This window comes from Hyposmocoma kahamanoa, unplaced genomic scaffold (assembly GCF_003589595.1).
Source record: "Hyposmocoma kahamanoa isolate Upper Pololo Valley unplaced genomic scaffold, ASM358959v1 63, whole genome shotgun sequence".
NCBI lineage: Eukaryota > Metazoa > Arthropoda > Insecta > Lepidoptera > Cosmopterigidae > Hyposmocoma > Hyposmocoma kahamanoa.
In genome coordinates, this window is record NW_020653851.1 from 4,875,939 (window position 1) to 4,948,027 (window position 72,089).

A 72,089-nucleotide genomic window follows, 5' to 3' on the forward strand; every position below is an offset into this window, starting at 1 on the left:
ATGTCATTTAAAACCGTAACCCAGTTTTAGAATATTGATATTGTTTAATGATATTTCAGCTTTGCATCGTTAGGGTAAGGTCCGATAAGTTGAACATGTTAACTAATTTTAACTGTTTTTTAAAGAGAATTTTGTGCTTTATGTTTTTCTTATTAAAACGTATATTTGACCATTTGTCACTTAGCCGCTTTTTAGTTAGTGGACAGCAGAGATATATTTGCCTTGTCTATTACATACTAACTAATTTAGTTTTATACTTAATCATGTTAAACTAACGTATTAAGTTCTAAATTCAATGCCATAATATGAAGGTTATGTAATTAATTTACTCGGCTAATAAAGTCATTGAATAAACATTTCTAGCCTCGTCTAAGTTATTAACTAACACTAGCCTAGCTGCATCTATTAAATTGTTAATCTCAAGTTGCTGTGTTCACTATCAATGTACACCCGTGGCAATATTGCACAATCACGCTCTAACTTTCAAAATTGATTGATCGGATAGCGGTACAGGACCATGGCAAGAATTAATGAGGCTATTATTCTTCCTGTTGTTTTTTATTAAAACAAACCGACCGGAAAATTTTGTGAATACAAAGTATTTTTGCAAAATCTGGCTTGAATTCCTAATTTAAAATACCTACTATCGTGGACTACATATTACTATTGATTTCATGCTCGAAGCAAAGATGTGTAATAAAAGGATATATCAGTTATTTCGATAAGTGATCAAATGCTTGTTGTCATAATAGGTATTATTAGAAAATCTGCGATTCATTGATTATCATTATCACAAATGTGATTTTTGTGTCCGTGCGAGTTGTACAGCCATTGGTAGGTAATATGCTTTGTTACCTACTAACGCATGCTTATGTATGTAGGTGCGTGCGAGTGTGCAGTATGTTCGTGTAAGTGTATATTAAGATGATCAAATTCTAGTCCATGCTACCTTAAAACTGCAGCCTGGCCGATGTTTTGAAGCATTCAATAAAGAAACCACGGTAGATTTAAACTCCTTGTAAAGGTTGTTGAAATTGGAAATGAAACAATTTTTTCGGATCCAAAACGCATACCTCCTTTTTTTCAAATAAACTAACTGTGTGTGCGTTATTATGTGCTTCGGTATCTTTACTGGTCAGTCTGCCGTGACCATGGCATCTGGGGCCCTACTCTCGAAGCATCCGTAGTTACGGCCGTTTTCCCCACTATGGATGACTTCACGAAGTCCGTCAACGATTACACGGGCCCGTTTTAACTGTCAAACAGCCCCGTTCATAACTCAAATAATTCGCGTTGTTGTACATTGTTAGTTCTAGCCCTGATTGAAACTCAAGTCATTCATAGTGCGAAAACGGCCATAATTGCGGATTTCTTGCTTTGAGAATAATCTCCTCTTTACCAGAGCCTTGAAAGTATTCAAAAAACAAATACTATTTACATCCGGAGAAATGGTTTCATGTCCAACGTATATATACGTACGTATGCCAATCGCCTTAACTTAAGAATATTCAACATCGAATATCACGCGTTGCTCATCCTCATTCTTTTTAACTGCCTCCGTGGCCGAACGATTACCATGCCGGACTGCCACGCACAGATCCCAGGTTCGATTCCCGGGCCGGGAGAAATATTTGTATGGCCTACATTTATTTCTCTCTTGAGTTTGGGTGTGATTTGTGGTTGTCTATGTGTGTCTCCATGGCACCCGCGACACATGGTTTCCCTAGTGCGGAGCTATGTTTAGTGTGTGCGTTATTATTATTTTTATTATCATCATCATTCTGCCAAGACATCTGACCTCAAATCTGTTTTTTCCCACAAAGCTAAAATGTAACATAAAAATTAACCATAACCCTCCATTGTTCCAGGTTATGTGTGCGTATCGTTAGATAAGCACTGCTGTGATAGAATCGTGGATCCAACAGTGTGGAATGGTTCCGGTGTGTTGGCGGTTTATTGATGTAAGTCTAAGCCTTTTTTTCACAACTGTTACTAAGTGCTCATAAAATCTATAAAAAAATAGTAGCAATCTCAGTTGTCAATGACAAATCAATAAATAATATTAGTAGCTCGGTTACTATACATTGTACTACAAAATAATCAGACAAGATGTTGAAGTAACTAAGCACTTTTATCTTGGTGTCCTTCACAATTTGACAGAAAGATAAAGTATTTATTTGGTTTAATTTTCTTGTAAGAAATATGAATTAAGACTTAACTACTAACCATTAAGATACAAAATATTCTAGACTGCATATCCTCGCCTTAGAGTGAAAACCTCGCATACATACGCGTGTTCACATTTCTCGTTTTTACTGATTTTTGTTGTAGAAAAAGATAAAAACTTTGCTCTTCTTCTTCTTCTTCTTCTTATTATTAAAGTAATATAGTATCTGGAAGAGGTATAATTTAACAAATTAATATGCTAACTACAAATGTTATTGCGTTTACTACATTTTACACCACATTTTTACTTTCGACCTGAAAAATTACATAGAAATCACATACAAGGTATTCACTTTAAGACGACGATATTGCGGGTTGGGCAGGCATAACAAACCGACACTGGTATTCTGCGACGATCAATGAAGAGAGTGGAAATCAATAATATAAAACATCTAACACAAATATCAATTATCCTGTACTAAATAAGTTTTTCTTGGATATAAATAATTATTTAACTGAAACTACAATTTCCAGCAGTTTATTCCACGCCTCTACCACATTGTTGCTCGATAAGTAAACACTCTGCCACGTCATGATGATGAATTCACTGCAGTAATTAACTAATTGAATAATTTGCCTCTTTTGATCTAGCATAAAAAACTGCTTATTCGTATTTTCGTAATGGAAATATAGATTTCAAAAGGCGAAGTATGCATTCGACATAATATATAAATAGGTTAGAAATTCACATAGAATGTCATAATTTCTCTCAGAGCGATTTCATCACACAATCGTATACAAGACATCGGACCATGCTGCTAATTGTCCCATAGTTTCCGAAGGATCAGTTTCAACAATAGCTCGCAACTTGTTATTATTCACTTTAACCCGTTCACGGGCAGTAATGGCGTATACCGTAAAGTTAAACATCAGAAATTTTTTTTATTATATCAAGTGACGGGACGAACAAGTCGTGCGCCTGACGGTAAGTTACACGCCTGTCCATAACAGTATCAGTGCCATTCAGATATTTAAATCACAACGATCTGAGGTGCACTGGCACTGCGCCCATCACCCTGAGACATAATAAGTTGACAAGTTCCATGTGCCTATAATTTCACCAGTACCATTACCCTTCAAAACCGAAACATGCTTTTGATCCTGTACAAATAGGCAAATGCGATTATTTACTGTAACCAACGCCTTGGGTTAAGACGTGAAAATTATCAACTGAAATGTTAGCACTATAGTCTAATGCTTGTTTTCGGGTATAACTACTACGAACACATAGACAAACAGTATATATCTCACGTGAAATTATAAGCACATGGGACGTCATGTGCTTGTAATTTACCACCCTTACCCTTCGAAGCCGGACACAGTAGTGCGGACATTACTGCTTGGCGGCAGAAATAGGTAAGGTTTCAGTATTTCCCTGGACGAACTCTTTTACAAGGAGCTATACTGCTACAAAAAGATAGCACAGAGTACCCAGATTCCTCTATATGGGTCTCCAAAAACCAACAACATACTTTAGAGTGCTATTTCCAAGTGCTTTTAGTGTAGTTGCCGCCTATTGCTTCTCCATCGAGAAATATCAACAATTTATTGACAAAATTTAATGATTTTTCCTTGGGAATTTTATATTGATAAGCACTGCGGCACAAACAATAATTGTGACATTTTTGTGTGCGGTACTTTTTAAGTACTGTCCATGAACGGGTTAAGTTCTGATCAATCACTAGGCTCATTTATCGGGTAAAAATTTCCACTGCGTGGTCAGGTAAATTAGATACGCAGTGCGTTCGATAGTTGGACTCATTCCGTACACGTCGGTAATGTTGCCAAATTTTTACACTGCACTAGTGTCACACCGGAACTCACACTCAAAAATTTCATCAATTATAGCAGTGTCCATGTTACATTTTATAGCACGCAAAATTAACCATATTAATTTTCCAAAAATTTCAAATTCACAAACATTAAGATTTTATTTCGAAATAATTTTGTAATCTGAATCTAAACACTAAATGACTTAATAAAATACTTTATTTTATTTGAAACCCCCCGAACTTCATTAATACAGTCGTGATTAATAATGGTCTTCCAATAATTAATTCTTGATGAATCGTCGGATTTCGCAATTCTAACTTATTAACCTTAAACGTACTTCGTGCCATACTGTCTCCTATAAATGCTTAATCAATTCAAAAATCTTGATTTCATAGGTAAGCAAATTACGCTTGAAATTGTCATATTGATTAAATTCTACTGCTCATTCGTAAGGCATATTCCTCTGAGAAGAATGAGCAAGAAACTTTGGGGATTGCTCTTTGTAAATAAACGTTTGTACCCATTTATCATTTAGAGTATATATTTGTGGTTAATGTATTTCTCATGAAGATTATTCAAACATAGATCTCCACTATTTGCTAGAATTAAACGGGTCGCTACAACGGATTTGTCTTCCAATTACGCAGAAGCTGTATTTGTAACCTTTAGTATAAAAATCGATTTTTTTTCTACCTTCTAGTATGTACAGTCAAGAGGACATCAAGCATGATATTGTGTACTTTGGGCCGTTTTTATCGTAAACGGCACAGGTTTGAATTTAAATCTTGAGCAACTGACCCTCTAGAACAATTGCTAATTTACTGTTAAAACTTAGGGCAGCGAATTGGCCTCTTCCAGACGACATAACGGTGATTCCTTGAGCTTTCTCCACTCATTTCTGTCTTTTACAATTCGTTAATCAAATTTAATAATCTGTCTTTCGGCACATACAACTGACCCAACTAGTAAATAAAATTACCATCAAACATTCATCAAGCAAGACCCTTTCAAATGCTCACCCTAACTATGGCTAATTTTCTGGTAAAAAATTATGTAATAAAGGATATCCTTCCCCGGATATTGACAGTAATTGACCTTACCATGTTTGTAATCTGTATTCACATGGCGACGCGTGTCTACCCGTGTTTGCGTTTTACACCTACCTGTCTTTGAATCTCAAGTACAAGATTGCTGTCGAGTTAAACTTCCATTGATAAATGTTTAACGATGCTCATGATATGTTTTTATTTGTTGGAGAAAGTAACGCTTTGGTTACAAAGACGAGAAACTTCAGTCTACCATCTGTAAAACGTTAATATTCACCGTAAAGAGATTCCCAGTTATAAACGCGTCAAACGCGACGAAGCAGCGAGTTGAAGATAAGTTTAATGAGTCATTACAATGCATTACACTATCAAAATAAAACCAGATTCAGCATGATTTTACTGAACCAGTTAAATTTAATGAACGTTTGTGCAATTTTATGTTTATGTCTTCTAAAAGTTTGTGCCAGAAAAAGTATACCTATGTTTTCTATTGTTATGTTAACTGAGTTTTTTTTTGTCACTCTTCAAATTTTAACAACTTAAGTTTGTCTGTAAGAAAGCAGGGAAAAATGAAAACGTATGGTTGTTAATCGTACACCAGACGAACTTACGGCTTCTTGCGAGAAAACAAAAAACGAAACTCGGATACAAAACTAACGGGAATGTTTGATAAGTTTCTCAGGAACGGGATCGTAAAGCTTCGCTAACATTGTAGGCGGGTAGACAACTCATGTACGTATTGCCTATTTTTGATACATGCTGACGCAATAATATATTTCGAATTATTTAGAAGTAAGGATTTCCAGTATTACCATACGCTTGAGCCATTCATTTCCGGCCCGTGCATTAGGTTAAAAATTGACACGGAGATGCCTCCGTGATCAATGACGAGAACAACTTTTAAAGTGGTCTACTCAGCAGGTAGTTCCTGTGGTTAGCCCTAGCTCATTATCCCTTAAAGTTGTTGGTCAAATTAGTCCAACATACATTTCGCTGTCATTTGAACCGGTAATTAGACGCCCAACACTTGATAGCAAAAGAATTCCAAACCCGATGCCAGTCCTTTACCAGACTTGACATTCTTGACGTATTAAGATAGTCGTCTTTAAAAGTTCCGAAGCTAATGAAGTGACGAGATATCGAATGACAACGCTGTCATTTTGTATTTCACTGGGACTTTCTACAGTTTATTTTTCATTAGACACGAATGTCGCGGTTGCTTTCGGTAAGTAGGACAAACGTGTTCGCGGTTTGTCTTTGTTTTTCTTTGTTTATGTCACACTTGTCAATAGCAAGGATTGTTTTTGCTCTTATTTCAATCCAAAACTGATGTTATGATCAGACTGACTATCCAATAAATACGAGACGTTATTTTGCACTACCCTAAAGTGTATTTAGTAGAGATGCAACGAATAGTGATTTGGCCGAATACCGAATACCGAATATTCGGCGGCGCTTTCAGCCGAATACCGAATATTCGGCCGCCGAATATTCGGCGGGTGATCCAGTATAATTGACGTCGACGCTAACAAGTTAGGACACGTTTTGATGCGGTACGTGTTAGTGTTTACAGTGAGAGACTATTCTCAGAAGCAGGTATTGTATATGAAGAAAAGCGCAATCGTCTCTTACCAACAAATGCCGAAAAACTTGTCTTTATTCACCACAATTTGCCTTTAATTAATTTTAAATATTAAAAATACTGATGTATTCTTGTTTTCGCAATTAATGATTGTTGGATAATTAAATGTTTCGATTAAATTGTTTTTTTTTATTCCCTTTTATAAGATATTTGCTACTTTTTAAGTATTCGGTATTCGGCCGAATACTACTTACTATTCGGCCGAATACCGAATACTGAAAAAACTGGCCGAATAGGCCGAATACCGAATAGTTGCCGAATATTCGTTGCATCTCTAGTATTTAGTCATAAAAATTTCGAACCGTCCTACATCCTTTAGGGTCAAATTAAAAAAAAATCTTAACCGAGAGACACCTATCAATTATTTGAAGAAGGTTATTTTACTTCTCAAGGCTTTCTCGCTCGAAAGCTACTGAAAACTATACTCTATAAACAATGATAATGTTATATGACAATGGAATACCGATGGCGCCGCAAGACTATCACATGCGTCTGAGGGGATCAAATTTACTAGCGACATGTTTATTTTACCATGACGTCACAGAGGGATGCCAACTCGAAATTGACTATGGCTTTGTAAATTAATTTTGAACTTGTATCAATTAAGTACTCAAAATATAACCTGTATTTCAAATACCTAAGAACCAAAGTGCTCTCCTGTCCTATTTTCCACTCTTCACATCCGGAAACAGTAGTTTTCAATCATCATGTCACATTTCATAACTTGGCCTCCTTTCCGAATTTAACTCAATATTTTACTATTGACTGATTGACAATTCCGACAGCTTCTCCGTGTTCCGTTTAAGCATATCCACTTTAACCTGGAATCCATAAATGGATCAAGTATCGTCTGACATATTGGTTCCTATAAATACACATTTGAAGTCCTGATAGCGTTCGGCTTACATAATCAATTGAGCTATCACTCTAGAGAATGTAGGATAGAGAAAGCCAATGTAGGTAGAGAGGTGCCAATTTGTCATTGGCTATCGATTAATGAGATTTACTGCTTGGTTTCTTGTTACTTGGGTATGTTAGTTACGGGTTAAGAAATAACGTTTTCATGCCTAAACCTCGACTGTTGCCGTAAATGGCAATGCTAAGAGGTAAAAAAAGGGTAAGAAGAGTAAACAGGCACTTTTACGTGAGAGTATACAACTCTGGTAAGACATTTTAACTTCATCAGTAGATTGTGAATAAACGTACTTACGTCAAGAGGTAAAATAAAAATAAAACGTTTGTGAATCGTGTTATAACCGAGGAAGTGTAGATTATGTGTAATCCTGTGTATATATCCACAAACAAACCTTACCAATTTCTACCGCCATGCAGTAATGCTCGCATTACTGCGTTCCGGTTTTGAATGTTAAGGGTACTGGGGAAATTACAGGCACATGGGACTTGTCAACTTATGTCACAGGTTGACGGTCGCAAGTGGCAGTGCCCTTTGAGCGGCACTGCAACTGTTATGGACAGACGTGACGCTTACAACCAGGCACAAGATTTTTTTGTGCCCTCACTAAGTATCATAAAAGAAAAAACAAAGGACGAATGAATGAAGTACAAATCAATTAAATAAAAAAACGACTACATTTCCTGTCGAAGACTGAATCTAAAAATAGTAATTTGTAGTATCAACCCTCGCTTTGTGTTACCGTTAACGCAATAAGCTTCAGGGGACGCGTACAATAAAGTTTATTGACCCTTACCACATGTTAGGGCGGTCATTTTGCGATTTATACTTTTTTCAATTCAATATATCGCACTGTTAATACAATAGTGTATTAAATAAAAAAGTGGACTTTCTCAGAATCGATGAAAAACGAATTACTCACTTCCCGCAAAAAACATTAAAATTTATGTATGTTATAGTTTATTAGACACCAATTTCTCAAATATATTTAAAAATAAAATGGAAAAACATAATTTCATATTTCTGAATAAGAATTATTTTAGCCAGAACTAGCTCACGTAAAGTGTGTCTTACTTTGAGTTAAGTGAATATCTTTTGATTATTCTTACAATATTCCAATGACGGTTTTTTTGACGTGTAAAGAATCAAATTTTACGTTCAGTAATGATAAATTATTAAATTTCACATATTTTGAGTTACAACACTATTGTAATAGCAGTGCGATATATACTGTTTGTCTGTGTTCGTAGTAGTTATACCCGAAAAAAAGCATTACACTATAGTGCTAACATTTCAGTTGATAATTTTCACGTCTTAATCCAAGGCGTCGGTTACAGTAAATAATCGCATTTGCCTATTTGTACAGGATCAAAAGCATGTTTCGGTTTTGAAGGGTAAGGGTACTGGTGAAATTACAGGCTTTTGAGACTTGAGAACTTATGTCTCAGGGTGACGGTCGCAGTGGCAGTGCTCCTCAGATCATTGCGATTTAAAGCTCTGAGTGGCACTGCAACTGTTATGAACAGGCGAGTAGCTTACCATCAGGTCCACGATTTGTTCTTCCCCTCACTTGATGTTATAAAAAAAAAGATTTAAAGTCGAACTCTTGCGATAAGGACGCGGAAGGCTTAAAGTCCAAAGTGTCGAGATCGATGTGCTCTTGATTGTACTTTTTCGGGTAATTGTCGAATGAATAACGGTTTTGAAAAAAATATTTTTCTACCTTTATTCTCGTGTTGTGTGAAAAAAAAACCAATTTTTATTAGGCGGAATACGACGGAACACGGAAGAATAGTGAATAGAATTTCTGTAAGAACCATTCGCGAGGCGTGAAAATTTTCCTTGGTAAAGCCGAAAGTTTCTGAAAAAACAAAAGACCACTTACTTTAACAATAATTTCTTTTCACGTTAAAAAGGCGATTTAAACACAACACTTTTTAGGACACAAGATACTGGTTCAATTCATTTCACAGGATAACTTATTCTACACATAAAATAACCATAGCTTTTAATAGTAATTTTACATTTTAACCCGCGATACGAAAGTCTGTAAACAAACACATGAATGCTAAGTGTTGTTATTTTAATTACCTACGAATTACCATGACCTTCTCCATACATTCGTTACGTAGTCCTATTAGAAAGAAACAAGTAAATATAGCATAATTATCGTTAAGATTTACAAAATAGAAATTAACCATATTTTGTATTAATTTGCTATTATAATAAAAATTTGCAACGAGTCTGACATTAAAACAAATTAAACTATAACGTGTTGGAATAAGGTTTAAATTTAAGTGTACGCTATTCGACAATAACTCGAATTGTTGCGGCTTCTCGGCCGCTGTTTCTTTATATGTTATAAAGTGGATTTTTGTGAATGTGTGCGTATATTTTGATGGGAGCGCGTAGATTTCATGAATGAAATAGAACTCGCCGATCCGCCGGCTTACCTCGTGCTGGTTGGTCGAGATGCATCGGGACAAGATATTACGCTTTACGCGTTTAATAGGTGATATTTTGTGTGATATAAATGTTTTTTTAAGTGTGGGTTATGCGCGGCGCAACTTGTAATAGGTATACGGGGAATTTTAGGCAAGCCGGTGGAAATCGAGTTATATGGACGCCTCGCCACTGATAAGAACTTGAAATATCGGCAAAACAAAAAGAACCCATACCGTGGTAAGAAACATATAATTAGTAATAATTATTTTTGTTGCTTGCAAACAAAATAATAATATAGAATGGAGTTCAAAGAGCGATCTCTTCCAGACAACCTTTGAGGAGTGCTAATCGGAGCCAGAGACATAGTGTGCCAATTTTACAAATAAAAATTAATTGTGTAAATAAAAAAATAAAAATAAAATAAAATAAAAAAGGCAATAATTTATCAAATAGTTAATAAATAGCGATATATTATACCTATGTAAATATATTATTTAATGTAAATATATTTTATATAACAATCACGTACAGAAAATAATTTTGGCCATCAGCGCAAAAGTGGTGAAACCTACATTTAATTTAATTTTTCAGCAATATTACTGTAAACGAGACTAAATTACATAAATTGTTTTATGTTTGGATGCTACTTTTATTTATATTTAATTACTAAAAAAAAAATTAAATTAAGGGTGGGTAATACCACTTTTGCGCTGATAACCTCAATTATGCTAATCATTTAAGAAGATAATAGAATTTTTGAGCCATGGAATCCGGGTCACTAAGGAACAGTAGAGTTTAAATGTGATTCTTTAATTAAAAAATAATGAGTTTGTAAGAAACTTTGACATTTTAATTCTTAAAACGTTTATTAACGTACGTAACGCATAAGCGTTCAGCGTAAGTAATATCAGTTGTCTAATACATAAGTCTGCATGTCACACACACAACTGATATTCTTACGATATATCAAATCGTACAATTTTTGTAAATAATAATAATATAATATATAATAACGCACACACTTAACATAGCCCCGCACTAGCGAAACCCTGTGTCGCGGGTGCCATGGACACACACATAGATAACCACAAATTACACCCAAACTCACGAGAGAAATAAATATAGGCCATAAAAATATTTCTCCCGGCCCGGGAATCGAACCTGGGACCTCTACGTGGCAGTCCGGCATGGTAACCGTTCGGCCACGGAGGCAGTTGACATTGAATACGTGCGGACAGCGATAAATAAAACGTGACTATTGTATATGTATTGTGTATTGACAGATTGTCGTGTCGACAATCTGTCGTCACGTTTTTATCGTGACTTTTTTTATCGTCTGACGACTGTCGTTCTAGCTGTTCCCACTGAGACGACAGTTTGTCGTTGTAACGATAAAAATCGTGAACGACATTAATCGTGTCGTGCTATATGTGAACAACTTCATTTAAATATACAAGCCACGACACTGTAAACAGTACGACAATCTGTCGTCACGACATAGTGGGAAGTGGTACTAGGTTTTTTTCTTTGCATTTTTTACGCTAATGGACTATAGTTGCTGTATATTCTGTAGCTACAAGTTCATTGTAATCCACTAAATGTTTTTGGGTAAATTATGAGAAATATTTCCCACAATTCTTATTGCGCTAAGAATCTTAATAGTACGCGGGAACTAGGACAGTGAAATTAATTCTGTCTCAAGAACTCACTATGTATTAAATATATTATGATATGCGGACAACTAGGGAGAGTTAATTACTTCTATGTATGAGATCTGTGAGATTGTTTGTTCATAGTTTTGAACATGAATAATAATCAGTGCACAGCGAGCTTATGTTTGTACAACCGACAGCACTGTACACTGCTAATTAAGTCCATTGTTTGCCAAAGCGTGGTATCTGTCATTTTGATAACTCTCCGTCAAGCAAACACGAATGCCTAGTTGCAGTAGAGCTCTTTGTGAACGAGTTCGTCCAGGAATGAATTGTTACTTTGCGTATTTCTGTCACCAAGCGGTCATGTTAGCATTACTGTGTTCCTGTTTTGAATGATAAAGGTGCTGGTGAAATTACAGGCACAGGCGACATCAACTTATGTCTCAAATCTTTGCGATTTAAAACTCTGAGTGGCATTGCAACTGCTATGGACAGGCGTGTCGCTTACTACCAGGCGCAAGACTTGTTCATCAAGTGATTTGGTATCATAAAAAAAAATGCTGAGAGTAAAGAACTGGAATTATCTGCCTATGGAATTGTTCCTCAATAAATACATAGGCTAGCATTGTCCCTGACCATCAGGTGAGATTGTGATCAAACGCTTCTCCCATAACTATTTAATGTAGTCCCTGCTGGCCCCACAACTAAGTACACCTCCACACCGACACGATTTCGTAAAACGGCACTAGTATTCAAATTCCAGCTACAAGTAACAATTTTACTAACATAAGTAGCTTTATATATAAACGTTTCGTCCATTGTATATTACAATAGAAATGTATTGTTATTCTTTTCAGTATTATTAAACAATCACGTTTTGACGAAAGCTTCGTTAGCCTCTTTAAGACGGCAAAGTTAAACATTTGGAGCTCATATACATCTGGAACTGTAGTAAAGTGATGTCTGTGAATAATGTGTGTCCCGTGTGTGTCCTGTTAGCCTGTTATTATTCATCCAATTGCGATAAAACTTCGTCGTGATTTGCTGTACCTACGATTCGCAAAAGGATTGAGAATTACATACTTTTAACTTCAAAAAAAGGAGGAGGGTCTCAATTCGATTGTACTTTTTTTTGTATGTATGTTACGCGATTACTCTGATTCCTGGTAATTTCTGAACCCATTTTGATGATTCTTGGTTTGTTGGAAAGAGGGTACCTCGGAAGTGGTCCCATTTAAATTTGAAGAAAATATTCCACCTGTAAAAGTGAGGGACGAATGACTTTTGAGGTTGGTGTTTTTAGTACTCTGTACTGAGATTATAAAATATCAGGTGGACCATTTGTTTCATCAAATGTGTCTCAGCAGAAAAAGTACTTATTTTTCATTATCCACTTAAAAAAGACAGGTTTTTCTCTCAGTGGCGTTGCAACGAGGTTCAACCAGTAATGTATAAAATATGTCCCTGCAACTCTGAGTCATCTGTTTGTATGAATAGAACAGTTATATTTCTACGTGTTTCAAAAACCTCTTTATATATATACTTTACATTACTGTCGTACTTGCAATTGTATAATGCGGAAATAAATGCCTTTATATATTGTCAACAAGACCGCATGAAACACTATAGGTAATGCCGCCTAACCTTCACTCAAATGAGTCATAGTGTTAATAGTTAAGGTATTAGATCATACATATTCTAAACATAACTAAGATAAGAAAACAATGTAATAAAAACATCGTTATGGAAGTATCTCGTTGGGTTTTTAACTGGCTAACCGGGAAAGGTGTAAATTTTTTTCTGAATGGTATTTAGCTGTTGGCCGTTGATTGGCTCGACTACGCCAGTGGACAAAATGGAGAGCTGAAAGCTCTTAACTCGTATAATAAACTAAGTAGCGGGCCAGTGTGTGCCCAGTAGGGTTAGCACTACACGGCGCGACTAGCGCGAGAGCGATATTGAGCGCGAGATACTGCTATTTTCGCTTAGAAATCCCGCGGTTTATATCACTCGTGCAAGTCGCGTCCTGTTGTGCTAGCCCTACTGGGAGTGTTATTTTATCACTGTTGAATTTCCATTCAAGTTACATTTGTAACGGATAACAACTTTGATATTTTAAAAAACCCCATTAAAAATGAAGCTAGTTACTTTTCATCACAGCGTAACAAAAAGTTAATGTCTTAAAAGGGTAAAACGCCTTTGCACAGACAGCAGTAAACAAGATTTTAAACCTTCGCTTGATGGATTTGTTTAACCTACACGCTGACATGTTTAGTGCTCTAAAAATAGTGCTGCATACATTCTTACACTTGTGTGTATTAATGCCTGTTTCCACAGTGAAAATAGCTATTGTGGACATTCGTATATATATTCTTTAATTCTTTAATAGTACTAATTGACGGGACGAACAACTGCGCCTCGGTGGTAAGCGACACGCGTGTCCATGACTGTTGCAATGCCAGTTAGAGCTATAAATCTCAAAGATCTGGGGGCATTGCCACTGCGCCCGTTACCCTGAGACATAAGTTGACAAGTCCCATGTGCCTTTAATTTCACTACCACCTTTACCCTTTAAAACCGGAACGCAATAATGCTCACATTACTGCTTGGTGGCAGAAATAGGTAAGGTCGCACTCTCACGAACTCTTTTACAAGGAGCTCTACTGCTGCCAAAACATACATGGTGACATTTTATTGACATTTTATTATGTAAGAAATGATAGTTCCTTTTTATATCAACTGTTACTATGAGTATTATTGTGATGTTGCGAAAAAGAAGTACCAAATGCAATTTAGCGGAAAGCCTCTTGTTATATGTTCGCTTATTCTAATATACTTACAGTACTGTTCTGCGTTGTCATCCACTAATTCAAAATGCTTATAAGACTAAAATGTACCGAAACGACTGACTATTTTTGGCAAGTTGACAAGTTCCATTTAAGTTCTTGATCTATAATTAGTTCATTAATTAAATGTTATCCAATTTATTTTTGTCGAATATCAAAAGTAAGAGGTCATAGGTATAGTTTGCTATTTTCAGTCAAGAAAATACAAATTTGAGTAACTTATTTGAATATTATTCTGTGTTTTATTAAAGAAATAAGCAAAAACCAATTAATTATATTTTTATTGGAGCGTTTAAAAAATACATCGTCGCTTCTCAATAACTTATAACTTTTTATTATACCAAATAATTATGCAATGACCAAGTTTCAAACAAGGGAATTCCCAGTACTATGTATACCAGGGTATCGAAAATTACCAACCGGGGTACAATCCATTAGCCACGTCTCTGAAATAAAGCCTGTTTACAACAATGTGATAACACTAAAACTTAATACTTAGGTAATAAACCAATAGGTCCCTGTGCCATATTACCTACCACATCGTAACATAAAATTACGCATACAACGAACCATTGTTAAAGTCTGTTAAGTCATGTGTCGTGACACAATTCCGCTTAATCTGATTACGCAAGGTTTCATGTCAGCTGATGTTCCTGACGTAGTTACTATCATTTGTGATAATAGTAGAGCGGAGTTCTCTCGTTAAAGAGAATACTACACTGTAGCTAAATTGAGGACTACCATTTATATGTTGACCTCGTGGACTGACACCTGCACTCTAGGCGACCTTTTCGACGTCACTTGACATGCGATACGTTATAAGCCATCGATTCGAAAGAGGCCCTACTCTTGAAGCACGCCGTTTTCCCCCTGTGGATGGTTCACATAATTACTCTCCAAGACGGGCCCGTTCGAAACTGTCAAATCGTGTTGTTATGCATTCTTGGTTCTAGTCCCAATCGATTCCCCAAGTGGTCGCAAGAAGAAACTTTAGTTTCAGGGTTCTCTTGGAGAATTCGGTCAATATCAGTCAGTCATAGGAATTGTACATTTTTTTTATTATCAACTACTTAACACTGCTCTTTAAGTCTATTTCGGCTTGTGGGAAGACACCAAACTACACGATGTTATATCGGTATCGGTTATTTGTGTTAAGAGATGGTTTGTAAAAACACATCAACTTGAAATTTACGATACGAGGAATAGAAAGTGGAAGACTAGCATAAATAGAAAATGTTCTGGTAGGACAGCTGAAAAATGTGTTTACTAATATTTTACGCGATCTCTAACGACATCTGTCATTTTAATCTCATGAGACAAGGGCGTGAGCTTATGTATGTATGCTCTGTATGTATCTCATGTTAGGTACACAGACCTCATCTGGTGAAAACGTCTAACTTAGTTAAAGATGAACGCGCTCGCTCCGATGTGTCTTATCTTTAACATATGCGATACGTTTGAAAAGTGCTTCGGGCCATCCATATCAGCTGAATTATTTATTAAGAAATAGAGACAATAAGAAATAGAGATGATGATCTCGGTGAGTCAACGGTTTACACTGTAAGCGCTGGACGAAGTGGTCCCAGGTTTGATTCCATGTAGGACCAATTTGGCAAATGGTCCGTGTGTTCTGAGAAGTGCTCTAGATTGAATTCTGTTGCTCTGGTATTCATAGTACAGGGTGTGGTTGTGTACATAAAAAAGATACATGGAAAACCAAGATATATGTTTTTAGGTTTTTAGGATTTTTTTGGGATTAAGGTTGCCAACGGTTTAACGAAAACCAGTTTAAGTTTGACCTTCCATCACCGTCATCATTCACAATCTAAAATAAATTATGTTAAAAAAATAAAAAATCAAGGAATGATAACATTGTTGCTTAATATATAATTAAACATTATAATATTAATTCATATAATACGTCTTTGTGAGTATGAATGTGTAATTTTAAATGTAAAAATAATTAGATAAAATACTTATCTTAACTAATTACAGTATAAAACGTGAGACCTGATTTTGCCATGTCCTTACGGAACGTCCTAATGTACTGTTAGTTAACGAAGTATGTATTTATTTTAAATTTTTATTGAATTGATATTCAATTTTTTTTTTGTGAAATTACCCCACTTGTTTGTTACAATTATTGATACAAAAATCGAACACTCAGAAAAAAATTTCTTCTGTGCATCTCTCATTCTGACAGTCTTCTGTGCGAGCGTACATCTCGGTGTACGTCAAATGAAATGTCTATAAAATGGTGGCAGTGAATCACTTCTATCGAGACAACACAGCTGTCAGAAATCGGAATCGCTAGGTGAGTTTTCAAGAGGTGCTCGAACGTTAAGTACTTTGAATTCCCTCTTCGAATTCAATCACCGTTTTACCGAAATACTTTGACCCCGGTCTTGCAATGACTCGGTTTGGGTTTAAAGTCCCTTAAGACCCACAAATTCTTATTTAAAGCTGACTTTGGCTAACCTCGCTTTACCAAGTGAACATTACGTAAAGGTTTCTTGCACGCTATCGCGAGTGCACTCCTACAGTTAGCCTCCCACTTGCATACTGACGGAGCACTAAATCTTTTACTACGCGTACTTAGCCCAAATTTATTTGAGCGCTGAAATTTATGTGAAGATAATAACTTTAACTATCGTGAACACGAAATGTCTTTAAGTTTGACGATTATTTGGTTTGTTGCATTGAACATTGCAATACAGTGGAGCAAGTTATTAAAGTACAAATAAGACAATATTTTGTTGTTTCTTTTGTATACCATTATTTAGAAAACTGCTTTATGTGTTGTGCCAGACAACCACAACCAATTACCTCCATGTACTATGAATACCAGAGCTACTACGTAGAACCAGACCTGAACCAATTTCGTAAAGTTCATTACCCAAATTTGTCTTTGAATCCGGGTTGTCCTCATCTGGCGTGGCCACTTTGGATTCAATTGACAATTGTGCCAAGAGGCTTATTGGTGACTCGGAATTAGTGGAGACGAAGCTGCAAAGCCGCTGTAAAGTTGCCTGCTTGTCGATATTTTACAGGATATATCACGGAGAGTGTGCGATGGAATTACACGATTTAATTCCGCCTTCCCCTTTCCATTACCGGGGGACTAGACGTAGGCTTGGGTTCCACCCGTATGTTGTGGATATTCCAAAGATTCGCACGAAGCGTTACACTTCCACGTTTATATGGCGAACGGCTATGGAGTGGAATTCCCTGCCTGCAGATTTGTTCCCTGAACGTTATAACTTGGGCCTTTTCAAGGCGAGAGTGAATAGGCATTATTTAGGTGTGCCGACTTCGTCGTCACTTTCCATCAGGTGAGATGGAGATCAACTGTGCACTTATATTTTATAAAAAACAAAAAATAATAATTACAAACCGTTAGGCCACCGGGGTCGGCAAACCATTTACGTAAAAAAATATATTGTACATAGCAAAGGGATGCGATAAGCGGACTTTCGCATGCTATTTACAATTTACTGCACCGCACATATCGTTTAATTATTATTGCTTTTCATACAATTACATTCTAGACTTAGCGCTTTCACTTTTCAAACGACTTGGTATATTTATGTATGTGTTTATAAAACCATTGATAAAAATCGTTAATAGGTAATTTCATAAGTTTTCGTATAAATTGTTATAATTCTTAAATCTCATCACTCGAAAGTTCAAATACCTTTTTAATATTGTTTTATAACCAGGACAAAAGCTTGCCTAAGGTTGTTATAAGTTAGTTAATTTAAATTTAAATCTCGGCGAAAGTAAACATTCTATGCAAATAATTTTAATAATACTTGCTTTATCGGGTTTGTAATTCATTTACAACCTTACTTCGAGGTTCGATCGAAACTCACGTCTGTAGGTCACCCACAGTGGGAAAACGGCGTAACTACAGATTTCATGCTTCGAGAGTAGGGCCCCCAGGTTCCACGGTCACGGCTGACGTGATGGTCATCAACAAGTTACGTCTAACATTAATACAAATTACCCTATATTTCCACTATAGTTACAAAAGTTATAAATCAAATGCATTTTGTTCATTTAAATCACTTATTTTTTAACCGACTCAAAAAAAGGAGGAGGTTCCCAATTCGACTGTATTTTTTTGTATGTAATGTGATTTGTGAACCGCACACCACACACGCCACATTTGTGAACCGATTTGTATGATTTTTTTGTTGGTAAGAGTACCTCAGTACCTCGGTACCTCAGTATCATCATCATATCATAGGTATACAGCCTGATTTCCCCCACTGCTGAGTATAGACCTCCAAGTTTCTGTGCCACGCGCCACGATCCCGTGCTAATCTCATCCAGATTCGTCCCCCCAATTCCTGCGATGTCATTGGTCCATCTCGTCGCCAGACGCCCGATGTTCCTGTATTCAGTCCTTAGATGCCACTCAGTTATCGCCTTACTCCATCTGTCATCTAGTGTCTGTCCCATCCGTATTGGTCCCATTTAAAGATGAAAGAAACTAGTGGATGAATCCGAATTCGCACTTTCCGGTAATTTCAATAAAACTTGGCAAATAGATGTAATTCCACGAACTTTTTTTATGAAAGGTTCACATAAACAGGTTATAAACAAAAATTGTTCTTTGTTAATAACGAATTCCTTTGCTGTTTAATACTTTGTCAATCAACATTTCATTTCAAAGATCAAAAAGAAAAATAACGAAGAGAAAAGTAAAAGGAAGAAAGATTTCAGAAGACCCGGAGTTGAAATACTAATATAGGCAATGATTTAATGTTTTCGCGTCATACGAGCGCTACTCCCCCGACGATGTCCTCCTATATCTATAATAAATCTTGAAAAGAAAATAAATATTTGGAGAGGCAAAGAAACCATAAAATCCAGTAGCCTAGCCAATGATCGTGGTGGTTATGTGGCGTAAACATAAAGGGTGCTCAAAACTGAGGATATTCGTTTACTTTTATAAATAGGTACTGTAGCCTAGGGGGTAGCTCAGGTTAGAGAGAGGTACTTTATAAATATAAACTGGGATTAACTTCAACATTAGATGTTTATTGTATTTTTCACATATTTACTTCTTGAGGCTACTTCTAGATCTGCCAAGATGTTCTTCTTTTTCTATCCTATTTTTTTAAACACATTCTAAATACAAAACTATATTCACTCAGCCAGTAGTTCTACTCATAGAGTAGAGCCTAGACTACAGTACCACCACCACTTTTGCTTGATCTTTGTGAGCCTAAGTAAGTAGTAGCTAGTGGAAATGGAGAAGTACTTGTGACGATGCGACCTCCTCCATCGTCATCCCACTTTACCACCTTTTTATCACCTTTCTCTAGTTCCTGACTACTTATTTTCAAATTTTGAATCGTTCTTTAATTCCTTTGCCTCGTCATTCTCACTTTGTTTCGTTCCGTCGACACTCTGTACTTAATGTTTAAAGCGAACACTCCTGCTCGTTTTGACCACTAATTTTGATCGTTTACCAGTTTCCGATTTAAATCATGTTACCTATCTAATATCTTTAAAATCAAGTAACCTAACTAATATTTGTAAAAAATACGGCCCGTTCGGGGTAAGTTCTTTACTTAATATTGTACCTGTTTTTTTCACACTATGTTTATTGTTACAGCCTTTCTTCCTTTCTTCAACTTAACTTTGTACAATATTATTGCTCCCTATTGGCGGTTTACAACCCTTTCATACTAAAATAAATGCGTAGAGAACAATCGTAAATTATGCTTCGTTGTTAAGACTCACATTTTGGATAATATTTACGGTAAACAATGGTATACTATCAGTAACTATTTCTGACGGTGACGGTATGGATGGCCCTTATCCCACAGTTAACGACATTTCGCCTGTCGTTGTTGCTATAGACGCCATTCAATGTTTCAAGGAGTTTCTTGAGGCTTTTGTCTTCAAAATTGAATTAACTCGTACGTAAAGTAAGTGCTAAGATCGGTGTAACATTCTTTGTCTTCAGTTTTCAATTTTATTTAATATGAACGTTTCGATTAACAAAGATCTTTTAACAAGTATCAATTTTGGTATAATATAGTATTTCAATAATATGATACAAGATGCAGGTTTTCAAAACAATTTACAACTACATCCAACTCTTGATGAAACCACACAATCACCTGCGGTTTGTGCAACTAGTGGTTTCTAGAAGTTTTCACTCATTTGAGTGTTCACAAGCAACATAGATTAGAATAGAAATTAAATCCCTTAGCTGATAATATATTAATTATAATAATACTATACAATAGTACCATAACAGCGGAATGCACTCTGGGGCACTTCTCAGAACACTCAGCAGAGCAGAGCTGATATAGATAAGTTAATTTCCCAATTTGATTCTACCGGGAAGCGAATCCGGGATCTCCTCATGCGCCCGTGGTATAAATTGTTGGACCAAGGTCATGAAACTATAGTGAAAGAATGAATGTAGAAACCTTATTATAAGGTTTCACAGTGTTCGAAAACATTATTTCCAGTATTTGTTCTTGCTCTAAGTGTATTGGACTTTTATATCTTTGTTTATGGCGAAAACAATCGGCAATTAGAGGTCCACAAATAAAGAATGAATGAAAACAAGACAAATTTTACAAACACTTGTAAGTAAACACTGTTTTAAGTAGCAGTAGAGCTCCTGGTAAACAATTGCGTTTAAGGAAGCACTGCCCCCTTACCCATTTCTGTCAAGCACTAATGTGAGCATTACTAAGCGTTCTGGTTTTTAAGGGCTTTTTTAAACTTAGGAATTGAGTAGTGTAATTTTTCAAAAATACCGATCTTATTTGTAGTTATGTGTAATGTAAGAGTAAAAGAGAAAACCAAACATATTTCACACAAATTTTGGTGGACTTAACGGGGTTGATTTCGGCCTTTATATGGGGGACAGAACGTGTAGCTCTGAGTAGCACTGCAATTGTCATTGATAACCATGTCGATCACCACCAGGCGCACTTGTTCGTCTCGTCGTTTATATCATAAAAAAAAAGTCTATTGGAAATGCGCTGATTTACTATAGCCAATACGAATTTTTTCTTTATAATGCTAAGCGAAGGGACGCACAAGTCGTGCGCCTTTCAGAGCTTTAAATCGCGAAGATCTTAAGGACACTGCCACTAAACCCGTCACCCTGAGACATAAGTTCAGCAAGTCTCATGTGAATTTTATTTCATCATTATCCTTACCCTTCAAAACCGGAACGTAGTAATAGTCACATTACAGCTCGGCGGCAGAAATAGCTAAAGTGGCAGTACTTCTCTGGACGAACTCTTTCAGAAGAAGCTCTACTGCTACTCGTTTTTTAATATAAAACCAGTCAAATATGATCTTTCATCGTTTAATGTCGTCATCTGTGTTCCCGTAACTGAATACTGCTGTTTTAAAAAGTAGCATATGTCCACTTGCACTAAACTTAAGTATGTCTTTATTAAGAGTGCCTTTTGCATTACAAACATTGGTTGAAGACATACTCTCCCTCATCGTCATAACTAACACATTTGCGTTTTGGTAACTTTCGAGATATTGGCACCTAAAGCAGATAATAAAAAAGTAACGTTAACGGACACTCGCCGCCCCTCTCTAGCTTTGGATACCGCACCACGCCCCGCACATTGACTGTCATTTTGACTGAACGGCAACAAGGCTGTCGGCGAGCGAGCGAGCGAGTTTTCGCGCTAAGACGGCTTTGATATTTGAATATAGTTTTCATTTATTCATTGCGAAATTTGAATTTTGTTGTGTACGGCTGTTTATCATCATCGGTTCACAAATGCCGGAGTAATCGCGTAAACTTTCATGCAAAAAAAAAGAAAATACAGTCGAATAGAACCCGAATCTCATCCTTTTTTGAAGTCGGTTAAAAAGAATAAAACTATCCCTGTTTAAGTTGACTCTGAGGTAATAAAGTCAACATTTTGTAGTCATCAGTAAAATGTAGGAATGTTTTTAAAGTTCCCTGATTACATAATGGTGTTTTAAGTACTTCCAAACTTTGTTTCACGAGTAATTAATGTAATAGTGTAAAAAACCATTAAGCTGAAAGTTGGCAGTAATGGTAACTGCGATAAAAGCCTTTTTACGATTAAACGTCGTCATAAAAATAACCTAACATTTTCGCTAAGAGTTCTTGCGGAATGTCTTTACTGAGACGTTAAATTATGTCGTATAATATAGTATAAACTTTTTGTAGTCTGGCAGATATATTGTTCTGAAATTACAAAAATAACGTAGAACTGGCAAAGTTGACAGCCACATACCGTCGGTCTATTGTAGAAAGGGCGAATGCGCTATTTCGAATTTTTTTTTTCAGGGCGCATGTTTTAGGTTTTTTTTTAATATTTCGCGTCGTATTTTAAAATTCAATTGTTGTTTTAATTAAGTTTAAGTTTTAAAATTGAATTTAATACAGGTCGTAAATTATTTAAAACGGTTGTGAAAATCTGAAACATGTTCCACTGAAAATTTTTTCGAAATTGTGCTTTCGCCTTTCTACAAAACACCGACACATTTCAATTGACTGGTGTCAGATACATGTCTGTAGTAGTATATACTAAATATACAATGTTTGATAGATAGATAAACGCTTTATTACTCACACACAAGAACAAGAATAGTACATAAACAACTTAAAACTAATGTGGGCAAAGACGGTCTTATCGCTAAGAGCGATCTTTTCCAGACAACTTTTGAGTTAGAGGAAAGCTAATCGGACCGCGAGGCGTAGTGTGCCAATTTTACAAATATAAAAATAAAAATATAAAAAATTAAATTGTATAAATTAAAAAAAGAACTACAATTTAAAATTAAATAAAGACACATAGTAATTTATAAAATATTTCATAAATAATAGTATATTATACCTACGTAAATATATGTATATATAAATATACCTAAATAAACTTATACTTACTAATAAATATACACACGTTGCCGACTAGGACCATGATAAAAGATATTTACTCAATCCGGTTTTGAAAATAGGTAGCGACTTAGAATGTCGGATTTGAAATGGGAGATCGTTTCACAATTTTGCAGCCTTAATCGTAAAGGAATCTTTGTAATCTCAGAGCGAGTGAAAGGAGGCTTCAGTAGGTTATCCATTTCAGACCTTAGTGATATTAATAATTATAACTCTTTTTTTTTTATAATTATTAATACAAAGATCGAAGACTCACAAAAAATTCCTTCGATCCGGTCTTTTTTTTTATTACAATAAACCTGCCTCAAAATTTTGCTTTTCCGTTTTCACTATTTTATTTTCATTGGAATTACATCTATGTGCCAAGTTTTTTAACTTAACGTTAACGGAAACGGAAATTCAATGAACAGGATTCATCCCCTAATTTGTCACCCTTAGAGGTGAAATATTTTTTTCAAACGTGAATGGAACAGCTACGTAGGTACCCATAATCCAACAAAAAAAGAATCATCGAAATCAATTTACAAATGTCGGAGTGATCGCGTAATATAGAGACACAAAAAAAATACAGTGAGTGCGAACCTCCTTATTTGAAGTCGTCTAAAAAGGTACATTACTTTTATTACGTTTTTTTTATTTATTTTGTCAGTTTTCCAAAAATACCAACAAAGTGTACCAGTTTACCAATTATCGTTATAAATAACATTTCCACATTAATAAGCAAAAAATCGCACTACATACAGATATCATTTGTTATACAATTCCCTGGTCAGGCTACGTCGCCACATTGTCTGAAGGGGAGAAAATGAAATATAGGACCTCGGCAAAATATACTTCGTGGACTGCAAAATAACGAGATTGTCGAGAATGTTTATTTAGTTGCATGAATTATGGTCTCAAGTACCCCTAGTGGTTCCTTAATTTCCAATGATATGCTGAGTAACACAAATTATTTTCTGAAAAGCTTAAGCCTTTGTAACAAAGAGCAGTTTTCATCTTTTAGTACATTTTCTGAATCTGTGGAACACAAATCCTCACAGTAATTAATTTTATCATGATTTCCAAGAAATTAACTGATTACGCTTGTCATTCGTAATTTTGTTAAATTCGCGTTCTTGATGTAATAACGCCACGTCTGCAAAATGACAACTTTTCAGGAGAAAGGTTTAAAGATTATACGAACGAAATTAATCGATAAAGTTTTTGTCGCTGGAGACTGCGTAAAATATTTGTATACAAAATTGTCACATCATATCGATGATGCCTTACTTTCTCAAACACGTATCCTATAAAGAGTGTTTATTCAGGAGACGGTAGATGAGAAACTTTATATCTATTTTAAATTTATTATCAAGGGTGCTAATTACGATGAATTACTTTAAGAATAGATAAAAGACTGTGTAAATATGAAGGAAATGTGATGTGAAATCAGCCTGCAATATTTGTATATACACTGCATTTGGTGCATTTCAGTTACTTTGTGCTTTAAGATATGACTTTGAGAAAGTTAGGCGACTATATTTCGTTTTGCTAGCGATAACTATTAAGCGTGAAACAAACAGAGACCGGGTGCGGGTCGGGCGCGGATCATGTCGCGGGTCTTAATTCCGTGTATTTATACGGACGACAACACCACTGAGCGCGAGCGCGGATCGAGTCGGGACCGCGGCGGGTCTAATTCCAGGTATTTCTATCGACGATAACGCACCGCACACGTCCCGACCTGACTCGCACCCGCTCTCTGTGTATTTCACGCTTTACCGGTAAATCATGGTAGAGGTACAGACAAAGTAAATGGTGTCGTTCGGCATGACTCAATCCTCTAACCGTGTAACCAACATATTGTGTATACGAGTATATTGTTACCACGCAAGCTTCCGTCGCAATATTGGATCCTGTGACATTGCAGTTAACATCCTGCCTCTCACTCGTAGCGTAGTAAAATAACCAGAATGTTTACGTGCTTGCGATTTAATTTCAAACTGTCCTTATTTACACTTAGCCTTCTCGTAAGTTTCTAGATGTTATTTTTTGCTTTAGTTTGCGTTCGTTCGGTGATGTCGTTAGTTTATCATTAAATTACGTGGACCTTTGGTTTCCTTTCAAATTATATTACGGCGAATAATTGAGTAAATTGGTGCGAAATAAAGTACTAAAGTAAACTAGAAATAATTGGAAATGAAACTATTTTGACTGGCAATAAATAGCTTATATCTGTTTTTGCAACAAACCAAAGTTTTTGGTAATTTACAGCCGATACAGACGATGCCTATACCCAATTTTAGATCCGAATGTGTAGCAATTAAAAAACCTAAGCACTCGATACGAATAATTGTTCTTCGTCTTTCACATTACACTGACTGACGTTTTCATGTCAAAGCATATATAAGTACACAATGAGTAACTCTACAACATCCAATAAAGTACAGAAGGGTCTCCAAATTTCCATATTCATTGCCAATATACATCATTATTTTTATTTGTATGTTAGCATGAACAAGGGTATCGAATGATAGCTATGTCCATTCGCTTTGTGAATTTTTAAAGCCAAACGAAACATCTGTCTCTCGCTTTCGGGTTTATTTTTGACTAGTCTGTTGCCTATTTCGAATCTGGGCCGCATCTGTATTTTTCTTGCAGTAAACCTTGTTAATATTGTAGTATGTTTGCAATGGTACTTTGGTACTATTGTTGACTACTGAAAATAAATAGAAAACAAGGAGACTACAGTAATTGATGAAAGTAAGAGTCGTATTCCACAACTGTACTCAATGCTCAAGTCAGGACTTGAGTATTGCAGTGAGCACTGAAAATCATACTCAAGTCCTTGCCATTAGGGTCGTATTTCCAATGCTTAAAATCATACTCAAGTCTGCTCAAATCCCGACTTGAGCATTGAGTACAGTTCTGGAATACATTAGGTAGCAGTTGAATAAGTATCAATTACCATACTATGATTAAGTTACTCGCAAGTGATATCGTTATCGTTATAGTGTTGTTGGTAACAAAAATTATTATATATTATATTATATTATTGTAAAATCGTTATGATCTTTTTCGATAACAGTTGAACGAGTATCAATTACAATACTATGATGAGCAAATATTTATTATTTAACCTGTTTCTTATTGTAACATACCCAATATTTAATCTTCTTATCATTTACAGGAAATCACTTTTTCGTTGCTTTCGTACTACTTAGCAACTCATACAATGTCACCGCAAAGAGCCCATATAGGTACCATCCATTTTAACCATAACGTTGTTATATGCCAATTACGTGTTTGGTTTCCATTGACTGTGAATATATTGATCATTTGCGTTCACTCAGTGGAGCGCCGTGTCGTATAAATCAAAAGCTTAGATATGAAACTAACCTTACTGTAATCTAGCAGCACAGATGTTATGGTTCTTAATTTGAAAGTTTTTGAATTTCTAATCGTATTGACGTAATTTAAATAATGCTTGACGTCCTCCGTGGTCGAGTGACTTGCATACCGGTTTTCATGATGTCGCCATCTCTGAGGTCCCGGGTTCGATCACCAATCGGGTCAATGTCAAAAACTAACTTTTCTATATTGTTTTGGGTGTGGGTGTTTCCGGTACCGTCGTTGTTTCCGATTTCCATAACACAAGTGCTTTAGTTACTTAATTGTAGCTTAAATACTTAGCACTGGATAATATTGATACTTGTTCAAGGTGGACCTCAAATATCTTGATACGACGCTGTACAGAAGCTTTCTCCAGGAGACCAAAGTTGTGACGTTGCAAAATTAATAATAATAATTTTAGTACAGAGTACTAAAAAAACCGACCTCAAAAGTACGTGGAATTACGTCTATTTGCTAAGTTTTATTGAAATATTCCTTAGTTCGCCACTATACAGAACTTGACGCTTGAGATAATAAAAATCGGTTCTCACTACTCATAGTATATTGAGAGAAAACGCCTTGAATTAGAGAAATAGCAAAATCAAACATTAAAATAATTGCTCCTAAATTAAAGTAAGGCGCTATTGAGAATCTTCATGCGTGAACAGCCCCCTTTAGAGGTAGATGATTTTCTTCAAAATTAAATGGGACCACTATGGAAGTGCCCCCTTTCCAACAAAAAAAGAATCATGAAAATCGGTTCACAAATACCGGCGTTATCGCGTAACATACATACAAAAAAAAACATACAGTCGAATTGAGAACCTCCTCCAAGTCGGTTAAAAATGTATGCTTACGCCAATGCGTTTGAAAAGTGCAAGATAAATAACATGTTACACCTGGTTTAGCCTGTCACAGTGCATGTGCAATATACCTTCAATACTTGTATGCCTAACGTTTCGCCGGACACGGTAAAACTATATTTATTTTGTACGTGCTAGCTATATGACCTGTGTTTTCACAAATAAATGAGTAATTCTATGCAGGGAAAATAAATATTTTCAATAGTAAAAGCAACATAGGCGTATAGTTACAGAATGAAACTCGCGTGGTAACTGGTCATTTACCGTTAGCGGATGGCCGGCAACGCGACGGTCATGGTCCGCGAATGAGTTTTTTCTCACTAACCTACTAAGAAATTGAGTTTTACTAGACAAGTTCTACCGGTTTGTTTCATTTAAATGCTATCTTGTTGTTAGAAACATTCGAAGATTGTTAGAAATGTTCATAGATCTGCCCTATAACCGTGTAACGAAAAAATCAAGCTGAGACATTGTGAAATTTCAATTTTTAGACATTTTAGGAAGCTAACAATGGGCTTCACAAACTGAAACATAGCGAATGGATTTTGAAATCATCGGCTTTGACAATAAAGATCAGGCTGACTTTTAAGTTAAGTCATGATTGGCCACTCTTTGAAGATATTACTGTAATAAATAACATGAGGGCCCACACAAAAGACTACAATGAAAATTCTTTAACGGTGTAACAATTTTTTATTTTTCAAGATTCGAAATTCGACGTTTTCCGAATTGAGAATTTAAATACTATCAAAATTTGTTACAGCAGCTCATCTACAAACCGTGACCATATAAAAGCATGATATTGTTTAACGTGAGTCAATCGTGTATGGTAAAGAAGATAAATATCCAAAAACATGAAAGAGTCATTAAACGATATAGTGACAGATTTAGCACATGTTTCATATTTTCACAAGTACATATCAGTGTTGATAATTTTTTAACACTTGATTTTGAATCTGATAGATTGTGATAATACCATTCAAATGACACATTTATTTCCAAAACATTTGCAAAACACGCCTAAGTTTCTATATATTTACTTGTGTCCTTCCTAAAGTGATTGATACTTTATTCTATGTTCTGTTCTGTATAATCACAGAGTATTTATATTCGGGAGTTGTTTATCGAACGGTGAACCAATTTGGTACAGTTCACTGTAACGCAACTAAATCTAAAAGTTATGGTTTTCACCCGCAGTCGTTACGACGCCGAGACACTGCATTTTGCATGCATTTCCTCTACTTTTAAGTCCTTGTACGATTTCCAATAGAGGAAGTCATAAATGGCGTCTTCCTTTGATTTAGTATTCCGTATTACAAAGGTATGCCTGTAGCTCGAGCGTATCAATTTTTATTGTCGAATGGTCTACCGTAAAAGACACTTGCAACTCGTATTACAAAAATACTTAGAAGACGTCCGTAGCGAACTGCATAATTAGTCACAAAAGAATGTATTTACAGAGTGTAACAATGTCATAATTTACATAATGATAGAATATGTATGTAAACATTGTAATTTACACCAAAACAAATTACTAAGTGTAGTTTGTCGTTTCTAGTTGCAGTAGTAGCTCCTTGTGAAAGAGTTCGTCCAGGGAAGTACTGCCACTTTGTCTATTTCTGCCGCCAAGCAGTAATGTTAACATTACTGCGTTCTGGTTTTGAAGGTGCTGGTGAAGTTACAGGCACTTGTCAACAAATGTCTCAGGGTGTCTTCAGGTCTTTGCGATTTACAGCTCTGAATGGAACTGCAATTGTTATGGACATGCGGGTGGGTAGCTTACCATCAGGCACACGACTTGTTCGTCCCGTCACTTGATATTATAAAAAATAGTGTAATATGGATTTTTTTCCACTAAGCTTTCATGTGATAACTACATATCGCACATAACAACTAACATAGTATTATTTCTAAATTGCTTTAAGTTATATTAATATTACCTATTTAATTTCAAAGCGACAGTGTTGTCCTGTCACTTTCAAATTAAGTCGCTTACGAATGACATATAAATATAGCGAAATTATGCTGATAAATTATTAATATATCGCAATTTTCAAATAAAATATAATATAAAGCAATTTTTTAGATAATATTATGTTCGTTGTCAAGTGCGATTTGTAATTAAAAAGTCATAAACAAGATAAAAAGAACGGTTAAAAAGATTACAAATAGGTCCAAAAAGATAAACACGAGATTGATTCCTGCGATTCGCTACAATATCTTTAGGACTACCCACAAGTCTACCTCGTACATTCTAACTTATAACTATAATATATCCGTTCTCACGATGAGATGTTCTATATATCTGTAGCTGAGCTACAGTACAATGTTGTAACGAAAAGTGTATGCTTGAAAAGCGTAAGCCAATATAGAAGTTACATAGTTTAATAAATAATAATACACGGTCTGTTGTGCAGGTTGGCTATGAATGAACGAGTTTGTTGGTGTTGATCCAAAAATTGATATACGAATACTCGTAATGGTTGTTGAACTAATTATATAGGGTGGCCGCAGTGGAGATGAAGTAAAGGCGAGAAAATATGATGTATAACTATATTAAATTTCCACAAAAGTATTTCTTAAACTAAATAATTTTAAGAACGTCCGAAGTTAGGTACGTTAGGTCTAAAAGTACTTATACGAAAAAGATCTTAACTAAAGGAATTTAGTCTACGTCCGATGTTAGGAACGTTGGGCCGAAAAGTGTCTCATAATTATAATTAAAATGACGAGTTTTGCATCGGTCACGTTGCAATGCACGGGTCGCGCGTTCCGGGGTGCGTGAATGCAAGGGCATTGAACTGACGTTTTAGGTATGTGTATTTATTTGCATAACGCAAATCTGGATACATAACAAACTGTACTAAACACTAATCTACTAAATTACATGAAACAAACATAAGAAAGACAACACTCGAGTTGATTAAACTGGACGTTTTAAGGAAATAAAGGCAGATGACTGAACAGTTTTATATTTATATATTAATACGTGAAATGCCTGAAATAAATATTTAATAAGCTACACTAACTTTCTATACTGTCAGGCTCAATTTATGTTGCGTAACGGAATGGAAGCGAATTTTTGTAACAATATTGTACATAGCGGAATGAGCTTTATGGTCAATTGTGTAACGTAGATAGGAGCCAAAAATCACGTCGCGCTCGTGCATTCGCGAGAATTCCGCAGCTGCCGTCGGCGACGCCTGGCGAATCCGCGGTAAGTGGCGCGAAGGCAGGCGCAGTGTGACATCAAATGTCGACGAAATACTACAGCCTCAAGGCGCAGTCGCGAGAATACTCGAGCATTTTAGCGACCGCGCGAACCTTCTCGCGCAGCGAGGCGAAATTGACGCTTCCTTTCCATTTCGTTCCGCCTCAATGTAAATTGAGCCTTAAAACAAATATTTGCGCTGCCGCTGTTACGAGCTTTAGATGATTTGATTCTGAAATCCATTTTGCAATCGTCAAAAGTTACAGACAATCCAAACATATTTTCAATTGATATTCGTCGATTTTCCGATATGTACATTCCGAACTGAACAACCTTCGTCATAAAATATAAGCGAGCACAAAAAAATCAGCCAAAATTATACATTTCCTCGGAAATGCTGGATTGGAATTTCGAACCCTCCATTTTTATTCATTCAATTGAATTGAATATCATCCGGATTTCGTTTTCATATCTCTGCTTTCAAAGTAAAAAAAAAGGGTTCTTAGATATATTGCTTTTTTATTTGTAGGATAGGAGCTAATCTATCTTAAGCCCTGAAAAGAAGCAGCCTCAGTCTTAAATTCAGCAGATGAATCAATGAAAATGGCTTTCTAGTTATTGGCCTCGGTCCAATGGATGTGGTTTTAACATTGCGGTTTCATAGCACAGGGAAATCGGTACGGAAGATAAGTATCATCGTCGTTCCATCGAGATATGTATATAATATCGAAATTATTGGGGCTTAGTGACAGGTCGCGTTTAATATCGGTTAATATTTAATCGTAAACATTACTTAAGTTCTACAGTATTTAATAAGGCCCTTTGGTGAGGTGAAAGACTATAATTATTAGGACGTGATAACTAGTGATAAGTTTTACTTTTAAAAAGAACGTTTGACAGTAATATTCGAAAACTAAATGGTGTGAAGTGATACTGTTTTTCCCTGACTTCTTTTTGTTTTTTCAAACAAATTAACGCTTTGGTCTTTTTACAGGTTCTTTGGTCATGACTGATTGATACGAGTTCGAAACGTTGGTTTGTTTGAAGAAAAAAGAAAACGTAATTTTAAATCCGGAGAAATAGTTTCTCACTGTGTAGCAATCACGAAATACCTAAGACCTCGATAAATTGTTTGATTTAATCAAGTTCTCGTGTCATAAGTACATGACTCGAGGCCACGTTCTTACCGTACCTGGGTGGTGCAGTTACCAACAGAAATTGCTTAATTTACTATAAAAGAAGGGTCGGATATCGAAGAGGAAATTAATTTCTGATGTTATTGCTTCGGGCCAATTTTATACATAATCTATACATACTAGGTACATATCTCACCGTCATAGACGATAAATCAGAGATAAAGTTTGATTCTTACAATTCGTAATGCAAGGTTATACATATAACATTTCTGATTAACAAAACCGTTTTGTATAATAATACTTACATATATTATGTATGTAAAACTTTTTAAAATAACTTAAGTTACGTATAAAAAAATCGATATAAACTTTCTATCTTTCTCTATAAGCTTTCTATAATGGGAAGAAAACCGTAGTGTTTAACAGTGACGGCCGAATATTTTGTAAAAATTGAATATTCGGCCGCTTTGCCCTAAATTGTAAAATGACTAATCGGTGCGTGTTGAGAGCATCACCCTTCCGCCCTTTAAAAAATGCAGCCCTTTCAAAGTCAAATAAGTATAGCTTCTCTAATTATTTTTTTAAATTTTTTTCGGGACGTTGTTTTAGTCATATCTATCATTTTTATTCCTCCAGTGACTTACTTGAACTTAATAGACGTGCAAAGAAGTATTAATTTTTTTTTAAATATTTTTTTACAATAATTCGTAGGCCGTAACATTAATAAAAACTATCTTCAAACATCGGGTTGAAAATTCATAAAACCAGCAGCGCATTTTAAAATTGTCTGTCCTCGATTCTTATTGAAGAATCAGTTCAAGATTCATTTCTATTTTATATCTTTATTCCATTTGCCTCGTTATATACCATTTCCCTTTCTTTTCTCATTTTAATATCTCTTATTTATTTCCTTAATTTGTTCACGTTATTGTAAAGTAAATGAAAATATTTTTTATATTATGCATTAGATACTTAGTTTTCGTGTTAATATTACCAAGAAGCGTGTTTTACAGTATTCTTGTGTATGCTAAGTACCTATACGTAATGCTTCAAGAAGTCACTAACAAAGTTATTGGCCAATAAGCAATGAAGGGATACTTCGATGCGATTGCCGGTAAGGGAAATGGTTTGAAAATTGTCACGCCCTAAGCGCTGACCTGACGGAAATAGAAGGGTGAGTCGTGACAAGCCTGACGGGTCAGAGGTATCGTTTCTCCCCACTGCTTTTAAACATCAACGTTTATTTAACCCGTACCTAATAATACTCTTTATAAATATGGGAATAAAGTGCAATTCACAGTTGTTGAATCTGCATGTTGGATACTATTTACAGCGCTCATTGATAACTATAAAACAAGGAAAAGGAATAAAACGTAACTTAAGCCTGGTTTCGATTGCGTTATAGAAAAAGTAAAAAATAACTTTAATGTTAAAATTGGAAACTACGAGATGGATCTCGAATTCCACACGCTCGTGCCTACTGTCGTTATTGTCGGCTTAATTATTTGGGTTAACTATAACGTTAAAACTTCGGTTCTCACTTCTTGTTTAACCGAATAATCTCGTCTATTAGAAACAAAATGACACTATAAATAACACCGAAAATAGTCCCTATTCTAAAAACGTCAACGGAATCCGGCAACGTCACGTTCATATACCTTGTGATTAATTGTACCAAGTCTCAATAAGTTGCCGCATAATTTGTCTTTAGTCGCGTTAACTATTATAGGGTTTTATGTTACGAACGTATAGCTCTAGAGATCTAGTCTGACGTTCTATTCAGCCAATCAACTATTTGTCCTACTTTCCAGCTCATTGCCGCTGATATCAATTGAAACATCTGTACACTAGACACTATAGTGGAATAGTCTAGGAACATCTTCGGCAATATTTTTGAAGACCATTTTTTTTGTATTAGAGATTGCATTCTTTGCTATTAGATATAACGTTTTAAGAGAAGTGAACAATAATACTAGAGTCGGCGGACTAAAGCACATAAGCCAAAAAAGTGCTTCATTTGTTAATATATCATTTTTTTGTGTGTTGTTTATAGTGTTCGAAGATGTGAAGAGAATGATAAATTTGAAAAAGACGACTCTAGAATAAAGTTACAAATTAATGGAGTAACAAATGAATTTGGCTTATGTGAGCCGGTAGATATATTAATTTAAATGATGATGTTGGATTTTGACTTATGTGCGTTAGTCCGCCGACCCTAGATTGAGACGTCGGTAGTTCGAAACCCTGTGGCAGCGTTAACCTAATTTAATTTCTAAGTTGCGTACATTTGTGAATACGAAGTAGTAATGCCTCGGGCTGACGGTGACAGAAAACGGAACCTGCATATCGCATAATATTCAGCAAATTTCAAACGTGTGAAATCCCGAACCAGCATTGGGCCAGCATATGTGAATTTTGACCGAAACCTTCTCCGAGTGATGCCACGCGAGCGCTGCTGGTGCGTCGCGTTGTCGCAACACTATGATTTCGCGCTAATAACGCCGGTTACTTTCGCACCGCAACATCTCTCCCCGTTTCGTCTCCTAGCACCTTGTCCGATGTGCACGCGTTCCGTCGCCACGCGCGGTTTCCATGCACCATGTGTTTTTTTTATTCACATTTAAGTGTGCATTTGACCTCCTTCCCACCTATGGAGAGGTCGACGATGGAGCATGCACAACTAAATGATGCCTATACACTCTCGCCTTGAAAAGGTCCAAGTTCTAACGTTCAAGTCTGCAGGCAGGGAATTCCACCCCTTTCCGTTCCCTTTGCCGTTCGCCATATAAATGTGGAAGCGTAAACGCTTCATGCGAATCTTTGGAATATCCACAACATAGGGGTGGAAGCCAAGCCTACGCTTAGTCCCCCGATGATGGAACGGCGAAGGCGAAATTAAATCGTGTAATTCCTTGGCACACTCCGTGATATACCATGTTTCATGTATATGTCGTACAACGTGTCGTCGCTGTGCGTTACCGTTCAGGCGTCGCAACTGTTTAAAAAAACCTTGTAGATTTTCGACCTACAAACTCGTCTGGATTAAATTCATTAACGACGCAATTACTGACGGACTTTGGTCAAGAAGTTAATCATCTAATAAGTCACTAATTTCTTAAAGCAACTTTGTTGTCAGAGATGATTCAGACGTCTTTGTAAGAAATTACACAAACGTCACATTTTATCGCTACGTTAATCTGAAATACCTTAGTTTCTCGGTAAAATCCAACAGTCCACCATACCAGTCTTGTACAATATGTCAAGTTCAAGGTAGCAACAAAAGCGAAATTGAGTGAAGTATATACCTCTACTTGGCTTATAAATAAAAACCTTAGCCTTACTAAATATTGTTTTTATTTTTAAATGTATTTATGTGTAACCTTCATGTGTATATTTTTAAATATATTTTTACAAAAAAGCACATCAGAAGTTTCCGTATCTATATGATAATTCATTTTACATACGATTGTTACACATATACAATATAGTTATTTTATTTTGTGTGTATGTTAAATATAATGTTATTTTGTTATCGGTATCGAAATGAGGCTGACGAAATGTATTTTTGAGGGCCCTACACTCCTACTAGAAGGTACGTAGGCGGGCCGGATTAAAGTCATTCGTGGGCCGGAGCGCGGAGTTGGCAGAGTAGTCCTGAAGTGGTGTCAGACTCGATCTTGGTCTAAATGCCTTCGTTAACAGGCAATTTATAATGGTATTATGATGACTATCGAGCGGTACTATGCAAAATTAATCCTTTGGGACACCGGGAAATGTTTTATTATTTATTAATAAAATCAGTAACGAGTATTAAAAAAAAACGAACTCAAAAGTCATTCATTCCCTTCTTTGCCACACTTAGAGGTGGAATATGTTCTTCAAATTGAAATGGGATCTCTTTCCAACAAAAAAGAATCATCAAAATCGGTTAACAAATGCCGAATAATCGGTTAAAAAATTACGAATTATCGCGTAACATACATAAAACAAAAACATACAGTCGAATTGAGTACTTCCACCTCCGAACAAAATGCTGCCTCTAGTAATGTCGTGGCATATGTTTGTATCGGATACATATCCAATGTGAATCGCAAAAAAAATCACAAACCAAGTATTTTACTCAAAGATTGTTTTTCGTGTTTATTTAGTTTGTCGTTTTTAGTCTAAAATTAAAGAGACAAAACTATGAATCGCCATGTATAATTATTGGACATATATCGATGTTAATTATCAAAGAAAATAAATATTTTGATAATTTCGAACCCAATCAATAAGCGATAATGACTGAATGGATTTTATTGATTAATTAGTGCCCAATTTTATAATTTAAATAAAATGACGAACTGAACGAAAAAAACAGAAAATTGATCTTAATTAAGGTGTATTTCAAAGTTCTTCATCAAAACTACATAGACTGATGCTCTAAATCTAAAACACCATTGTTGCGTTGAATAGTTTTTTATGTTTATTTTTTTAATTTGCTCGAAGCTCAGTGTTCCGGATTACAGCGACGACGTTAGGATGTACGACCCAATTCTGTTCCATGTTCGAGGCAACGTTAGCCTCGTTTTGGTTTTTACGACCCTGTGGCACGCCGTTAAAGCTTTATTTGCTTATCGCCTGTCGCCTGTGGATGCTGTATACGCCGAGCGTCTTTCAGTTTGAACAAACGGTTATAAATGTGTGCGATTATCGTTTTCTTTTCTTGTTTAATTGTTATCGTTTGCATTGAACTGTTATAGATTTTGACGAATTTGAAGTAATTTGTAAGGTTCATTAGCTCTTTTAAGTCAACAGTTGTTTGTGTAACTTATGTTAATGTATGAAAAAATAATAATATGAAATGAAAATGTAACGAAATAAACAATAGAGCGCTTCATACCTAGAACAAAAACCTATTCGCAAGACTGCTTATTCTCAGGACAACAGTATATTTTGTTTGTTGTTCTTCAATGTGGATATCAGATCGACCGTTGTTCAATTTTATATTTTCGAAAAGAAATACGATATAAGAATTCTGAAAAACACTTATAGATAGGCTTTAGTTTGAATAATGAAATTATGTATTTATTCTATTTTCGCGGTACAATCACATAGAACCGGGTGAGTCGAAATAGGTTTCAAAACATTGTAAGTAAATTTTCTTGGTACACTTTTCGCATTTGAAACCTATTACTTACACTAGTAGCAGTAGAGCTCCTTGTGAAAGAGTTCGTCCAGGACAGTACTGCCACTTTACCTATTTCTGCCGCCAAGCAGTAATGTGAGCATTACTGTGTTTCGGTTTTGAAGGTTGCTGGTGAAATTACAAGCACATGGTACTTGTCTATTTACGTCTCAGTGGTAGTGTACCTCAGATCTTTGCGATTGAAATCTCTGAGTGGCACTGCAACTGTTATGGACAGGCGTGTTACTTAATACCAAGCGGACGACTTGTTCGTCTTGTCACTGGAAATCATAAATAACATTTAAAAGAATGACTAAATTATTACAACCTTCCCTGTACTACGAGTACCAGAGGAACGGAATTCCCAAAAAAACGGACTAGAACCAATTTAGAAAAATTCATTCCCAAATCCAGCGCCTGTAGGTTAAACCATTGGGACACCGAGGTCGTCAAAAAAGCTTGTTTTTTACCTTTTACCGCGTGGGTATAAGTACCTTAGACTCCAAACGCGACTAAAAATAACATTTCAGTTATCGATTCTACAATACCAACCATACCTTTACTATTTCACTTTAAATATTTATGTTTCATGTTTTATATGGCTCTTATAGTGTACTAACAATTACATTAAATAGCTTTAAGTTTCTCTTGGGAATTATTTACTACAAAAAGGTCTCTCTTCGTAGAATACTGGTCACGTTTTTAACTGTTATATGTAAATTACTTAATGGGATTTAACACGTAACGGCCAAACCTACGAATTAGTTTGGTATAATTAAAAAGACATGGGAATTACATGTTAAAACGTATTTTTTATGTTATTAACGGTTTTAAGAATACAATATAGGATAAGGCAATACAAAAATAAGAAAAATATGTTTTCGCGATTGTTACACATAGGAAATGAAACTATTTTTCCGGATTTAAATCGCGTGTAATTAAAAACGCTACTTAATGTAGCGTAAATTGGAATGTTTTCTTTGTAAAATTAAAAATAAGATAGTTATACATCTATGTATAACAATCGCGAAAACCTAAGAACTCGATAAAAATAAGATGTTTATTTAATAACTATTGCAACTATAGTGAAAAAATAGGGTGGTTTGCATCAATATTAGACATAACTGGTTGAAGACTGTACCACCTCAGTCAACCGTGACCATGGGACCTGTAAAGGGCCCGAAACATCGGTTTGTTTGAAAAAAAATCGCGATTTAAATCCGGAAAAATATTTTCATTTCCTAAAATATGTTTTGTCAAGCCGTGCCTGTCTGCTAGTAAAAGAAGGGGAAACATTACACTTCCAAGCATTACCTTCATCGTCATTCCACCTTTTTAACTGTCTTCAAAAAAAGATGGAGGTTCTCAATTTTTTTTGTATGTGTGTTACGCGATAACTCGTGATAACGCGATAAATTTGTGAATCGATTTTGATGATTATTTTTTGTTGGAAAGAGGGTATTTCAGTAGTGGTCCCATTTAAGTTAATATCCCACCTCGAATAGTGGCAAATTAGGGGAAGAATCCGGTTTCGCGCACTTTCCGGTAACTGATTTCAACAAAACTTGGTAAATAGATGTAATTCCACGAACTTTTGATGTCGGTTTTTTTAGTACTTTGTTATCATTCGATTTCCTGGTTCCATTTGAAGCATTTTACAATTTGAATCATTCTTCTTCTCTCGCTCATCTTTCACAAAAAGAAGTGCTAAGTATACTTAGCCATCTCTCATAGAACTTTCAAATGTTGCTACAACAAAGTTGCCGTTAATGTTCAACCGTGAAACAAGAAAATCAGTAAAAGGGCCACATTTATCCACCTTCTTTTTGTACGATGTGTATAACATCATATCTATGATGTATATATATCTATATCTAGATATATATACATCATATCTAGGGCACCATCGTCGTTGGCTGCCCAGGTGGGCAGTTCTGCCCACTGTTAATGATACAATGAACTTATATCCTTATAATGTTATATTCATAATGTTATTATAGTGTTTTGTATTATTTCACATCCGATTATAGAATGCTAGAAATGTTATGACAATTGCTAAAAGAACGATGCTAAGTTTAGTATACCATAAACTATATGTAATAAAATATAACCTGCATAAATATCAGTTCAACGACTAGAGTCATTAATTTGTTATTTATAGAAGCGTGAAATAGATTTGATTTCTTATCGAGTTCTTACATTAGATATGAAAACATATAATGGTAAATTTGATTTTTTTAGACAAATATGTGTAAAGAGCCCGAAATGTTGGTTTGATTGAAAAGTCCAATATACGCGATTTAGTTCCGAAAAAATTGTTCCATTTCCATTGTATCATTTGTAACTTTGACGGAGCATTAAAATAATGGGCGTTTACGCAAAAATTTCACATTAAAGTCTTGACGATTTCATTATTTAATGATCGACGATTTGTCACATTTATAGACAGACAATCGAAAAAAAAAAAACAAATGACTACGCCTAAAAAGTAACAGTATAGTTTTTGGGTTGTAGTTGTAGAGAAAATTTTGTGGGTTGCAGAGAAGCAAAATGTCAGCATGCTTTAGCTTTTATTATGTTTTATTTTGTATGTAATCGCCACACCTGATACCAAACCGTATATTTCCAAGAAATAACATACAAAAAAAGAAGAACAAACTTGCTATCACGCGAAGGCCACGTTCAAGTTCGTTCTTATCGTTGTCTGTATCTTATCACATTACGATTCGTGATTACATGCACATGTGCGCTGGTTAATGGAGGGCTTCATTGCCCGTTTAATGTGTTATGTCAGTTGTCTTGATAGATAGGATTACGAAGTAATCGAGGGGCTTTACACGGGGCGACTTTACCCACGATGATTCATGTCGAAAACTTCCCTTGTAAAACTACTATCCACTAAAGCTCAATTACATTGGCCGTGCAAAGGACAGCGATTTTTTTGTAACGAAATGTACATAGCATAATGAACTTTATGTTCATTGTGTGACGTACGAATTAGATATGAGACGGTAGTTGCGGGAATTTTCGAGACTCCGTGGGAAGCTGCGCGACCTGTTTTTTGGCTCGTATCCTACTTAGATAGTTTGTTAATATGCTATGTACTTATTTGTTTAATTACATATTTTATTCATTTATTTAGACAACCTCTTTTAATTGGGTACGTTAACTTAATTCACCTGAATTAGTTCACCTAGGTGCATTAAGTACACTTCTAGTAAACTTAAATCACCTGGGTGCATTAGATAAACAAAAGTAAACGGTATTCACCACGATATTGAAGGACGCCAGGATTCAACTCGCGTGTTGAAATCTGCATGTCGAAGAAGGTTCACAATGAAGTCCCCAACCCGCATTGGACTAGCATGGCGAGCTATGGCCTAAACCCTCGCATGAGAGGAGACATAATAATTATATATATATATATTAATAATATATAAATATATAATATGTATATAAGTGACGGCACTAAATATTCCATAGGGACAATGTTTCACAGGGAAATTGGTCGTCAGGAAATATATTTCACAAGGGAAGTCATGTATGCAGCAGTCATGGAATTTCACGCGTATTTTTTTTACACTGATGACATAAATCTGAAATAATTTTTAACCTTCGGTTGGAAACTCGAAACGTTCTGATTTATAAAGAAGTTGGTAGGCGATTGTTAGGGCGGTGATAAGGCTAGCTTCAGATAACAAAAATTTTAAGCGACATCTATAGGCTCCTTGGCGACACAGTGGACACTAGACTATAATTCCGAATTCACAACGTGACAGTCAAGACTCAGCTTGTTTTCTTTGTTTTATTTCTTCATTTCTTCATGAAAATGCGGAAAAATAATTGAAAACAACGTATATATATACGTATTTTAATACATTTCATTATTACATACTTTTCCTTCTTTGACAGTTAAAATTTTTTGAATGTAAATAATATTAAGTATTTTAACATTATACTTCGATAGAACGATTCGGAACATCAAAAAAGAAAGAGATTGCATTATACAGATCATATAGCGTTATTTCTTTCCTGTTTTTAGTAAGGAATAGACAATATTTGGAAATCATTCGTTCATTCAGGCACTTTAGCAATAATACATTACTTGGTTGATAGAATTGTCATGGTACGAATATGAGTAATTTACTATAAGAATGAATTGCAATAAGATTGTTTTTTGAAAGGTTTTGGTAAAAAACCTGAACGTCCAACGCGCGTCGAGCCGCGGCAAGTGTCATCTGAACCTAGCCTTAGTGTTCAAGTTTGATAATGAAAAAGTATTTATTCATGATTAGATGCAGTATATTATGATAAGGTAAATACGTCACAATGACGAATAGTCATTACAAGATTGAGGTCAATCAAAATTTTATTTGACAATAAGTATAAATCTCTATTGCAAGTGTCGTAGACTGTGACCGGAATTTTCTCCTTAACTAAAGGGCCACAAATTGTTCTATGTACATATAGCCTTATATTCAGGCATATTTTCGATCTAACTTTATTGCGGAGATTAACATACATGTCAACCCAGCCAGAAACAACTACCTTCCACCTTATTTGAATTATATACGTTCTCTGCATAATACCCTTGTAAATGTATGCTGAACGGAACCCCTGTCAATAACCGACAGTGTGATTTATCTATAAATATAATACATATTAGCAACCCGAAGTGGATCTTGGCCTCTGATACTAAAACACCAGCGCCATTTTTTTTTAAACGCGCTATGGAAAGGCGTTTTAGAACTGGTTTTATTGAAAAAAAAAAACTATGCATAGAATAAATTATAATTCAATTAATAATAAAAATTAATTATAATTACTTTGTAACGTTAAGTAACAATACACCCGACAATATTTCAACTGTTCATTGTACTCGTGAAACAATAAAATTAATTCTCTTACCCTTTCTCTTGTAGATCGCGTACAACAAGTGGATTAATTACGCACATTTCGTATGTAAGGCTTTTTTTCTTTTATTTCGTTAATTAATTATCCAAAATGTTTAATTATAAAAAAATAATGTATTCGGGGTTAAAGTATGCAATTGCCGTTTCGTAGGTACCTACTCAAAAATTAAAATATATTTTTTTTTGTAAAATAAAATATATTTGTTTAATCAAAGCATTTACCATCGATGTCTATACATTACTGCCATCTAATTGGAAGGTCATTTTAACGAGAGGCTCAGAATGACGGGTGTACCTTAACGGATCCTGACAAATTTGACATAAAAAAATGTACTTAAATTGTACTATTTAGTACTTCTGTTTGTACATCCATCAGAATGAAGTTATACCAATATCTAAGGTACACCCGACAGTCAATATGACGGGTGCACCTACGTCAGATTATCAGTTTTTTATTACGATATATTTATATTATTACGATAAATCGGCAATTTCATATTTAACCCCTATTAATTCCGTGAGTACAATCACCAGCAGAAATGTGAATAATATAGAATTAGTGGCGAGGAAATTGTTTTCAAGAATTTGTATTTTTTTTATTATTTTGACGATATTTGGTATGAAATTTTTTGTTGTAGCATAGTAACGTAATTATCAACGCGCAGCTAGCGAGTGAAGCTTTCTAGGCATCCACTTAAATTACACGTTTTATGAACTGAATTGAGTGAGTCAGTTTGTTTTTCCTCAACCTACATACATGACATTTGAAACTAGCACAAAAAATACAATTCTATCGGTCTCACCGAAGCCCACAGTATAAATTTTGACCTGTGACCGGAGATAATTCAGGTTAAAGGGCACCATGTTAAGTATATGAGAAGAACACTGAATGGTCTAATTTTGCGCGGACCGTGAAAAAAGAAAGATAAGAAAGCTGTGGTAGGCTACTGATTTGACCTACCTCCTCTCAAGTAGAGAGAGGGTCGTGGGTTCGAATCCGGGCGTGAATCTCTGTTCGTAATTTGTGTGCGAAATTTAATTTCAAATTTACCATGAGCTTTACTGTGAAGGACAACATCGTGAGGATACGTGCACACATCTGCAAAGCAATTTAATGATGTGTCTGAAGTGACCAGTGCGCATTGGGCCCATGTGGGAATTACAACCCAAGCCCTCTCATTGTCAGAGGGGAGACCTGTGTCCAGCAGTGGGACTATAGGCTACCTAATTATTATTAAGGAAGTTGCGCTTCAGTAGGGAATCGACAATATACATAGTGACTATCATAATATATTCTTCCTTGACATTGTACTATAAAATTTTAACAATCCGACAATACAATATTAATGATTTATAGTATGTTCGCATTGTTTTTTAACCGACTTCAAAAAAGGAGGTTCTCAATTCGTCTGTTACTCTGACATTTGTGAATCGATTTCGATTATTCTTTTTTTTTTGTTGGAAAGGGGGTACTTCACTAGTAGTTTCCATTCAAATTTAAAAAATATACTCCATCTTAGAAGGGGTCAAATCAGGGGCTGAAATCGGTTTATTGAATTCACCAACTTTCCGTTAACTGAATTCAATAAAACTTGGCAAATAGATGTAATTCCACAAAACTATTTTTTATAAATTAAATTATAATTAAGACATGATATTTACAATCAGCTGAAGAAACGTGCTGCTTGGCGATTATTATTGTAACACCTTGTACACAACTCGAGAGTTGCCTAGGCTAGTTTTATAGGCTGATGTGTTTATGGCTTTTACTCATCGCCTTCACCAGAACTCAAGGTGAATCTTGTTACTTTCTCTTTACTTTCTAGCCTTTAAAGTTACCATAGCCAATTCGTTTTAATTTCTTGTTTGCAGTAAATTAAAATAAGGTGATTGCTTTAACGTTGAAGCAGTTCTAAATCGATCGAATTATAAATTTAACAGCGGTATGATATGAGTTGAATGTGAGTGGTAATTGCTAGTTGTTGGGAATTCAATTTACCTTACATATTATAAGAAAAGGTCTAAATTATTCTAAGAAGCGCGGCTTTCTTAATAATAATAATAACATCGTATTGTTCTTGAGTCCCTAACTCCGGTCAACTGCAATTGCCTATTTAAAATTAACCTTTTAGGCCATGGGAAAGCGAGCGAGCGTCTAAAATACTTTACTGGTTTACTGGTTTTTGTACAATATAATAGTGATGCAACGGAAGTGTTTTAACGGAAACAGACGTTAATAGTAAATTTTAGTGAAAATGGATGCGGAATCGTAAATACTGTAAAGAACTCAATAAAATAGTACTCAGTAGGCTTGTTTTAGGTTTCATAATTTAAGTGTAATTATTACACAACACAAAACTACTAAAAAACGCGCGCTCCACTGCCAAGTAATCCACTAGCGCCTGATGCATCGCGTACATTGTATACTTCCGATTAAAGTGCCGTTATAAAAGTTGTGGAAACAGCAACGGAAACAGATGTGGAAATGCGTGCCGAACTTCCGCAGTTGCGGAAGCAGAAGCAAAGGTCTGTTGCATCACTACTATATAATCACGTAATAATGTACTTAATACAATACAACACAGTCTCGTCGTCTTTGTCAGGCATTGGCATTAAAGTGTCTTTATCGCCAGAATATAAGCCAATAAGCCAAAAGATCAATAAGTACAGACGCGAGCGCAGAAACGTTACACCTAGACTTGTTTCCATTTGCATAGAACGTTCAGTTTTTTGTTACTGGTTATACAAAGCTTTTTATTATTTTTACATTAAAAAAACTGAAGCGGCTATCAGTAGAGCCCACATTGTCAGCGGAGTATGATAAACGGCTTCCGATATCACAAGTACTGAAGATGACATCACGCCAAACGCATAAGCTTCGACAATTTTCGTTACTTTTCAGACTTACTGAATAATAACAAGTTCGTATGTAATAATTATTACATAATGAATTAAATACTGTTACTTAATAATATTATGCATAATGTCCTGCATGTCTATTTAACTGGAACATTGGATAGGTACCGTCTTTCATATGGCTCTATATAACGCGACATAATAATTTTGCATAATAATAAACTTCGCATAATGAGTCACGAAAAATTATGCGAATTTATTATCATGCGCAAATTGTATGGACCCTTTTCAAACTTTTTATAATTCCGGAATGTTTTTTCAATGTTTAACAACATAGCTTGAAATATCATGGTTAAAAAAATATCGCTTTTAGATCGGACCCTTGAGGAGATAGACTATGCTAGGTTATGACGCATAGCAACATATTTTTTAAGGGTATGTATTATTTTAAATTCTCGTGTATACAGTGGAATGTACATGGTAATGCTGAGAAGTAACATTGAGTCATAGATTATTTGCTAATATATTGGAATTAAGTTCTTAGTTTTTCACGATTTTTACACATAGGAAAAGACATTGTTTTTCGGATCTAAAACGCCAGACTTAGCCATGACCTGTAAAAGGCCCGAAACGTTGGTTTGTACGTACCTATAAACAAATATACGCTATTTGGATCCGAAAAAATAGTTTCATTTCCTGTATTTGAGTTGGTCAAAATGGTTAAACACTACTGTTCATTAATTGTGATACAAAATTCATCGTAACATAAAAAGCTCTAGAAAATTGTTTATTGTAAATAGTTATTTGCTTACTGTCATCATTTACAATAACTATTTTAATACATAAAAAGGTAGAAAGAGCTAAAAGAGCGTAAAGGGTCAATTTTATGAATTTTTTTGTAATCCAAGCCTTCAGAAGCTATAGAATAGACGTGACGTAATGAGTAGTGTAACTTGAGGGGATCTAAAGGCCTTAGTAATCTGAACCACTGTACTTAAGGTTACACGAGAAAGTAAATTTCCAATTCCAAGACTCCTAACTTCAATAATGTACATATACATATATATGTTAATCATGAGTCTCTAATACTCCGTCACTTGAAGTTGATTAGAAGTTCAAGAAGAAATGTGTTCAAGTGAAGAAGTTTAATTAAATAACTTACGCAAATCTTGCTTACGACTGTCGTACTTCGAAACTTGCCTTGATAGTTTAGGGAAGGAAAAGTTTTAAACAAGGTAATTTATTCTAAACCAACAACAATCGTGGTAAATCCAATAAATTTTATATTTGCTTAATATAGGGCTGACTTCAATGACGTAATTGGAACTTTGGTAGAGAAATATCCATGAATGTACCCATTACTAAGAATTTTTTTTAAAGAAGCAAATTCCACTTTCTTAACATTTTGGTAAATTACGTCATACTATATTATAGTTTAATAAAACAAGTAGAAATGAAATATTTTTGTCTGGATCCTGAACAAATCAACGTAACAGGCCCATGGTCGATATTGACCGAGTGAATAAAATAATGTTTCGATAAATTTTCCTGTTAGCCAAAATTATAATTTGCTAAGTGAGGTGTACCTGGAATTGCTAATGTCGTAAATTTGATGTTATTATTATTTTATAGGAAAATCAAAATGTACTACATTGTGTACAAATGTGTAAATAATAATAAAAAGGCATTTATTTCTTCAAAGCATAAGAAACACGAATAAAAAAAAGCTATTGAATGATGTGGACAAAAAGGTTAAAGACTCGGCACTGCTGATTTTCAGTTTTCACCTGTAGCTAGCTACTTAGCTGTTCGCTTGCTGCACTAAGCTATTATGCGGAGCGTACACCAAATAATAACCTACCTTTAAGGAATAACTAGCAATAAGTTAAAATTTGATGGCAGTCTGTGTAATTTTTTTTTATACAAATGTATAAAAATATGCACAAAATTTTGTGCATCTGGGAGTTTTATTTGGGGACCAGGATTTTTGTACAGATAGGAGCCATTGCTTACATTGTTTTTTAAAAGTAAACAACGTTAACGTTTCATCGTTTTTTAAAAGTATACAACGTAACATGAAATTTGGTTCGTGGTGCAATTAATAATAAAATTAAGAAAATATAAACCTTTTTGTCAAATTGTATTATATTTTATTTCCATTTCTTCTATTACAGTTGCACGGTTGAGGCGAGCTCGGCATAATGGGGAAATTGCTATCGAAAATTTTCGGCAACAAGGAGATGCGGATATTAATGCTGGGGCTCGACGCAGCTGGCAAAACTAGTATCCTTTACTATCAAAACACATCCACCAGTGTCGATCCACCTTGTGGCGGAATTTGAAGGGAGGTAATTCTTTCACTAAATGAATATATATTGCATACTTACATACTCTAAAAGTATATGGAACTGAAAACAGATCATAAGGTATCTTTAACCGGGGTCTGATACAAATCAGTGGCTTTCTAGAGTAGCGGTAGAGCTTCTTACAAAACAATTTGTCCAGACAAGTACGCCATGTTTCTGCCGCCAAGCAATAATGCTCCAGTTTTGAAGTTCCACGTTTCACGTTCCAATTTTGAAGACACATTATTTGAATTAGTTAAAAATAAGCAAGTTGATTAATCGTATACCGTCCCAATGTTGTCACTTGATTGTTTTAACCAATAGAAAGCTCTGTATTTTATTCAAAATAAAATTTGATACTTCCGAATGCGAGGTTGGGGCCATTATTTATTTATAGTTTTTGCGCTCTGGTGCACAATTATTATAGACTAGTCACCGAAAGGTCTAAAATTAGTCTTTAAGTTCAACGCGAAATAATACCCATGCATGAACTTAAGAAAATTAAGCAGATAGTGTATTTCCAAATGAATAGGGCTTAAACTCTAACGCATAAACCTTATAAGCGTCGAATCGAAAAACCTTTTATGAAGAATGAGAATTCCATAAGATTTTTTGTAGTATTCATTATTTTAAAAGTCAAAACACCATACGCAAGTAAAAATGGTACAAATATTTTATTTGTTATGAAATACTCCGGTAGCAGGTGTGAAGGTACCGAATTAACATATTCATATATTCTGCGTTCGTACCTTTCTCATATCTTTTTTTAATATTCAGTTAGATTATTTTAGGAAAGGATAAAACCGTATTTTGTAGGGTATTGGTGGTGGAGGCGGGGGTAGCTTAGTTGGAAAACGGTTGCTTCTCAATGTTCGGATCCCTGAGACTAAATTATGGCGCATTTACACCGGGTCGTCTGCCGACCTTCGGCATCCAGTCGCTTTCGGTCGACTTCAGCTGCAAACTACCGTCGTCAGACGACTCACTATTACGGGTGTCACTATTACGGGTATATTCACGGGTAGCTTGTCGCCTTCGACGACTTGGTGTAAATGCGCCAATACGTATATTTGTCAATGTTTAGTAGCAATATTTCGCTGATGGTGAAGAGAAAAATCGCAATGAAAGAAGCACGTTAAAGAAGGTTCACAAATACCCTTGGAATATGTGTGAAATCTCCAAAAAGAGAGGGTTTAAGTTAGCAGACTACGCCTTAACTCTTATCTTTCGGTACTCAGCAAGTTTTGATTATAGTGACCCTCCCTACCGACTCTTAAGGTATACGAGAAGGGCACTATATATAGCCTATGCAAGCACAGGGACCTTCTCAGGTAGGTACTGACTTAGGTCAGAAATCAGTCTATTTGACATACTTCATCCGGTTCTCAAAAGGCTTGTGTGAGCTGTCTGGGGTGCAATTGGCAGCGCTCTCTCTATTTTCCCATATAGGTGTAGGAAGAATAATAGGTTGCTGGTGATGTCCGCACATTTTAATTGTGAGTGAACATTGAGTTGTGAGAAGCTGGTTTGTTGCTATGCTAGCATATTGCCAAGCAGTAATATGACCATTACTACGTTCCTGTTTGGAAGGGTAAGGGTGCTGGTGGAATTACAGGCACATGAGACTTGTCAACTAACGTCTCGAATGACGGGCATAGTGGCAGTGCCCCTAAGATTTTTGCGATTTAATGCTCTGAGTAGCACTGCAACTGCTATGGATAGTCGTATTGCGTGGTATCATAAAATAAATTAGGTTTTGTGTAAGATATAAGTTTGGCGAGTCACATGCAGCTCATGCAGCTCTGTTGAGTACGGCTGCATTAGGCAAAGAAAACATCGCTGCATTGGAAATATCTAAAATATAACAACAGTATACGAGTCCAACAATTTCACGCTCTGTGATTACGAGCGCATTTCACGTTGCATTCAGTTCCATAAAATGTCATGTTATTCCGATTAACATTAATAATTGACAAGAGAAAACTATAATTATTTTAGAGTAGATATTGTAGCAAGAAAATAAAACATAAAGTAATTGAAAATGAATTATGTGTCTGTACTTGTACGGACACTTTCAGATGTGTACCTACCTATACTTACAAATAAAATTGCCTAATGACGGAATTTTAGGAGGAATTAATTCTTGCACTAAAGTGAATGTGTATCGGGTACGTATTTTAGAAGTACATGTAAATAAAAAGAAACCCAATAATGTACCTTCACCCGCAGATTGATACATTCTAAAATGAAACCCATGATTGTAGTACTAGAGACGTATACATCCACGTATAGATAAGTGTAAATAATGGCAAAATTTTAAGAGGGATTAATTCTTGCACTAAAGAGAATGTGTATTAAAGAATTGACTAAGCACTTTTCGTCATCTTTTATGATGGGCACAGTCCGAGAATGGAATTCTCTGCCTGCTTCTGTGTTTCCGAAAATATACAAACCGAATATTTTTAAGATGCGACTGAATAGGCATCTTCTGGGCGAGCTTGTTCCTTCGTAGATTCTATCTTTACTCCAGGTCTAGATAGTGGTCAAGAGCAAGTCGAGTTTCTTTAAAAAATGAAAGTATTGGGTATATACTGAAAAAAAAAAAAGGTATTTTTGGATTTTTAATAACATGCATTATAGAACGCATGTTTAGTCTACTACATCTACTACAGTAATTTTTAAATAAATTAACCGCGTTATGTACCTTTACCTATGGACTGACACAATTTAAAATAAAACTATTGCGCGTCTCTAATGAGACACTAGTAGGTGTGGAGATCTACTTACAGATAAAATTAAATTATAACGGAATTTTAAGAGGTATTAATTGTTCTAAAGTGAATGTGTAGTGAGTATATACTTCAAAAAAAGTATATACTCACTACTATGTTTTAATTTTTAATGACATTATTTTTAATAAAAGTAACCGTAATGTATTTTGACCCACTTACTGATAAAACTTTGAAATGAAACTGTTCAATCCTTGCATAGATAGAAGTACCTGGCGGAATTTTAAAGGAATTACTCTTTTCTTGCTTAGGGTTTTCAATAAATGAGAATAAGTATACAGTACATACACCAAAAGTGCATGTATCTCGAAGATTTACCATAATGTACCTTTACCCGCGAACTGACACATATTTCTGGTGCAAAATTTGTTGTAGTCTAATTTCGTGAACCGGCTTAGTCGAATGGTACTCTGAAGTTCAGCCTGTCGCGTGTCATTTGAAATAACTGTACATTAAGAAAACCCTGAACTTAAGAAATTGAAGCGTATTTTTTGTCGTACTTTAATAGAACAAACGTTTTTGTTATTATGGCAGCACTCTTCGAAGTTTTTTTTAATCATATCAAGCGACAGGTTGTACAAGTCGTGCGCCTGGTAGTAAACGACACTTCTATCCATGACAGTTGCGATATCACTCAGAGTTTTAAAAATATCTGAGGGTTACTGCCACTGCGCCCGTCAGTCTGAGCCTGACACATAAGTTGACAAGTCCCATGAACATGTAATTTCACCAGCACCCTTGCCCTTCAAAACCGGAACACAGTAATCATTTGTGCTTGGCGGCAGCTAGTTTCATTACAAATAAGTTTTACGTAGATTCGACAATAATAATATATGTATATGTTTTCATAATAACGTTCATCCAATTAATTAACTTGGTTATGATAGTGATTAGTCCGTACACTGGGTTACAGATAAGACAACATAAAAAGCACTTTGTTGAAAAATGTACTGTCTGTCATTCAAATTTGATTTGTGGAGTGTAATATTTTTTTCCTTAACCAAAAGCGTGTCAGCTATTTTATATAAGTTAAAATTAGGTCAGTCAGTCACAACGATACCGACAGTGGGCTTCAACGTAGAGACCGTCACGTATAAAAACGTCAAATTCAACGTCTGGGACGTTGGGGGACAGGACAAAATACGACCACTATGGAGGCATTACTACACAGGTAATTAAGATTTTTTTATATAATATCGTGATACTTTATTTTTGAGGGTACCTACTCATATAGGTAATATTACCTGCTTAAACACCATCATTTTAGTTTACAATAATAAATATTGCCCGTATGTACAATGACATAAAACCGGTTTATCTTGAATGTAATAGTAGTAATCCTCCCTTTATAGGTAAGTATTTACATAATACGACATCTCTAGGTAATTTGTGATTCGACCAACATCTTTATAAAGCTTGTTATTTATTTTCTTTGTCATAATCGTGCAATTTCCACGCGATTGGCTCGGTAATAGTATGCGCAAATTATCTTTCTTTCGAAGAAATATTTATACAGACTGTAAAAAAATAAGTCTGACATTTTAACGAGAAGAATTTGACCATGATACCGAACGATTTTCCCTTGTTACAAAATAAAATCTAATTAGCTTATGTGTTTTATATGGGAAACAAGAAAAGAAATTCGTAATCAGCGAACGTTCCTTGCTGTTCGAAAGTAGCGCTATGCTATGAAATTTCCAAGTGTATTTTTTTGCAATATTCTGTAGACTCGATATCGACCTTAAGAAAATATTAGTGTACTGCGATGTCCAACATCATTAACGCTCGTTCCCAACAACGTTAACGAATTACTTACCTAAATAAAGTACCGGCACAAATCTGACCACCAATCGCGACTGGCTGGTCTTATCTTCTGCAATCCTGAGCGTTTGAGGAAGTGACCCTTAAAGTGCTACCTAGTATGTCCGCGTCAGATTATTTCTGAGTGGACGTTGTGCCTAATTACTCATGTAGGTCACTCGATGTCGAGGAAACAAACCGTTTTTATTATTATTAGAGACTACAGAAGGTGGTCTGTTATTTATGGGAATTATTGACACATTTTCAACTTCTTCACTACCAATTGCTTTCAGGCACCCAAGGCCTCATATTTGTTGTCGACTGCGCGGACAGAGATCGCATCGACGAGGCTCGCCAGGAGCTGCATCGGATTATCAACGATCGGGAGATGCGCGACGCTATCATACTCATCTTCGCCAACAAGCAGGACTTGCCAGACGGTACACTCAAATTTCTTATCTCAAAATAATATAAAACTTACTCCCCTAACATAAATGCGCTTTTCATTGAGTAGTCAGTCAATATCATTGCCTGACGTCATCGAATGTTAAATTGTACAACATCGGATATGCTCTGACCGAATGCGCACAATTCGTCTCGGTATTTGCTCTTAAGAACGTGTCCGGTGTATTTTCTATTTAATGAAACTGAATGTCTATTCCAAATTGAATTTTTGTATTACCTACTGTAGTATTATACCTTATCGATGGCTTACTTTCTCAAACTCGTATCTTATAAAGAGTGATTATTCAGAATATGGCAAAACTTTCTATTTATTTTAAATTTCTTATCAAGGGTGTTATTTAAGAATACCTATGGAAAAGCCAGTGTGTGAACACGAAGGAAATGTAATGTGAAATCAGCCTGCAATACTATATATACAGCGTATATACAATCCATTTTTTGTATTTCAGTAACTTTGTGTTTTAAGATACGACTTTGAGAAAGTAAGGCGACGTTATAGCACTTTGGGTATGTCCTTGTGTGCATTGAAAAGTTGGAAAAGTTTAAATACATTTAGATCTAGATAATAAAAACATCAATGGTTTAAAATGCCGCTGCTGTCATAGATTGTTTAACCGAAGTGGCTACCTTTACTCGATTGCCTTCAAATATTATGAGTCTACAATATTCATAAGTAGGCGTGGAAGTTGCTGAAACAAAACCTAGTCTATACATAGAATACTTGGCTTTCTATGACTATAACATACAATATTATCAATGAATTTATAGTATGGTTCTGACACGCAACCGAAAAAATCAGTACATAGTGGTAAAACGGCCGACCTCAAAAGTCATTCATCCCCTAGTTTCCCACCCTTAGAGGTGGAATATTTTCTTCAAATTTAAAGGGACCACAACTGAGGTACCCTCTTTCCAAGAAAAAAAGAATCATCAAAATCGGTTCACAAATGCTGGAGTTATTGCGTAATGTACATTAAAAAAACAACGTGCAGTCGAATTGAGAACCAACTCCTTTTTTGAAGTCGGTTAAAAATTCCGTTACAGGCGTGTCAAAGCGTGGATAATTGAACACAAATTTCATGCCTTTAAGGTAGACTTGACAAAAACAAAATATTTTTTTTTATCGTACTTCGTGCTCAATTTTGCACGAAGTAAAACTCCTATAACGTTTGACTCATATGGACCCTGATTTTAACCGACACAGTGAGTGTTCCCCTCCCGTGATTTCCGACATGTGGCACCCTCAATAATAAACACTTGAAGAAACTTAAAAATATATATATTTATAAACGATAACGTACGTGTCACCAGACAAATATGTTATTTGGATAGTGCAAATATAACTAAATGAATAATAATGAATGTAATAATGTGCTAGACGCCACTTCTAGTAATTTAATTGTAGAGCTGTATTCTATTCGAGAATAGCTGTATCTCGCGCTTTATGTCGCTCTCATGTTCAAGACGCGTTCCCATTATGTCGTGACGACACATAGTCGTGCAGTTTAAAGTGTCATATCTTGTATATTTAAATGAAGTTGTTCATACATAGAACAACACGATTAACTGTCGTTCACGACTTTTTTGACGTTACAACGACAGACTGTCGTGACAATGGGAAGAACTTGAACGACAGTCGTCTGACGTTAAATAAATTGTCACGATATAAAGTGTGGCGACAGACAATCGGAGCTTCAAACGATTCTGTCGTACAAATGACAAGGCGGCTGCCGTGAACTGACAAATTGTCTACACGAACTCGTGGGAACAGCTAGACACGTCCTTCAACGATAAAATTAACGTCCATGACGTAGTCATGGTCATGACAGATAGTCGTGATATGGGAACAGGGTAGACGTGACAGTCCAACGATAAATAAAACATTACGATATAATGGGAACGCGCTCTAAGGCGCACCCTGTTGTGTTAGCCCTACTAGTCTCAAACTAAGTCAATTCCCTATACTCTGAGCACTACCTAGAACACCCAACCAGAACAGAACCAAGGAATTATGGATGGAAAAGTAAAATATGGAAAAGTTTATTTTCCTAATTAATCCTACAGCGAATCGAACTCAATCCTCTCGCAATGCAAACCATCGTGCCATTGACGTCGTCAGACGTCAGAATACTACTTGGTATGTAAAACGACATACATTTTTTTTAAATAATGTCCAGTGACGGGACGAACGAGTCGTGCGCCTGATCGTAAGCTACACGCTTGTCCATAACAGTTGCAATGCCACTCAGATCTGTAAATCGCAAAGATCTGAGGGGCACTGCCACTGCGCCCGTCACCCTGAGATATAAGTTGACAAGTCCCACGTACCTTTAATTTCAATGGTTAAGGGTGCTGGCGACCCTTAACCTTGAAAACCGGAACGGAGTAATACTTGTCGGCAGAAATAGGTAAGGTGGCAGTACTTCCCTGGACGAACTCTCGCAACGAGCTTTACTGCCGCTAAAAGTGGCGCAAGCCAAAATAGTCTTACTATGCAGCTGTTTAGTAAGACTATATGAGCTATTTTGGCTCTACTACACCTCTATAACTACAACTATTCAGACTATTCAGAATGTGCTAAAATTTTGTTGTCAAAAACACCAAGTTTTTTATTGATTAAATTAAACAAGTGAGAACGTGGACCGGTGTACAATTCATCAGCTTTTGACGTTAGATGTGTCCCGATGAATTTTGTTCATTTTGAGATAGGCCGCTGTTCTAGAATGTCATCGATATAAGTTTTATCTAATACGTTATTTTTTAAATCTATTTCATCAGTTTCCCGAAAATATTAAGTTAAGAATTTCGTCGCTTTATTATTGGGGTTGCGATATTGACAGAAGGGACCGGTCCCCTCCAGCGTCCCACAGGTTACTTCGTCCCCTTTATCACAAGACGACATAACTTACAACTTTGGCAACAAAAAGTTGCTTATGGAGTTCGATTCAGGATTTATGTTCTATGTTGGTGATTTCGTTTAATGTACCTAGGCGTTCTATGAGACACTATCACCCTATAGCAGTTCCGATGGGGAGATTAATTATAGACAAAATAGTTTTCTATGTAGAGCTAGCAAGGGCTTGGATAGTGTGCTGAGCAATCGTGACCTGGATGTTGATATATTCAATTGTAATGTTTATTTTCTTTTTTTTTATAATACTAAATGACAGGACAAACAAGTTGCGCGTCTGGTGGTAAGCGACACGCCTATCTATAACAGTAGCAGTGCCACTAAGAGCTTTAAGTCGCAAAGATCTTAATGGGCACTGCCACTGTGCCCGTCACCCTGAAACATAAGTTGAGAAGTCCCATGTACCTGTAATTTCACCAGCACCCTTACCCTTCTAAACTGGAACGTAGTAATGCTCACATTACTGCTTGGCAGCAGTATTTTCCAGAACGAATTCTTTTACAAAGATCTCTACAGCTATTATGATGCGCTAAAGCGCAAACTCACGGATATTCTATTTAATTTGATTGAATAATCTATGATTAGCGCAGGTGTTGGGTTTTATGTAAGTGCATGTTGTATAAGAAATATTGTTTATTGTTCTTTTGTTTAATGCTCGTGTTTGATTTGTATGAAACTATAGGTGAAAACCTGTCATTGGCTGTATGTTTCTTTTCCTGCTTTTATTCAATGTTTGAAGCTTTTGGTTTTCCATGAATAAATACATAAATAAAATTGTATACATAGTGAGTTTCTGTAATTGGCTTTTGTACTGCTTAAACACATTTGTCAAATAAGTATAAGAATGCTGTTGAAACTTTGTTCATTGAATTAAATAAAATAAAATAAATAAATGTGATATAAATAATTCGTTTTCAGGAATTTTTGAGTTTGTTCGATCTTTGTATTAATACTAATAACAAATAGTGGAGTATTGTTACAAAAAATATGTATAAGATAAAGTTGTTACTCGTCATGCATACACGTCTAACGATTTAGAGATACACAGTTTCCCTAACGATTTTCATACCTTAGCGTTCTAAAGCTACACGGTGTTTCTGCGCAGCTGTATTTTCATTAAAAATTAAATAAAAAAAAGAAATATATCAATTTATAAAATATCATCAAAATTTTTTTTTATAAAAATGCATAAAAAATATATACTTATTTTATAAAAAGTTCCAAAAAAAATTGTTTTACCACAGTCGTTACATTACACACGTATATGCGTCCGTAGGAGGCGTGACGGGTTTTACGTGATTTTTTTTAATATCTTCTACTTAAATTTAAAGTTAACATATTGCTCTTATTATCTTCAGCGATGAAACCACACGAAATACAAGAGAAGTTGGGATTGACGCGCATCAGGGACCGCAACTGGTACGTGCAACCCTCGTGTGCGACGACAGGCGACGGGCTCTACGAGGGCCTCACGTGGCTTACGAGCAACCACAAATTATGAGCTGCGGAGTAGGCGGCAAGCGTCCACAGCCGCCTGCATTTGCCACGGTAAAATGCTACCATATTTATATTCTCTACAGGTAAAATGATACTTGTGTAATTTTACTATGCGCTTTGCTAAAAAATAATGCTAAAAAGACTATACAGGGTGGAAATTTAAGGCGGTTCAGCAAGGACGGCAACCTTAACCGCCAAAAGTAAACGGTCCTAGAACCTCACCATGAATTTTGAAGAAATGACACAATCATTAATCCGCGAGATAAAAGTAAACTTTTACGAAACTTTTCATGGCATCTTGGGTCATTTTCAAGTTACTTTTATCTACCTGATTTCGGTGGCAGTTTTTATTATTGAAATATATTATTGTGAAATAATAATATTTCAGGTTACTTAACTCGATAATAATATTTAAACAATAAAAATTGCAAATTGAAATTAGGTGTAGAAAACTAACTAACCAACTAAGGTAGGAGTACTAGAAATATCAGCGATCTAAAAAAATATTACTATTCTTTCAAAATCTGTAAATGCGAATTGAAATATCTTCAAATTTCATGGTCAGCCTTCTAGGATCATTTCCCTGTATAGCTACAGACGGTATAGGTAGGCTCTTGCTGACCCGTTTCAAATTTCCACTTTGTATTCAATTTCTGTATTACCAATGCAAGTCATATAATAAATATTAAAATCAAATTTTAACAGTAAATTTTATCTTTGATTCTGATATCAATTAGTTTTATTTAAAACTAGTACAGGCTCTAGAATTCAACGTTATTTTAAAATGTTCCTTGTTTCCTTAATTTCAAGATACCATGCAATTGTCTTGACTCAATAAAGATTTATTCTTGTTATTATATAAAAAATTCCGAAAACAAATGTTTTGAAATTAATAACTTGATCCTCCGGGCTCTACGGGTTTGATCCTTAGTAATCTAATTCTCCGTCTACCTCATTCAATATCATAAATGCATCTTTAACTGCTTCCATGGCCGTACGGTTACCATGCCGGACTGCCACGCAGAGGTCCCAGGTTCGATTCCCGGGCCGGTGAAATATTTGTATGACCTACATTTATTTCTCCCGTGAGTTTGGGTGTAATTTGTGGTTGTCTATGTGTGTGTTCATGGCACCCGCGACACAGGGTTTCCCTAGTGCGGGGCTATGTTGAGTGTGTGCGTGTGTGCCTTAATATATTTAAAACGTTATAACAAATTATTTATTGGGTATATAATCTTTCCAGGTGAGGATATCGATGCCATTTAAGTTAAGTAAGCTGCGAGTGCCGTCGGATCTTGTAATTCCATTGTGAACCAGTGTCAATACAGTTGAACTGAACAGTGTACGGTGCAGGGAAAAAAACTGTCCGAGACGAAAGGACTCCACAATAATTAGTTAGCAAAAATCGAGTGAACAACCTATTGTCACATAACAAATCAATTATTCCATTATTTAATTAATTATTAAAAAGAAACTAGAAGTTTGTTGTATTGAGATATTTGATTATTTTTTATGTTATTTAAAACGAAAGCAAACTGAAATTATTGATTACTTAGAGTAAAATAATTTTTATTATTATTATTATTAATTTAATGTTTACCTCCAAGTTTGTATAATAAGGTAGAAAATTGAGAGTAAATGCATTTTGTAATCAAATGAACGCGGGGGCGAACGCTATAGATTATTACGAGTTAAATGAGTTATAGCTAACCGCACGCTTGCACTATGACAATTAAATTTATGTCTGTTAGTAGCTTGATTGTTTCTTTAATAGATATCTATGATATAACTTGGTACATTTGTAATTTCATAAACGAAAAACTCAATCATAAAAAAGCCTTTTTATAACAAATCTAATTTCAAATTAAGCAAAACTAGAAATAATAACAGTAGGTGTATCCCAAATTATAATATATTAAAAAACTAATTTGCTACACAGTAGTAAATAAACAATAATTTTTAAATTTAACTCAATACTGTACTCGACAAGTAACGAAAATAAGATTATACTCAGTACTAAAACTGTGAAAATGCATTTGAAATTCGTTAAGGAGATAAAAAGAAACGGAAATAAAGTTTCATCATACCTAGTTCTGCCACCAAGCAGTAATATGAGCATTATTGCGTTCCGGTTTTGAAGGGTAATGGTTCTGGTGAAACTACAGACTTGCAGTACAGTGCCTCAGTTTGACCCTTTACTTGATGTAATACAAAAATATATCTCTGTTTTTAGAGAGTAGCGGCCCAATTCAAAATAGTCCCCTTTTTGACTTATTATATTACTGAAATTCATTGTGAACGAGACACCGAGTTTTTAATTGATTAAAGTTATCACACGAAAACATTAAGCTAACCGACTACTCACATTCAGAGACACGTCTCTGATGTTTTTTTAAACATCTCCCTGATTATTAGACGCTTTTGAGGTAGGAGGCTGTTCTACAAAGCTATCGATATGTATTCATTGGTGACGTCATAATCGTAAAGGCGCCATGCGAGCTACTTACTAATGATAATTTAAGCTTGAACAACTAATATCTCAGATGTTAATTTGTAGTGCTAGCACGCTATATGATCTCGCGCTTTAAGCCACTCTCGCGCAAGACGCGTCTGTCGTGCTAGCCCTAATAATATCGATATATAATATTTATTTATGGCATTTTCACGCGCCATGACAGAACCAATAAGAAACAATCCGTAAACAATCAAGCTACTTATAAATTACTGTAAAACAATGTACATAATGACGTTTTACAAAATGTTTGTACATAAATGGAGAGTACTTTATACATTATTTGATTGGATGTTGATTTTTGTATGGATTCAAGTATAATGTAATAAACAGATTACGGACACCGTAGTGCGTATCTTGCTTTTGGCTTTCGATGTTATACAAGTTGTAATAGTTGTTATGGGCGACTGAATTTTAGCTCTTACCCTTATTATTGTATAGGTCTCAATTGTTTAAACGTTGCGTTATCACAATGTTTTTTTTAATGACAAATGCCTGCATTATTTTATGACAAATTATGAACCTAATGAAACTAACTTCCTCACTGTTGTACGTCCATGCATCTCTGAGAATGCATTGTGAATAATGTAACCTCATATTTACTTTTACCCGTTAATATAAGACATTGAATGCGTGCCGGGTGAACCGAGAACCTTGTTTTTTAACATAAGATGTAAAAAAATTTTTGAGTCTTATCAGACGCGATTTCGTTGGTAAGCAAACCTATTTATTTAATAACATAAAACGCATTCTCCAATATTTTACTACCCTTATGTAATTATAACATTCACTGAATATTAAAAGTAAATTTCTTTTTAACTTTATTTCACTGACATGAAATATAAAAATATTAAGGAAGCATACATTCCAAACGTGGAACAGAAACTGGTTTATAAAATAATAACATATTATCGTGTCATTTGTTTATGTCATTTGTCATCAATTCTCACGATGTTTTTTTCCTTTAAGAGAAAGGTTTACTATCACTGCTTCTTTGTTTACAGTTTTTCTAATTAAAAATCGAAGTATAGTTTCTTGTCAGTGATTTCCAATTCAAACTATAATATACCCTACAAAGTATAAAATCTCAAATTCAGTCGTCTATTACTAACGCTAGGTCGGGACCATCTGACTATTTTGTACTTTCTTTTAGTGGACATAGTGCACATCACAATTTACTTGATTTTAATCACGTCCAAGTCTTGGGAAACAACATTCCCAGTACTTTCTATAGTCCTTAGGTCCACTGAACATTCTACATACTTTCTGTTCTAATACTTCTAATATTTTGTGTCAGAAAATATATTTTTCTTTTCCTTTAAAAATGTGTACGAATCTTCTCGGCCTGTCTGAATCCGAACCTTTGCTTAGCGTGGGGCGCGTCATCCATTCAGACAGTCATTTGAAATTTCTGATAAAAGAATATTCTGGAAGGTACTTTGACCTATACAACCCTAGTATATTTATATAAAAAGCTATAGCGCTCATGAAATAAATACAAGGCAGAGTATCTGCCGGAATAATTTTTATCAGAAACATAGTAAATGTGCGTTATTAGGGCCTTCAGGGCGCTCTAAGTTCTTATTGCGCTCTTTTGGCTTCTATCTCGGTGACAGGGCTTCATATAAATGCGAGTGAATAAACAATACTCATAAAGTAAATAAGTGAAAGAGATATCTATTGTCAGTTTGGTCATCTTTACTCTCGTGCGTCTGATATTGTCTTGCCTACTTTTGTTCGGTATGTTTTTACAAAGACACGCCCAAAAGATTTGTGCTAGTATGAAGTAGCCATGTAATATTTGCAAATCAATGCAAAGAATACTGGCACCGATTTTAACGCTTAATATAACTGCCTACTAAACAAAATTTCATTAAACCTTTTCAAGGCCAAGATATACATGCCTTTAGCTGGCACATGCAAAGTAACTAACATGTGCGCATACGTAAAAAGTATGCCAAGTACAGTACAACTACTTTTTGCTTCTCGACAATCTTCGGGTTTCCAAATGCACCTGAATAAAATAAATCCATGTCTAGTAATTATAAGATTTATCATCTATAATAATTTTAATTCAGAAATACGTACTTTAGTGTTGTTTTGTTTTGATTTCTATGTAAACTAAAGTATATAGAGCTGTAAAATTATTTCCATTTTTGATAAAGACATTTACTTTTTAACAATATGCCAAACAAATTAACAAAAATATAAAGTAAATAAAATGTTATTTTCTATACATAATTAAAAATAAATCTGTAGTCTTTACCGAATATAATATATATATTTTTTTCAATTAAGTTAGAATCTATCGAGTTCTTAGGTTTTCGCTATTGTTACACATAGGAAATGAAACTATTTTTCCGGATTTAAATCGCGTATATATGTTTTTTCAAACTCAGTAGAATCTGGTGCTATTTTTTCTATCTGATATAGAAAATAGGTACTACTGTACCTACTATATGTATGTTATACTACCAAGTCGCTTGAATGCATCTGGTCTGCACCAAGTTCAAAGGGTATTTGAAAGGAAACCGATAACAGACAAAACACGAAGATTGCCTGGATATATTAAGAAAACAGTTGTATTGTATACCAGTTACGGACATGCGTTTTGTGAAATTATAAATTTTTTATTAATAAAGCATGTATGATTTGAACACTTTTGGTTATTAATATGGTACTATGTTTGTGAAGCAACATGACGTTACATTGTCATGTTAGGCCAAAATTAGAACTGATTCGTGTCTGTAATGTCTAAGATCAATTTTATTACTATTCTGTAGAATAAATACGGTATCAAATGACCTTGCCTTAATATGTACTGCGGGGTTGAATTGGAACTTATATTCTACAAAATGTCCAGCTTTTCATCGAAGTGATCCATGTATGATTGTACAACCGTAAACAGTGTAATCTTTTTATTTTAAAAGATTTAAGAACTTAAGATCATATTCAGAAGTAGAGTATAAAATTTAGTCTTAACGCGTTTTGCGCACTGTATTCAATTCGTATTCGTTCCAAATCCGAGACTACAAATCTAGAAAACTGACCCACTTCGGGTGTCGCTTGTGCACTAAGTCCGATTCAAATCCGAGAAAATACGAATATCGCTTGTACACTTAGATATAATAAAATGATCCCTGTGATATTTCGGACCATCATTTCTCGGATTCGGAACCGTCCGACATCCGTTCGAAACAATTACTGTCAAATTAATAAAGTAATACTCGACAAAATTAAAAGACAAGTATCCAATACGAAGCTCCATTCGCATCACGCGTCTTTTCATTTGATCAAGTGTTGCTCATTTGGCAGTAATTGTTTCGGACGGATGTCGGACGGAGATCGAGAGTAGCCCCCCTGATACAAATCACACGTAGCGCGCAAAAAACGCTCTTACACGTTTCGTACTGCGTTCATTTTAAACGGTTCTTTATGGAATGGTGTCATAAGTCACGTCACAAATATTTTTGTGGAAATCCTTCAGATTTCCATTTTCCAACCATTTGTGAGATCACTCAAAAAACAACGTGACCCACACGTGTGAGCTACCGTGTCCTCACAATGGAATCACGAAAAGCAAAATTCCTCGAAGCACTAAGTTGAGAACATTAAGAGCTGTGTTAAAATGCAACATCAAGTATATATTTCAGCATGAACTGCATAAACTACAGTACACTTCGATGATAATACTGCTAAAAACAGTTGGTTTAGCAAAATTTTTTGTGAAAATGACCTAGTGAAAATTCTATAGTATTACGCAAAAGGTTAGAATGTTAAAAACTAAAGTGCAATTAAAATTTATAGCAATTATTACGCACTTGTAAAGAATATGGGGATCGGTTGTATGTAAATTACCTCGAACGAAGTGTGGGTACGACAGTCTGCTGTATAATATTGTAGAAAACGTTATTCATTATAAATTCACACTCGATATTTTTTGTTTTAATATAAATACCCTCAAATATATTTAATACAACGTGCACGGAGTGTCTACCATGAGATTGTGGACAAGCGTGTGTCTATTATATATTAAAAAAAAGTTTCCTCAATGACCCTGTAAAATACTTTAAAAAGTGTAAAAAATCGAAAAGCCTTTGGGATCGTAAGGAACGTATTTTATCTAGGATTTGTACAATTATCCATAAGAACAAAAATAACGTCAAAAGGAATACCAAATTTAAAATAATAAAAATTATCACAATTATAACTTTCACTGAAAAGAAAAACCGACCTCAAAAGTTTGCTTATCGGCTGTTTTCCATTTCCACGGTATCCCCTCATCAGATTCTGACTTGATGACAATGGGACGACCGCGAGAGTGCACCCTTTCAAACAAAAAAAGAATTTTCAAAATCGGTCAACAATTGACGGAGAAATCGGAAAATATACATACAGCTGAACGTATAAATTCCTCCTTATTTTTAAGTTGGTTAAAAAAGTAGGTTAGCCCGGAGGCAAAAGTAACAATTCGATCATAGCACTGCTTTAACGTATCCTTAAAACATTTCCCATGTAAGGTAAGGTAAATATATTTGGCTACAAACATTTGTTAGTGATTATTCGATATTATGTTTTGAAAATGTAGATTTTAAAGGTTTTGTGAGAAGGGGGCCTTGTTACTAATGTTCCTCTACCCCGGTACAAAACTAACACCATTTCAAAACAATGAAACGCAGCGAAAATATAGAAAAGTATGAATGTTTTTATTATTAAAATGAACCTCATTGTTTTTATTATTAAAATTAACCTCATTTCAATCTTGTTTTAATGAGATATAACACTATTAATAATATTGACAATTAAAAACATGTAAAAACAAACAAAAATAGCAGTCTTAATTTTAATGGCAATGCTTTTTATGGCCAGAAATTTGAAATTTAGCCAGAAAAACTTGTATTAATATGTCTAATCTAAACACTCACTCGAAAATTAGTTTTTAGTTTGAATGAGATGTTGTTTGTGACAACTATCCCCTCTGTTACTATTACCCCCAGAGCATAATATTAAAGTATCTGTTACCATATTTAAGACTACAATACAATAATGTTTGCAGACTATGTTCTTAGGAAGGGCTTGTCCGTAAACCTGTGCTCTTTATTCTTAGCACTTCTCTGCCTGTGGTGCAAATTAAGTTGTTAATCGGAGGTATCCATATAATATAATATGGTATCTACTCCTATTAATGATACTCGAGCATTTTCACAATCTGTTTCCATTTAAAAAAATTATACTCTGTAATTAAAAGGTGTTTTCTTTATATTTGTCCTGTGGAAAGAACTACTTAATAAGTAAATAAACAATTTATTTTAATTATTAATATAAAGATCGAACACTCAGAAAAAATTCCTTCGATCCGGTCGGATTCGAACCGACGTCTTCTTGCATACCGTGTCAGACGCTATACCAACTAAGCTTAGGTACTTACTAACTAAGCAACTAAGCTAACTTAGTTGGTATAGCGTCTGGCACGGTATGCAAGAAGACGTCGTTTCGAATCCGACCGGATCGAAGGAATTTTTTCTGAGTGTTCGATCTTTGTATTAATAATTATAACAAACTAGTGGGGTAACTTCACAAAAAGAAAATATTGAATATCAATTCAATAAAAATTTAATTAACAATTTATTTGTTATACATTTTAAAACTTTAATATTTGAATTTGGTGGATTTACAGAACAATAAAAAATGTTATTTAAGAAATGCTCACAGGGTTAATTGTAACAGTGGGTCAATTGTAACGTCACAATTGCCTCCGGAATATGTGTTACAACTGCACCAGTGGACGTATTAGAGAAGAATATTCATTATCTTCAAAACGACTGTAAAATACATATACACAGTAAAATTACCACAATCTTTGATCTTTTAAAAACCTGGTAACCATCTTACACATATAAATTCTTCGTTGAAAGTCCAATAAATAATTTGTGTTTAAAAATCAATATATTCGAAGACATGGAAATACAAAATTACTTATAACAGTCGATCGACACACGCTCTGCCGACACTCGACTAAATACATGACGGAAAGTGTCTTAGGAGTAAGTACAAGCACACACGCGTAAAAACGATTGGCCGTTTTCGAAATATAGACAATGTTTCAATTGCCCCTTGTTACTTTTGCCTCCGGTTACCCTATGTCCTGCTGCTGCTCGCATTCACTGACATTTGTCCATGCCCCGTCCGAAGCACGATGGAAACAAGGCACTGAGAGTTCTACCTAGTAGTACTTCCGAGATTTTTTCAATACAGTTCCTTTTAAAGGACTGAAATAAAATTCCCTTAACAATCATATTTAAAACGAATATGGAGATAAATTCATCAAGCGAATAATTTTATACACTAAACATGCACCAAACAGTGTTTCGAAAAGTAATGGAATGTCACATTACTTTCCCGTAATACTTATTTTTGATATAAGTGCGGAAAGTTAGTCATTATTCACGAATCTCGAGGCTTCTTGGCCCGAGCCAGAGGCGAGGGTCAAGACGCGAGACAAGTGAAAATGACAAATCCGCACGACAAAAACGACGTTTTTTAATACATTTGCGAAAAAACTACATTGAAAGTGAAATAAAACAGTATTTAAACAAAACTCATTTTCTGCTAGTAAATTAAAATAATGAAATACAACCACTGCAACCATTAGTTAAAAGTCTATGGAAATCTAGTTCTAACGTGCTGTTTTTGTTTATTTTCTGTAATATCGGTTTGTAACCACTTTTCTTATTATGAAGTCCTGGTACTTTTGTTTAAACTTCTTTAGGAACCCGTGCACGGTAGTGAATCTCGCCTGTCACTCATTCAGGGGTAGGCAGAGACTGTGGACCTCCACTCGATATGTTCATTATATAGTATTTGTAAATAAATATAAGTTTTAATGACGAATGACTTATGTACGTCACAAAGCACATAAATATTAAATAAATATACAACTTCTTTAGTTCTATGCTTAAGACTTAAAACAACAGTAAATTAAAAAAAACTGGAAAAGTAAAAAGCACTAGTGCGAGAAATCCAACTTTCCGCACGATTTGTAGTGCGAAAAATACCAGGTTTTGAGCAACTGTATTAAAAAAGTAATATTACAGTGTGGTATCACTAAATCTATGGATATCACAATCACTCACATAAAAGTGTTATATGCATTATCTCTGTACTCTATGCTTGCCTATAATGTCTTCGTGCTTCTATCAATAGGTGTATTTAGTAAAGCTTTAAAATTGTCAATCGTTCATATTTTTTTAACTAATGTGGATAGGATACGCATACCTTTAATTCGTGAAAGTAGCAATTACTGGTAATACATACTTTTGGAAAACCAACAACCATCCATGTGATCCTCTGTGACCGTACCACCTATAAGTACTCGGTTGCAGTAGTACAAAATAATTGGTACCTAAAGTCTACTTTCCTAGACATACACACATCAAAAAAAGTTTGCGATCACTTCGAAAAACTGAAATCTTTTTTGTTACTGTAGATTATATTATGATTTTTTCTTCTTTTTAGATTCTTTATTTAAAAATAAATTAGAACATAAAACAATGACCCCGTTCAATTGTTTTTTCATATAAAAAGGCTTTCAGTCCTAGCTTACGCTCATTCAGAAATCTGATTTAGTCAATTATAAGCGATTCAAGATATTTTTCGCGGAAAGTTGTGATTGAAAAAATGCCAAGAGGATTATCAGAGGTTTTACGAGCTAGAATAGTAACTTTGAGGGAAGAAGGATACACCACGAGAGTAATAAATAGCACGCAGACTTGCTATATCCCAATCTTGTGTCGTGGCTACGTTGCAGAGGTATCACGGAATGGGGAATTTAGCTGACCGACCCCGCAGCGGTCGCCCAACTTTTTTGACAGCTGCCCAAAAGCGCTATATTAGATTGCTGGCAGCCCGTGATCCAACAATCAACGCCACTAAAATAAAAGCAGAAGTCAGGGCCGCCTCTGGGCTTGAAGTTAGCACGCAGACCGTTCGCAATTGCTTGCACCAGGCTGGATTACGAGCACGGAGGTCTTGGCGAGCTCCGCTCAATTCCCGGCAACGTCAACAACGAAGATTGCAGTGGGCTAGACTTCGGCAAAATGAAGAAGGTGAGGACGAAAACATTTGGCAAAACTGTCTCTTCGTTGACGAATCCCGAATCAGCACTCATCCAGATAACCGACGTGTCCGTGTCTGGAGAAGACCAGGCGACCGTGAAAGACAAAGATCTGCCACTGGAACAGTTCAGCAAGGCGGAAAATCGGTGTCCTTTTGGGGTGGCATTATGATTGGAGCTAGAACGCCTTTGATCCCGTATCGGGGCTTCATGACAGCAGACATGTACAAAGCAGTTGCTATTGATGATATCATCAGACCATTCCGAGTAAACCATGGGCACCAATTTGTACTGGTCGATGATAATGCGCCCGCACATCGAGCTCAACGAGTCAATGCTGCTCTTCAAGAATACGATATCACACGATTAGACTGGCCTGCCGGCTCGCCCGACTTAAACCCAATAGAGCACGCGTGGGAAGCTCTTAAACGAGCAGTATGGAACCGTGAGCCACGTCCCCAGACAGTTCCAGAGCTCAGGGAAGCCGCTATTGAAGAATGGGATAGGTTACCCCAGGAAATGCTGGATAACTTGATCCTCAGCATGCCCAGGAGGATCTTCGCGTGTATTCGAACCAAGGGAGGAGTTATTTTATATTGAATTCACACCTTTTAATAATAAATTGTTGTTTAAGTTTAATTAAACAGTCTTTTTCTTTCTATGAAATTTCTATCACTATTACATTATGATTAATGGCTGAATTTTTTAAAATAAATAATAAAAAATAGTTTTATATTTTAATTTCAAACAGGGTATTCCTATTTAAAGAAAGTATACAACATAGATTTTTTCTTGATAAAGTTAAATATAAAGAATTATAGGAGCTTATGCTATTGATCGCAAACTTTTTTTGATGTGTGTACAACAAAATTAATAGTACCTCTATAGATTACGAAATATTTAACTACTTGAGTGGTCCGGCCGCAAAGCAGTACTCTCGCACCGCGCCGCCTTGTATTTACAAGAACTTGATGTACTCTCAAGAAAGCAATATTCCCAAAAAGACGGACCTAAAGTCTACTTTCCTAGACATACAACAAAATTAATAATACCTCGATAGATTACGGCTGATATCAGAATGGCTGGTCAATTATTTTTTTAAATATCTCAGAATATATCAAGGGTAGCAATTGTGTAGAAAAGGTAGCAAATAGGGACATAGCAATTCTTGAATATACACTCAGTGCCAGACGCCACAGGCGACTAGCCATCCTGACGGTCACAAATTATTTACATACACAGTTAGATACTTTATTCTTAATTAACTTTTTATTGAATTGATATTCAATTATTTTTTGTGAAATTACTCCACTAGTTTGTTATAATTATTAATACAAAGATCGAACACTCAGAAAAAACACTCAGAAAAATTCCTTCGATCCGGTCGGATTCGAACCGACGGACGTCTTCTTGCATACCGTGCCAGACGCTATACCAACTAAGCCACGGAACGAACCTCACGACCTCACGAATTCTTCTATGTGCTTGCGTCGTGTCTTTGTACTTGGTCTTTCAACGACTTTGTGTGTGTGACTCTGAGTGTTTTGTCTGAGTGTTCGATCTTTGTATTAATAATTATTTTATTCTTATTATTCGTTACTTTTATTTTAGCCTGTTTTCAGGGTTTTATATGATCGGATAAAGTACAACCTATCGTGTAACGAATTAGCACGTTCTTTAGACAATATCCTTGTGTATCGTATATTTTTGTACGACCGTTATTTATTAGTACATACATAATCTTTTTCCCGCTTCTCCGGTGACGAAGTAACGCGTGTTATTAAAAGAATTTATGTAATTTCTAGAGGAATAGTGCAACTGAAACATCGAGTATACTTATAACCAGAAACAGAAACAGAGACGAAATGAACAACTTCTGCTATATCATTACGGTGACAACTGCGCTCCGATTGGTCAGCCCGAATTCGAAACAATTGACGCATAGATTTAGTATATACAATTGACGGGTGTCGTCAATTGTTTCACTACAAATCGACTAGTTTAGCTTGAGCTTTCCTATAATGGACGAAAATTTAAAAGTTACACATTTAATTATCGATAAAATGTGATTGTTTTGTAATTAGATGTGTTGCTGTTTTTCCCACTCCCTCGGATAGAACAGCCCCCTATAGAGTTAGATATCTTTATTGCAATAAATACAGAATAATTTTGGAATATACGGAGACGTACACAGGTCAGTTGTTGGCGCTGTAAACATTTCAGCTTTGTAATTTGTGATTTCAGTGCAAACGAGAGTTGATATGTAAAAGTGACATAAGACCCATTAACTAAAAAAATTGCCAAGGATGGACGACCTTTATTTCATCTCTATTTCCTGTTATATACTCGATGAACTGAAAGAACAGCGTGCGTAAAAAAAGCCTTTCTGTTCAGTGTTGCCTCGTCTCGCTTCGCCTGTGAAAAACCACCTTATAGTGCTTAAAAACCACCTTATAGTGCTTAATTCTCCAAAGTGTAGTGTTTGATATTATTATACATTACACTGCTGCGTGACAATTGTAAAGTCAATGCTTACAATATTTCTAATGAAGAAGCGTTTAGAATTTTGTCCTTGAGATGTGTGCATATTTTTAAATTTGGATTTTAGACAAATTAGGCGAACTTTTCCCATGAAATTTACGGTCAACGGCTAGAGTCATTCAGTTTAGAGGTATAATGACTTGAGGAATGAAAATACGAAACCATTATTTTTGTCTTTTAATAAAGATTTTACAAATATTTAAAAAATATAGCATTCCGAAAGTATTTCTTTTTATATGATAATATTTTAGTGTTTTAAAAAAATCTGCAACATCCAATCCAGATACATCATTACTTGGGCTGTTTTTTTCCAAGAGTTAATTAACAGCCTGTTTATTTTGAAAAGTTTCCTCGGGTGAAAATTTCGGTGTTTAAGACCGTAGAGCATCAATGGATACTTTATCGGGAATGTGTTTTTGTTATCATATATCAACTGGTGCTGCTATTGTCTGTGGTGGTGGTGGTAGTGGTAGAAGAAGATTCAGCGGTAACGTCATCACAACGGGGAGGCAGGATGATCTGCAGCTCTTCGTGGAGTATCACTTCGTCTTCGAGAACGATGTCATCCGGCACGTGAGTGTCGAACTCTTCATTGGTTTGCCCAGCACTGGGAATATAATGAATTGCAATTAATCGATAGATAATTCCTATTGTCGACTGTGATATATACAGGGTTATTTTTAAAATACTTACAACATTGCAGGACTGAGGTAGTGGAACCGATGATGGACAGTGCACCAGTCATGAACATTTTTGAACTATACCGCCAAAATAAGAAAATGCAATTTTCTTTTTGACTTTCAAAATTGTTTACCATTTTTGATCAAAATAGGAGACATTAGTTAAGTTTTGACAGCTGGCGACCATCTTTATTCGCCTTTATCGCGGTGCGAAATAAGACGGTGATAACAAATTTGATATAAAACGGATTTCTTACTAGGACCGTGTAAGGTAGTCTCGGGTATGTTTTTTATAATCAAATTTGAATGTGGTATTTACGAGTTTGGTGACTTCTGTGGTTATTTTGTGTTTTGGTATTGCTTTAAGCACCTAAACAAAACATAACCGTAAAAGAATGATATAACGTCTATTGGAAAATTTGAAGTGTTTATTACTGGATCTCATTTAGCTATTTACCCAATCATTTTTGTCCATAGGTAGGGAACCATAAAATTTTTGATGTAAATTTTTTAGTAAAGCGTGGGTTGTCCATAGAAATGAATAAAATTGATTAAAATGTTGTTTAGTGTTGATCGACTCAGACTCATGAATGGATCGTATCATTGTATGGGACGAAAAAATCGGGACGGCAGAAGTTGATCAAATTACATAAAATATTTTTCATTCAAAATAAATAAAATTGATTATTTTTTTTTAATGCTAATAGACTCAGTTTCTTAAAAGAATGTTTTCATTGTACCGGAAGATCAAAATCGGGACAGCAAACATTTTAATTGGTCAAATTTAAAAAAAAAATTTCATACACGATGAATAACATTTTATTAAATTTCATCTTCTACCGACTTCTGCTGTCCCGATTTTCTTTGTCTCATACAATGAAATGATTCCGTCATGAAACTGAGTTGTTTCGTACTAAAATGATTTTGATCAATTTTATTTACAACTCACGCTTGACCAAAAAATTGACTATGCCAAAATTGTTTTCACAAAAAAAGACGACTTTGTGGTGCTTAAGATAGTTTCCTTGTATCTTCTATGGTTACGGATTTCCCCATACTGACCCTTTTTAATAAACACTGTATTTTAATAAAATAATTTCCGTATATATAACGTTGTCCTTTTTTTTGTAATATTGATCGATATAAGAATTTCCTACGTGGGTTTGTAATGATGATTTTTCTTATCCGAATACAAAGATTTTTTAAGAAATATTTCGTCTGTGTTGTCGAAGTAGCTGTCTGAGTAAAATCATGTCGATGTAACATATTGTCGGAGTAGCGTTGTGTCTGAGTAAAGTTATGTCGAAATAACATATTGTCGAAGTCATGTCGATGTAACATATTGTCGGAGTAGCGTTGTGTCTGAGTAAAGTCATGTAGATGTAACATATTGTCGGAGTAGCGCGTGTCGAAGTTCAATTTTAGAATCCATTAATGGATTTG

General features: G+C 35.2%; 2 protein-coding genes across 3 annotated transcripts in view; one reads left to right on the plus strand and one right to left on the minus strand.

Annotated features, from left to right (window-relative positions):
- Positions 1-1,882: 1,882 nt before the first annotated feature.
- LOC113229905 (ADP-ribosylation factor 6) lies at positions 1,883-58,331 on the plus strand. Of its 2 annotated transcripts, none has more exons than XR_003310448.1 (6): positions 1,883-1,961; positions 47,168-47,276; positions 51,143-51,298; positions 52,221-52,367; positions 56,662-56,883; positions 58,044-58,331. XR_003310448.1 is itself a non-coding variant. In XM_026463597.1 (6 exons), exons 2-5 carry the CDS (start codon positions 47,195-47,197, stop codon positions 56,802-56,804), a joined length of 528 nt encoding a protein of 175 aa, XP_026319382.1. In that variant the 5' UTR covers positions 1,887-1,961; positions 47,168-47,194; the 3' UTR covers positions 56,805-56,851; positions 58,044-58,331. The 2 variants fall into 2 exon arrangements, 1 of the variants encoding a protein (XP_026319382.1); XM_026463597.1 differs by having other exon boundaries at positions 1,887-1,961; positions 56,662-56,851.
- Positions 58,332-70,370: 12,039 nt separating this feature from the next.
- Positions 70,371-72,089, minus strand: part of LOC113229918 — a 60,237-nt gene continuing 58,518 nt past the window's right edge. The window contains exon 15 of the mRNA XM_026463609.1: positions 70,371-70,573. Within this exon, the coding sequence (XP_026319394.1) occupies positions 70,396-70,573 (178 nt within the window). The 3' untranslated portion in view covers positions 70,371-70,395. The remainder of the gene's footprint in view (positions 70,574-72,089) is intronic.

Coding starts and splice junctions, on each gene's coding strand:
- LOC113229905 (XM_026463597.1), top strand. CDS start 47,195: ATGGGGAAATTGCTATCGAAAATTTTCGGCAACAAGGAGATGCGGATA. Junction 51,299..52,220: donor ATGGAGGCATTACTACACAG/GTAATTAAGATT, acceptor AATTGCTTTCAG/GCACCCAAGGCCTCATATTT. Junction 52,368..56,661: donor CAAGCAGGACTTGCCAGACG/GTACACTCAAAT, acceptor TATTATCTTCAG/CGATGAAACCACACGAAATA.